At 38.6% G+C, this 68,581-nt stretch overlaps 1 protein-coding gene across 1 annotated transcript; it reads left to right on the top strand.

Annotated features, from left to right (window-relative positions):
* Positions 1–10,161: 10,161 nt before the first annotated feature.
* On the top strand, positions 10,162–33,730 carry LOC150012759 (uncharacterized). Its single transcript, XM_090274004.1, is given in 6 exon segments — positions 10,162–10,294; positions 12,466–12,524; positions 14,661–14,787; positions 15,074–15,169; positions 29,314–32,039; positions 32,041–33,730. Coding segments are annotated over 6 exon segments (3,180 nt in total). The 3' UTR covers positions 32,080–33,730.
* The last annotated feature ends 34,851 nt before the right edge of the window (positions 33,731–68,581 follow it).

The raw sequence follows: 68,581 nt of genomic DNA, 5'->3' as shown, positions 1-68,581 counted from the left end.
AGTCTTTCTTCTCTGTGATTCCCTTACACACACTGTTTGGCTCACAAGAATTTCTTGGAGAGTTTTTTACCCATCCTACCTTTTCATAGTACCAGGACTGGGGTCTCCCTCAAACTGGGCTGGGAAAAAAAAGAAGCAAGATTATATCTATGTCTATGTCTATGTCTATTTCTATATCTATATCTATGTATCTATTCATCTATCTATTTATCAGAGACAGAGAGATATTGAGAGAGAGAGAGAGAGAGAGAGAGAGAGAGAGAGAGAGAGAGAGAGAGAGAGAGAGAGAGAGAGAGAACACATGGGGATTTTCAACTGCAATGTCTCAAGATCACAAAAAAAACAATTACTGATCCCCTCTGGCCAGAAAGACAGGGGTTTTCTTGGAGTTTTTGTTGCATGTGCCAACTGGGGAATTCTGTGACTGGGGCCACTTTCATGTCAAAGCTAGAAGAGTTAAGGGGACAAAAATTTGGGAAACTCATTCTTGTATGCATCACTTCAGATTTCAACTTACCACTAATGTGCTTGCCACTATTTACTTTTCGAAGTCCACAAGGAATTGATATATACTTTTATCCAGAAATTTTAGTTGTAATGAATGGGGATAGGCTGTAGTGTGCTAACTTTATCTTGGCCAGCACAAGAAGTCTTAATACTTTAAAAATCTTATAAAATATAAACGAGTTTATTTTATATTTTAAGGTGATCAAGTGTTGTTCTCAAGTGGCTTTAGCATTCTTTTTTACTTCCTTCCCTAGCAACAGGGAGTTTTAGAACAGTTTGTTTGGCAAATGAAGGGCCCAATACATTATGGTCTTTTATTACCAATTGAGAAACTAACTCCTACACTGTACCTTTTCTTCACTTGCTCCCTGATTTGACAGGACTTTAGCATTTATTAAATTTAGCATTTCTGAGATTGTTGAGTTTTAAATCTGAAGCACAAAGAATTCAGCAAAATCAAATGAAAAGGTTAGAGTCTGTATAGATTTGAGAATTGATGGTTTTTATTTCTCAAAGTATTATATTACTGCATTTTTGAACCCCAGATTGGCTTCTGCTGTATATTTAAATTTGTCATAAGGTTATGAAGATCAACTTGTCACTACTCAATTCAAAACACTATTTATATGAAGCAAACCTTAGAAAAAATATTTTGGAGGAGTTTTGATAATCTTAAAATCATGTCAATTTTCTTTGGTTTAAATGTAGGGGGAAAGAATTAGCTTGTTTCAATTAAAAGGAATCTTCATAAGCTAAAAGATAGTTTTAAAGTCAAATCAAACAAGTATGCAAATTTTATAAGAAATGTTTGATTTAAAAACATGCATTTTTTATATTGCAGTTTAAAGACAGACAAAAGTATACAGTCAGTCAGTAATACAGCATAAGAAATGGTATCTGTAATTATTTGATGAGTAAGAGTGTGTGGAAGTTCTGATCAGCTCTTTTTTTAGTACACCATAGAAAGGAAGAGCTAGTTAACCTGTTGCTAAGCAACAATGCCTCATGGACCAGAACTTTGGAAACCAAAGAGAGGATTATGGGTATGAATTGTCCAAATTCACAAAGAGAAAGAGAGGGTGCAGTATATAAATGAATAGAGATCCAGGAAACTACCTTTTGAAAAATAAGCAAAGGCAATTCAAGTATTTGAGAAATAAACCAAAGGCCCAGTTCTCAAGTTCCTCCATGTACACAGCACACTCTGAACTCTAAGAAGTTCTGCATGTGTAAGGGCCAAAATATTAACCCCAAAATGGTTGGATAAAATCAAAGCAAAAAATAATAACAAAGTAAATTTTTATTAAGATACTTAAGGCACTTTTCTAGAAATGATGCCTCTCATAAGTAGTAAAAAGAAAATAAACACTAAAATTTTACTGAGATTGTTGAATTCTAAATCTAAAGCACAAAGAATTCAGCAAAATCAAATGAAAAGATTAGAATTTTTATAGATTTGAGAATTGAATTTTCTCTGAAATTAAATTGCTAATACTATAGAAAATGTTTAAATAAAAATATTAACACTTCTGTTTTACCTCAGTTGTGAAGAAATTAACATTTTTATTTCTCTTTAGGAAATATTGAATTAAAAACAAGGAGACTAGTTGGAATGGGAGACATCATTATCTCAAATCCTATGGTTATCAAATAATTTTCTTTCCTTTTCTTGTGGTTTTATTTAATTTTTTCTAGCTTTAAGTAAAATTGACAGAGAAGTTTGCAATATATTTAGTGCTCAACGTGATGATTTGATAATTTAATATACTACACATGTACTGTGAAAGTATTCCTGTAATCACATCCATCACCTCACATAGTTACCTTTTGTGGGGGTGGGATGTGGTTGGTGTGAGAATACTTAAGATTATTGTTTTAGCAAATTCCAATTATACAATACAGTATTATCAACTCCAATCATCATGCTATGTATTTAATCCAAAAAACTTTCTCATCTTATAAGTGAGTTTGCAGTCTTTTACCAATCTCTCCCCATTTATCCCACCCCTCCAGCCCCTGGAAACCACCATTCTATGAATTCAACTTTTTTTTTTTTTTTTTATGATTTTATATGTAAGTAATAACATGCACCGTTGGTCTTTCTCTGCCTGGCTTTTTTACTTAGCACAATGCCTTCCAGTTTCATCCATGTTGTCAAAAATGGATTTTTTTCTTTTTTTGTAAGGCTGAATAATCTAGAAAGTAAACTTTTCCTGAAGTTTCTGAGTTGCTCTAGAAAATTAATTGAATCCCAGGAGAAGTTTGTAAGAACCTCCAATTTAAAGTCCAATAGTCAGAAGTACAGATAACAACTTGGAATTGTGATTAGCATCTGAAGTGGGTGAGGGACAATCTAGTGTCAGAATTGAGTTAAATTGTGGACACCGAGCTTGTGTCACAGAAGTGCTTATGTGGAAAATCCACACATTTGGTTTCGAAGTAAGTGATGGGTAGTGAAATATTTTGAGAGTAGAGGAGACAAACACAAAAAGTGAGTTTTACATCTAGACCCTATGTATGTGTGGCCTTTAAATGTCTTAAGTTTGTAAGAGTCTTATCTCTCTTTTTTCTAGGGGCCTCAGCTATTCTATTACATTCCTCAGTAAGTAGTCTCTTTCCCCAGATCTGTAGACTCTGAAGGATGTCACAAACTGAGCCCTCTGCTTCCTACAGATTACCCTAACCTGAGACACATACAGTGTTGTTTTTGGCCGTCTGTGCTCTTGAGTTCACAAGCCATCCCAAACAATTTAGTCTGCTTTCAATTCAGTCTGCTATGTTTTCTCTGCGGGGAGTTTGTGTGACTGGTATGTATATTTCATTAGTTAATTTAATTTTAGTGTGTTTTCTACTCTTTACTATTAACCCTTTCTAAATGTGCAGATATTTTCGGGAAACTCTCTTAGAAAATTAATTATACATTAGAAAATTAAGTAAGTAGCTGAAAATGGCTGACATGTAGGCAGGTTCACATGCAGATTTGGATGAAGTTACAAATTTATTACAGTTAAATACAACAGATTTTCTTTGCCCTCATATAATTTGGTCATCTTCAATATGCATTTATTGTGTGCGTACTGTATGAGTATTGGAGATAAAGCATTGACAAAGTGGTAAAAACAATCCCTACTATCATGAAGCTTACAGTGAGGATGGACAAACAATACACAAACAAGGACAAAACTTGACATGTCAAATGATAATGAGATCTATGAAGAGAAGGGTGGGAAGGTAATAGGGGGAGGTGACATGTGGGGAAGTCATCACTGTTCCTACTGGGTGCTCATTGGAAGGGATCAGGAAAGACCTCACTGACAGGGAGACATTTGAGCTAAGACCTGAAGGGAAGAAAGGAAACCACCATGTGCATGTCATGAGCACCTGTTTATTTATGTTTTGTGGTCATTTCCATTCGGAAACACTTGCTTACAGAAAAATAACATAACTTTGAAAGTTAAAATCTCTTAGGAAAGGCATATATGACCTAAACTTTGGTCCTTGTCAAACATGATTCCCTCCATTTGGAAAAAGTTTCTTCTTCTCCAACTTACGGACATTGCTTTTATTTAGGCTTCTATAGATTTTAGGAGAAAATGAATGACCCTTACAGCGTGTAGGATTTGGGGTAACGGATGTATACTGATGTGAAATCCTTAATGATTTCTTCAAAAAAGGAAACGTACAAATGCTTCAAGCAGGTTTATTGCACTGCTCTGCTCTTTCATAAGCTACGCAGAATGCCTTAAGCTCTTTCCTAGATGACATTTTCTTTGCCACTGATCAAAGTGAATAGTCTTGCCAAAAATAAAAACTGTTCCTGGATACTGGATTTAAAATCTAAGAGCCAAGATTAAACTGTCAGTCTTTAAATATCACCTAGACCAGTTTCTTCACTGACCAAATATGGAAACTGTAGCTCAGAAAATTTAAGTAACTTTGCTGCATTCACTGAGGCCAGATGTACAATTGTTGTTTCTCTGAGAAAATTATTTTATCATGCTATGTAGTAAATTGAAATGCAAGGGGAAATACATTTTTTTAAAGATTTTATTTATTTACTTATTCTTAGAGAGAGGAGAAGGGAAGGAGAAAGAGAGGGAGAGAAACATCAATGTGTGGTTGCCTCTTGCATGCCCCACAACTGGGGACCTGGCCCACAACCCAGGCATGTGCACTGACTGGGAATTGAACCAGTGACCCTTTGATTCACAGGCTGGTGCTAAGTTCACTGAGCCACACCAGCCAGGGCAAGGGGAAATACATTTTTAATATATGTTTATATGTGTAATATTTAGTAACAGGGACAATGCTAAGACTTTGAATATATTACCTCAAGAGAATACAATTAATATACAATAAGATTATATCTCTGTTCAATTATAAATTACCAAATTTTAAAAGAAGCAGATATGCAAAAATATTGTAATATGACATGTTAAGTGAAGAGTGTGTGGCTATTTTGGATATTTTATTACAACAATTTCAATGGGAATAAAATATATGGCAAAAGATAATCATGAAATAGTTGCAAAATAGACATAGCATTTATATTCTGCTGAGAAATGGGAATATTTAATGATAGTTTAAGGCAGTTCCTTGAGTTAAAAATACTAAAGCAAATACATAAACATAGACACAGACCTTACATTTTTCACAAATATTAACTCAAAATGTATCATAATAAAGTTAGAAATAAAATGCAAAAGTATAAAACTTCTCAAAGATAGCATAGAAGAAAACTTAGGTAACCTTGAATTTGGCATTGAGTTTTTAGATAACATCAAAAGTATAATTCATGAATGAACAAATTGATCAATTTGATTTTAGTAAAATTAAAAACGTTTGCTCTGTGAATGAATGTAAAGAGAATGAAAAGACAAGTTCACCCACTGAGAGAAAATATTTGCAGAAGACATACCTAGTAAAGGAATTTTATCCAAAATAGGCAAACAACTCTTAAAACTCAACAATAAAAAATTGAAAAACGCAATAAAAATGGACAAAAGGATTGAACAGGAAAATACCTCAGAAAAGTAATTATACAAGTACTTATGGCAAATAGGCATATGAAAAGAAGCCCACCATCAGATGTTATTACAGAATTGCAGATTAGGAGATACCAGTACATACCTTCAAAATTACCAAAATCCAAAACACTGGCAACACTTAATGCTGGTGAGGATATGGAGCAAGAGAACCCTCTTCCATTGTGGTGAAAAGGTAAAATGATACACCTACTTTTGGAAGACAGAGTTTTTTATAAAGCTAAACCTAATCTTCACTATACAATCTAGCGATTGCACTTCTTGGTATTTACTCAATTGGTTGGAAAACTTATGTTCACACTAAAGCCTGAATAAAATATAGAAGTTTTATTCATAATTGCAAACACTTGGAAGCAACCAATATGTTCTATAATAGATGAGTGAATAAACAAACTGTGTATATCCATAATGGATTATTATTCATCAATAAAAAATGAGCTATCAAACCAGGAAAATACATGGAGAAAAGAAATTTCAGTATATTTTATTGATTATGTTGTTACAGTTGTTCCAATTTTATCCCATTTGTTTCCCTCTGCCCAGCACCTTCCTTCCCTCCAGCAATTCCACCCCCCTTAGTTCATGTCCATGGGTTGTGCGTATAAGTTCTTTGGCTTCATCCTTTCTGATATTATTCGTAACTTGCCCCTGTCTGTTGTGTACCAACCGATTATGCTTCTTAATCTCTGCACCATTTCCCCATTTCTCCCCCTTACCTTCCCAGCTGATAACCCTCCAAATGATCCCTATATCCATGATTCTGTTCCTATTCTGGTTTGTTTAGTTGGATTTTGTTTTTATTTTTTAGATTCAGTTTTTGATAGTTGTGATTTTGTTGTCATTTTACTGTTCATAGTTTTGATCTTGTCTTTCTTAAATAAGTCCCTTTAACATTTCATACAATAATGGCTTAGTGATAACGAACTCTTTTAGCTTTACTTTGCCTGGGAAGCACTTCATCTGCCCTTCCATTCAAAATGCTAGCTTTGCTGGATAGAGTAATCTAGGTTGTAGGTCATTGCTTTTCATCACATTGAATAATTCTTGCCAGTCCCTACTTGCCTGCAACATTTCTTTTGAGAAATAAGCAGACAATCTTATAGGCACCCCTTTGTAGGTAACTCTGCTTTTCTCTTGCTGCTTTTAAGATTTTCTCTTTATCTTTCACCTTTGGCATTTTAATTATGATGTGGCTTGGTGTGGTCCTCCTTGGGTCTAGCTTGTTTGGGACTCTCTGTGCTTCCTGGACTTATATGTCTATTTCCTTTGCCACCTTTGGGAAGTTTTCCTTCATTATTTTTTCACATAAGTTTTCAATTTCTTGCTCCTCCTCATCTCCTTCTGGCACCCCTATGATTTGGATGTTGGCACGTTTAAAGTTGTCCCAGAAATTCCTAAGCCTCTCCTCCTTTTTTTCAATTCTTGTTTCCTCATTCTGTACTGGTTGACTGTTTTTTCCTTCTTATGTCAAAATTATTGATTCGAATCCTGGTTTCCTTCCCTCACCATTGGTTTTGTGTGGATTTTCCTTTGTTTCACTTAGCATAGCCTTCACTTCTTCCCTTATGCATTTGCTGTACTCAAGCACATCTGTCAAGCCTGTGAACATCTTTATCACCAGTGTTTTGAACTCTACATCTATTAGGTTGGCTATCTCCTCATTGCTTAGTTCTCCCACTGGAACCTTGATCCATTCCCTCTTTTGGGCCATACTTCTCTGTCTCCTTATCTTGACAGGCTCCTATGTTTGTTTGCCTCTGTGCCTTAGGTAGAGCTGTCGCTCCTGTGACATTGAAGGGGAGGAGTCTTAGGTATTCGTCAGTACAGAGCAACCTGTTTCACCACGTTGTGGTGCTGTATGTGCGGGAGGTGTCTGAGAGGGAACAATGCCTCTTGCCCAGCACTTGCCCCTTTTCGAGGCACTTCTCACATTTCTGTATGGGACTGGCGTCCCTCTAGCTCTTGCCCTGGCCGTCGTTCCCAGAGTGGGTGGGTCTGCGGACATTCTAGGACCATCAGGGCCCTTTAAACAAGTGGATTATGCTGAGAGACCCTCAGTTTCTTCCTCCACCCCAACTCCCATTGGTTTGCCCAGTCAGAAGCAGTGAGGCTTGATTTTCCCTGGCGCTGGAACTGTAAGCTGCATGGTCTGGTCAGGAGCTGGGAACAGTCGCCAGGTGTCCCTCCCCACACTTTAAAATGTGTGACTGCACTTTCCACTGGCCTGCTGCTGCCACCACACCACGTCCTCTCTGACCTGGCTCTGCTCCTCATACCTGTCTGGATGACTATTTCTTCTTTATATCTTTGTTTGTTGGACTTCCATGCAGTTCAATTTTCTGGAACTTCTGGTTGTCCCTAGCTTTGAGGTAGTTGTATTCCTTCTTAGTTGTGGAGGAAGACGCAATGTGTCTGTCTAGGCCTCCATCTTGGCCGAAAGTCCATGGAAAAAATGTAAATGCATATTCAAGTGAAAGAAGCCAGTCTAAAATGGTCACTTACTATTTGATTCTAACTTTATGACATTCTGGAAAAGGTAAAATTATTGAGGCAGTAAAAAAATGAGTGACTACGCAGAATTCAAGATGGGAAAGTAAGAGAGGAGAATTTAAATAGACAGAGCACAGGAAAATTTTAGGGCAGTGAAACTGTTCTGTATGATAATGTAATGCTGGATATTACTCCAGATAACATTAAGAATTTGGTAAAACACAAAAAACTGTATAACACAAAGAGTGATTGCTAATGTAAATCATGGGATTTTAGCTAGTAATAATTCATTAATTGTACAAAAATAAACCACACTAATGTAAGATGTTAGTGTTAGGTGAAACTTTTGGAGGTGATAAGAGGGGATATATGGAAACTCTTTGCGCTTTCTGCTGAATTACTCTGTAAACCTAAAACTGCTCTAAAAAAATCTATGAGAGAGAAAAACTATGTTATTGTGTCCATATGTGAGCACACATTAAGATTCAAGTTAGGTTTACTTATGGTCATTTTTTTATTTGGGGTTATACAAGGTATCCAGCCATGTAATATGAAAAATAGAGACATTTACTGAAGAAGATACAAGATACAAGAAATATTGTATGTAAGACAATGAAGCCTCAGTCCCCTTCAAGGCAGGCATGTTGGGACCTCACACAGTTCTCCCAGTTGTGATCAGCTGCCCCATCATATTTTCCTGAATCTCATCGAAGGTCTTAAATCTCTTCCTTTCAAAGGTGATTTTAGTTTTGGGAAAAGCCAGAAGCCGCAGGACGACAGATCTTGGATGTAGGGGGGTTGAGTCACTTGGGTGGTATGATATTTCTGCAAAAGAGTCTACACAAAATGTGATGCATGAGCAGGTGTGTTGTCATGATGAAGCTATCAATCACCAGTTGCCCATAGCTGTAGCCTTCTGAATCATCCAAAGAGTTTCCATGGGAAATTGTTTAAGCTTAATGCAAAATTTGATGCAGATTTGTTGCTCTAGTCGCCACTTCATTTTGAATGTGACGGTCACACAGTACATGTGCTCACTCAATGGTATCTACCATCCCCACTGACTAGTATAGTAAAATCATCATTTTTCACACATGTGCATTCTAGTATACTCTCCTTGGCTGACAGGTTGCATGGATGTTGTTCAAACTGTTCTCATTATATTAACAATGGTTGGACTTTTTTGGAGAGACCTTGTATGATTTTCGTGTATTACTTGTGTAATGTGAACAGCTAGATTATTGCCTCCTCTCCCACTCCAACCCCATGGTCACAAATGTTCCTCTTTTATGTTAATGCTGGTTCTATTTTCTGGTTTTGTTCTATTACACAACTATGAAAGGGATTCTTGTGTGTATCTTTACTTCTCTTGGCAGCTTGATGAGTATCTCTTGAAAGTAAACACCCTAATCTGCTTCCATCCCACCCCATCCCACATCTTTTACTGTGTATTAAAAATAATTCAAACACTCCGAATAGTAGAAATAGTAAAATTAGTATCATATACACATACTACATAGATTTAATGATTCTTAACCTTTTTCTATATTTGCGTTCTCTAATGCTTTTGCTTAATTTTTAAAAAGCAAATTATAACTATACAATTTTATAATTGTAATTATATTAGTATGTATCAAAAAAAAAAACTTTTTAAATCGTCCAAATACAATGGTGGGCAAAAACAGGTTTACAGTTGTGAGTACAGAAAACACAGTTTATTCTTATATTGTTATTTATTTTTATTGTATTATTTGTTATTATTAACCTGCTTTTGCTCACCCCGTATTATCACACTAACCAAGATAATGGTAATTTTCCTCAATATTTCTAATATCTACTTCATATTCATGTTTCCCAATTTTGTCTCTTGCAGCTGTTGCCTTTGCAACCCGGATCCGATCAAAGCACCACGCTTTGCAAGGTGCTATTAGAACCTAAAGCCTAACCCCAAATCGCTATAGATTCAGGGTTTCCAGGGGTTAGGTCCAACTGGCTAATGAGGCTGGAACGCTTCAGAAGTTACTTTAGTCGGTCTCAAGGTTTCATGGGAAATGTAGTCTTGTATGTGTGGACCTACTGCGCAGTCTCTGGGAATAGTCCCCTTGTGCTCACTCTGCGCATGTGCACACCAGTCCTGCCGCCTCTCTTCCGCCCTCTGGGGCCCAAGAGGGAATCACTGTCTGCATTGCTGGGTCTGTGCGGGAGCAGAGGCTGTACACCGGGGTTCAGAGCACTGGATCCTTGCAGGTCAGGTAGGTCCCGGGGACCTCCAGGCGGGCCATCTTCTCCCCGGGCCTCTTGGGCGTACGAGGTCCGCCTCTCCGGCTCCCGTGGAGCAATGGGGCCGAACCTCCTTAGGAGACGGTGCTCTGTGGGGCCCCGTGTGGGGACTGAAGGTGACTGGAGGGAAATGCACCTTCGTGACGTTCACGGTGAACGGGGGGCTACTAATAGTAGTTCGTGCAATTATTTTTAGAATTAAATAAGGTGTCATCTGCAAACTATTTTGTCAAATGCTTGTATTAATCACTGTGTAAACTGCTCTCAAAAAACACTTTGTTTCCTTTATTTCATTTAACCAACAAGCCTTCTTGTCGGTATAAACAGGCTGTTTTAAAAAGTGAAAGGACTTCCGTGGGGGCACAAGCTGGTTGATGACAGGAGTAGGACGCAAGTATAGATTTTACTCCCTATCTCTTTCTCTTTTAATAATTCTCCCTGCCCCAACCAGGGTTGCAACCTTTGGAGCACTTAGCAAAGTAGCCTGTCCCCAAATTCCCAGAGATACGATTATGAAGTGAATGAGGACAGAATCTCACCATTTGGTAAGTGAATCTGGGATTTGTAGGTTTTCTCCAGAGCCCCTGGGTCAGACTGAGGCCTTTGTGCCTTCAACTGTTCAGGCTGTCTCCATCCTGAAAAGCCCAGTCTGATCATCTAATGCAGTGCTGGCCAATGGAAAGATAATGCAAATATAATATAAAAGTAAAATTAAAAATTTTCAGTAGTAACAGTAAAAGAAAAAGAGGGTAAATTAATTTTATCGATGCATTTAATTCAATACAGTAGCCGCACTTCAGGTGCAGTTGTTGCATGCAGCTAATGGCTATAGTACTGCATAATACATTTTTAGTGAATTCCAAAAGGGGCATGTTTAGAATTACATGAAGATTTCAAATAAAGTGAATTTGTTTCTCAGGCTCAGGTCCCAGACCCTTTGGAGCAAAGCAACTCTTTGAAGTCATAAAAGAGGGAGCCCCAGGAACAGCTGCCACTGGGAAGAACAGTCCTTCTGACAGACCCCTCACCAGAGCTTCAGCACAGAGGCAGAAGTTTCTAGAAAGGAGCAGACCTTGACTTGCTCCACTAGAAGCAGTTCTTGATCCCTGTATGGCATGAGTCAGACTTGGTGATGTTGCCACATCCAGAAGCCATCGTACACTGTGTGACAGTAGAAACCTACAGAAGGTGGGAACCTGGGGTTGTGAGGGATTAGTCTGTGTTAGGCTGCACAGAAAAAGGCACTTCAGTGGATGGCTGGTGAGTACAGATGTCCAGGGAAGGTGTAACCAGCCAGAGCTGACAAAATCCTAAACAATGCCATGTTTGTTTGTTTTTTAATTCTGATCTCACTCCAGATTCTGAACTACTCTCATACCATGTCCATCACCACATGTGGCACCTAGGGTTATCCAGATGCCCCCTCTTTCCTGAATATAGAGACAATAAAATGATAGTAGAAGGGTTTTTCTCTATTGGATATTTTTGGAAGCCCAAAAATATTGGGCCCAAAATGAATGATTTTTGTAGTTCCCCAGGGCAGAACCAAACAGCAGCAGTGCGGTACTGTTTACTCTCACAGGTAAGTACTATAAACATCTTATCAAAAGATCTTTTCTAGAAACTGCAACCAATTAAGAACTAAAAGTTAAATATATTTCTTACATAAAGTGTTTCATCTTTATTTCAGAGTTTTCTGTGAAAACTAAAGACAACACAAACTTGATTATAAGTCTAGCCTGAGTAGTTTTATTACATTAGTTTTAATGAAGGGAGAGGGTTTCACCTCTGGTGTACCTGAATTTATTTAACAAATCCTCTGTTTTATTTACTTATTTAAAATGTTTTTGTTTTAATTAATCATAAGAAGGCTTAAATTGTTAATTCATTGACAAAAAACAATTTACGTTACTCAGTCAAAATGCAAGGTTAAGCCCACATGATCATATCAGAGATGCATGTGTTCAGGTGGTGCTTCCTCTGTGTGGTTCTTCCTATTCCTCATCAAAAATGTCAATGGCACGTTCTTTCATAGGGAAGCTTTTTCTCCACTTGGTTTTATGAGATTTTTTGGCAGATGAATATAAGGCTTGTAAGGCAGACCCAGTTTCTCATGACTCAATTTCTGTTTTCTTCTCCCCAGCTGGACCTTCACAGTTTTTTTCCTTTTTGCAGGAGCAGCAGAAAATGAATATAGCTCAGGTGAGTTTAGTTTTTAATAAACTTTACTTTACATTGGATTTTATAAGGGCTTAAGTGTGTCTCTGTTAACATGGAAAAATAGAAATGGATCAGATACATTCAGAGAAAATATAGAAGTACAAATGAATAGCAGAGCAGAGTTGACATGTGACTATATGCAGATTCTCTGGTATTATAAATTTACCAAATTTATTTCTGAGGGTTCTGATATTTATGTCATAGTGTCAGACAATACTTCTTTAAAGGCTGACATTGGTAAGAAGATAAAACTAATTTGTCAGATAATGTAAAGACAATTGAAGATAAAAAATGATACTTGTTTCCAAGTAGATGATTTAGTTAACAACTTTCCATTAATAACCCTAAAGTAATATAGAGTGTCGCCTCTACTCATTCTTCGTTAAAAGTAGAAGACTTAATGCTATATGTAAACTCATTCAATACTGTCTATATATAAACTTATTCAATACTGTTTTTCAGAAACTCAAACACAGGGGTTGAATTAAAACATTCTGCTGTTGAATCAACTGAATATCCTTAAAATTTCTCTGTATAAATACATATTTCGAGTACCTATGCTTGTATGTGGCTTTCTAGATTCTCAGGAATATATTGAAGCTTTTCAGAATCTTCATTGACATTTCATTCCCCAGCATTTCCTTTTAAGCTTCTTTATTGGCCATTGTTTGCTCTAACTGTTACCTACCACCTCAGGTAGCCACCAAATTAAACACTTTTAAATTTAATGAGAGGTGTTTCTGTTCTTTTATTTGTTTTAGTTCCCATCTACTAGTACTGAGCTTCACTCAGAGTAGGTATTTACTCAGTAATACTGAAGACATGAATGAACATATAATTGGACATATAATGAAAAAAACTTGTTTCTGTCCTCTTATCTCTTAATATACTTCATTTTCTATTTTTTAATTTTGATGGGAACTCTTAATCTGAGATTTACTCTCAACCAATTTTTATGTATACAATTCAGTATTTTTAACTACAGGTACAATGTTGTACAGCAGATCTCTAGAACTTAATGTTTTTCACAGGTGAAACTTTATATTCCATGAACAGCAACTTTTCACTTCTCCCTCCCAGCCCCTTTGAAGTCTTTTGTTTGGAAACTTTCCGTGTTTTTATTTTCCAAGGTTCTGCTCTTTCATGGTTCTATTCTTACTTTTTAAAAAAGTTCTCTGGCTTTGTGGCCTGTACTTTTACTGCCAGCCTCTTTAATATTCATGGTTCCTCAAATGCTGTTTTTAGTACTTGGCTCAATTTCTACATGCTCAAGTTGGTGTCTGACTGCCCCTGAAACTTTAGTTACCACCTAAATTGCCAGTAACTCCTTAATACTTGTCTTCATCCTAGATCTCCTTTTTGTGTTCTAAAACCAAGTGTATATTAGTTTAAAGGACAGTTCTAGTTTTACATTCCATAGACCTTTCAGTAGCAATATGAACAGATCTGTCACCTTAGAAATTCTAATATGTTTTCATCCCTTTTTTGTCCCAAATATCATTGGCACCAGCATTCAAGAAGCAGCTCGATAATTGCTAGACTGGATAGCTACCTAAGAAAGTTGTTATAAAATTGGTTGCTGCTTCTGCTCTGTGATTATATCCCTTTCATTATAGCTGTTGTTACTTTAGTGTAGATAGTATTCTCTTACACTGATTTCTCTGATTCCAACTCCTTGGTAAGTTGTTCTTTGCTCTTCATGAGCTCTAGATTTATATTTCTTACACATTTATTTATATATAAGTTCACAGCTTACAAGTATTCCTCCTTGCTCCCATTATTTATGGTAACACTATCCAAGGAGGGATTCAACATCCTAGAATTCTAGAATAACCAGGCTAATTCCTTGGGATATAGAAGAAGAGTTGTAGGAAATTCCTTTACACTAAATTTCTTTTTGTCTTAAAAACTATTATTTATAAATATAAATGAATTATGGCATATTAAAAGCCTTTTTAGCCAGTTGAGTAACTCCAAAGTTAAAGACAAATTGGGTCCAAATTAGACATCCTTTATATCTGTTTTAAGGCCTTAAGAATATAGAGAAAAATTATTGTTCTCAAAGGTATTTTTTTTGTCACATAATTCTGAAATTTTGAACAAAATATGTTATTACAGGGATCAGTGTCATTCAAAGATGTGACTGTGGAGGTTACCCAGGAGGAATGGCGACAGATGGACTGTGCTCAGAGGACCCTGTACAGAGATGTGATGCTGGAGAACTACAGCCACCTCATCTCCGTGGGTGAGCAGACCTTATCCTGTGACTCCCTCTGGAATACATTTCCTATTTTAAAAAACTATCAAAACACCTAGACCCTTTATAGAATTTAATATTTAGGCTTTTGGTTAAGAGGCTTAAGTAACTGAAACCTTTAGAGAAATACAAACAATGTTTGTGCCATTACTTTCCTATTAAAAACTGCAGATGGATACTTTCATTTTGCTCTTGCCGCTTTATCTTTCTCCACCTTCAGAAACTGAAGGCCTATGGATCTGGTTATGTATACCCTCAATTGTTATGTTCACAGGGTATTGCATTACCAAACCCCAGGTGATCTTCAAGTTGGAGCAAGGTGAGGACCTCTGGTCCTTAGAAGAAAAATTCCTAAACCAGACGAACCCAGGTGAGTGAACTCAGACAGAAGGAAACTCCTCGGGTAGTTAGCCCTTAGAGGGAAATACTTTGGAAGTTGTGTTTCCTTTTAAACAGCTTTATTGAGCTATAATTTACATATCATATACTTCACCAATTTAAAGTATACACAGTTTAATGGCTTTTATTATAATCATAGACACATATAAACACCACAGTCAGTTTTCTTCAACTTAGAGAGAAACCCCATACCATTTAGCTGTTATTACCTCCCTATCCTCTGGCCCATCCATTCCCAGCAACCACTAATCTACTTTCTGTCTCTGTAGATTGGGCTGTTCTGGACATTTCATATAAATGGAAGTACACATGATGTGTTCTTTTGTGGTTGGTTTCTTTTATTTTGTGTCACAAGGTTCATATTGTAGCATATATTAGTATTTCATCCTTTTTATGGAAAAAATAATATTTATTCATCAGTCAGTAGACATTTGAGATTCCACCTTTTGGCCGTTATTGAGTAATGCTGATATAATCACTCATTTACAAGTTTTTGGAGGGACATATGCTTTTATTTCTCATGAGTTTATAGATAGTGGAGTTGCTGTGCCTTATGGTAACTCTGTGGAACTACCAGACTATTTTCGCAAGGGGCTGTATTGTTTTACATTCCTAATGATAGCACTTGAGGACTCTGATTCCTCCACATCTTCACCAGCACTTTGATCTGACTTTTGATTGTAGCCATCCTAGTGAATGTGAAGTGCTCTTTCATTGAGGTTTTGATTTGCATTTCTGTATTAGTCAGCTAGGCTGGCATAACAATATATCATAGCCTGGGTGGTTTAAAATAATAGGTATTTATTCCTCACAGTTTATTTTTTTTCCTCTTCACCCGAGAATGTGTCTATTGATTTTATAGTGAAAGGAAAACGGAAAGAGAGAGAGAGAGAGAGAGAGAGAGATGTGAGAGAGATGTGAGAGAGGAACGTCCATTGGTTGCCTTCCTATGTGTGCCCCGACTAGGGATCGAACCTGCAACCTACATATGTGACCTGACCAGGGACCAAACCTGCAACATTTTGGTGCATGGGACAACACTCCAACCAACTGAGCCACCTGGCCAGGCTACTTTTCACAGTTCTCGAGGCTGAAAGTTCAAGAAAAAGTACCAACAGGGTTTATTTCTAGTGAGGCCTCTCTTCCTGGCTTACATATGAACACCTTCTCACATGACCTTTCTTCTATGAACCTGTGGAGAGAGAAAGAGCTCTGATGTCTCTTCCTATTTTTATAAGGATACTAATTCTGTAGAGCTAAGTCCCTACCTTTATAACGTCATTTAATCTTAATTACCTCCCTAAAGGTCTTATCTCTAAATACAGTTACATTGGGGGTTAAGGCTTCAAAATATGAATTTGGGAGGAGGGATACAATTTAGTCCCTAAGAGTTTCTTTGCTCACTAATAATGTCAGCCATCTTTTCATGTGCTTATTGGCCTTTGTCTAAATTAATGAACAAGTCCAGGAATTTCAGAAGTTATAGTTGTAATATAATTCCTCAAGCAAAAAAGTAAAATCATCTTAAGTGTTTTCAACTGAAATTTTTTATTGTGAAACCATTTAACAAATAGTTTAACATAAAGATTGACATAATTTAGATCAATCATATTTCCCAGTCACTAAATGTAAATGATTTGATAATACTAATTGGTAAAAAAAGATATCCCTAAATAAGTATCTTAGAAAGATTGTAATAAAAGACTAGTGAATTTATTAATGTAATAAAAATAAAATAATTTAGGGTTTAATCTTCTATTATTCATGTTTGAATGTAGACAATATATTTCTTAAAAGGAGACCCTCTTGTGCAAGAGCACAGGTTGAAGAAAACCTTTAAGCATTTGAATTGACTGCACCAAACAAGATGATATCAATGATCATAAAACACAAAATACATTTCTAAGAACTTAAAATTCAGTTGGATTAGGATTTCGTAGTATACAGTAAGTCTTTACTTAACATTGTTGATAGGTTTTTGGAAACTGCCTCTTAAGTGTAATGACCTAAAATGAAACCACCTTTATTATAGGCTAATTGATATAAACAAGAGTTAAATTCCTACTGGAAAAACATCACCAGACTTTTAAATAAAGATCTAAAACACTTCCTATACTACATACTGATATATGAGCTATACATAATTGTTTTTCAACCTGCTTATTCCAGTTCAGTGTTGCAGGTGGCCAGAGCCTATCCAGGCAGCTTAAGGTGGGATGCCATCATAGGATGTTCTCACATGCCACACAAACTGAGGGGCAATGTAGACATTTCAGTTCACCTAATATGCACATCTTAGGATGTGAAAGGGACCCAGAATACCCCAAGAGAACCACGCAAACAGAGGAGAATGTATTAACTGTGGCCCTGCCTGGGAATGGATATTTTTTTTGTTTATTTTCTCATCAGTGTTATAACGAAATGACATTTAATGAAAGGTAGTTATTTGTGGACCTGTTGTACCTCATCTGATTAAATAGTAACTGTGGGCAATAAATAATTATGCCTATAGAAAATATAAATGGTATATGTATTAAAGTGAACCATATATTTGTGTATATGTATGCGGAAATCAAAGGATAAGCCTTTCAGATTCCCATGAAATAATCATAAGGTAGTGAAAATACAGTTTTAGTCTAAAAAGAAATCAATAGAAGGTGGAGGTGTAGACAGACATGCTACGTCTCCCTCCACAACTAAGAAGGAATACAACTACCTCAAAACTAGAAACAACCAGAAGTTCCAGAAAATTAAACTGCATGGAAGTCCAGATAACAAAGATATAAAGAAGAAATACCCAGACAGGTAGGAGGGGCGGAACTGGGGCGGAGAACACGTGGTGTGGTGGCGGCAGCAGCAGTGGCAGCAGCGGCAGCAGCGGCAGGCTGACAGAAAGCACAGTCACACATTTCAAAGTCAGGAGGGACACCTGGGAAGCGTTCCCAGCTCCTCACCAGACCTTGCAGCTCACAGTCCCAGCACCGGGGAAAATCAAGCCTCATTGCTTATGACTGTGGAGACCAGTGAGAGTTGGGGTGGAGGCAGAAACTGCCGGTCTCAGCAGAATCTCCTTGTTTAAAGGGCCCCCATGGTCCTAGAACGTCTGCAGACCCACCCACTCTGGGAATGACAGCCAGGGCAGCAGCTAGAGAGGTGCCAGTCCAGTGTGGAAATGAGAGGGGTGCCTGGAAAAGGGGCAAGTGCTGGGTGGGCGGCATTGTTCCCTCTCTGACCCCTCCCCCACATACAGCACCACAATGTGGTAAAACAGGTCCTCCTGTAATGACAAATCCCTAAGGCTCCGCGCCTTATAACCTAACAGGAGTGACAGCTCTACCTGGGACGTGGAGGCAAACACAGGAGTCTGTCAGAATGAGGAGACAGAGAAGTATGGCCCAAAAGGGGAAACTGATCAAGGTTCCAGTAGGAGAACTAAGTGACGAGGAGATAGCCAACCTCACAGATGAGGAGATAGACAACCTGAAAGATGCAGAATTCAAAACGCTGGTGATAAAGATGCTCACAGGCTTGACAGATATGCTTGAGTATGGCAAATGCATAAGAGAAGAAGTGAAGGCTATGCTAAGTGAAACGAAGGAAAATCCACACAAAACCAATGGTGAAAGGAAGGAAACCAGGGTTCAAATCAATGATTTGGAACATAAGGAAGAAAAAAACAGTCAACTAGTGCAGAATGAGGAAAACTTCCCAAATTCTGCAAAGGAGATGGACATACACGTCTGGGAAGCACAGAGGGTCCCTGGTGAGCTGGACCCACAGGGGACCACACCAGGACGCATCATGATTGAGATGCCAAAGGTGAAAGATAAAGACAAGAGTCCTGGGGGCAGCAAGAGAGAGGTGGAGAGTTGCCTACAGGGGGGTGCCTATAGGACTATCAGTTGATTTCTCGGAGGACACTTTGCAGGCAGGAAGGGACTGGCAAGAAGTATTCAATGTGATGAAAGGCAACCTAAAACCAAGATTACTCTATCCAGCAAAGCTATCATTTGGAATAGAAGGGCAGATGAAGTGCTTCCCAGACAAGGTGAAGCTAAAGGAGTTCATCCTCACCAAGCCATTATTATATGAAATGTCAAAGCGACTTTCTTAAGAAAAAATATCAAAACTATGAACACTAAAAGGACAACAAACTCACAGCTATCAACAACTGAATCTAAAAAATAAAAACAAAATCCAACTAAAACCAGAATAGGAACAGAATCATAGGTGTGGGGATCATTTGGAGGGTTATCAGCTGAGAGGGGATAGGGGGAGAAATGAGGAAATGGTGTAGGGACTAAGAAGCATAATCAGTTGGTACAAAATAGACAAGGGGATGTTAAAAATAATATAGGAAAGGGTGAAGCCAAAAACTTATATGCACAACCTATGGACATGAACTAAGTGGGGTGGGATTGCTCGAGGGAAGGGAGTACTGGGCAGAGGGGAGCAAAGGGGAAAATTATTGGAACTGTAACAACATAATAAAATACACTTAAAAAATAAAAAATAGAAAAGAAAGCAGTAATTCAACAAGTTAGAATCACCATATACAATATTCTCTCAATATAGTTTGATAAGTGTAGAAGTTAATAGTAAAATGAGTAAAAAACATTGATATGGAATTTAAAATTTATCTTTTTTAAGCAGTGTATAAAAAGAAATTCAAAACTGCATGACATTTATAAAGTACTAAAAATAAATTGCATATTAGGAACCTTAGGATACAACTAAGTTAGTGAACATAGGTAAATATTTATATTAATTAAGCAAGAACAATAACAAAAATGTACTAATGAAAGTAGTAATAAACTGGAAAATTGAGAAATAAAACAATAAAATGGATGAAACTTGAGCTCACCCTAACAAAGACAAAGGAAAAGATAGTGAAATTTTACATAAAAATTCAAATGGAAATTTTTTATGAAGGCTTACTGTAATATCAAACCAAAATTCCATTCATTAAAGAAGAGTGGTCTGGGAGGACTTACTCTACCAGATATCAAGGATATACATAAAACTCTGAGTAGTTAAGTAGTATGCATCCGGGGGGCACAGAGGGTAGGAGATGAGATAGTTTAATAAATTAGTGAAACAGAAAAGAGAGCTAAAGAAAAAACATTCTTTATTGACTATTGGTTTTTGACAGATGGCACTATCCCCACAGAACAGTGGGGAAAGAATCCTGAGGTAACCTAATGGATTGAAACATAAAATAGGATTTAGGTGGCTTAAATAGCTGATTTTCAAAGCAAAAGTAGGAATATTTTAAATAATGATAAGGAAAACATGTTCATGGTTGTGCTTAGAGAATGAATTAATAAGATATAAAAAAGATTAACCAGAAGAAAGATGGAGTAAATATATTCCTTCCTACTTCACTCACTAAGTACAGATGGAAAGAAGAATGAAGATGATTTAGGTACATTGACACCCGATAAAATATAGGGTGAATAGTATTAAAGAAGGCTAGTGGGAGCCTGATCTCTTACACCTGCCCAGTATTAATTTGGCAACTTTCTCCTTCAACTCCCAGGGGTGCCAATAGAGGTTTAGTGGGGTCCCTGGACTTCTTTTCCCACTTGATAGTAGTAAAGCTGCATTCCACTTCTTCTGTTGGCATGGTTTCACAAAAGACTTTCTAAAACTGAACATTAACTTTGATAATTTTCTGTAAGGACCATACTTTTGTTGTCCTGTCTAGAAATATTGGAATTCAAATGTAGGGGCACCAAATATTCCCTGTAAAAAAAAAAGTTTCAAAGGTATGTAAGGGCGTTAAATGTTCTTTGTAAAGTAGCAAGGACATGCTAAAAGGCCTTGGAAAAAGAAATGTAAAAAGGAGTGTTATAGCAATTAGTGATTTACAAGCTAAAAGTACCTCAGCCTCTATCACCTCCCATTTGCTTGCTTGTGTCTGGTTTATAACATTTGTGAAGGTTGTGCTTTGCAGAATGTCTAGGCCTTTGAAGATAGATTGCTTCACAGGGAGTTTGTCCCTGGTTGAAGAGCTATGCTGCCGCAGGAGATAACCTTATAGGCTTGCGAATTTCTGTTCCTGTTACTGCCAAGACATTCCTGCAGTCCTGCCCAGCCCCCTCTTCCTAAGGCTGTTTCCCGCCAAAGAAGAAACAAAGAGACTGCACCAGTATAAAAACCCAGCGTTTAGATTCCATTGTAGGTTGGAGCATGTTAGAGACCAGCTCAGGGTCTGCCCAACTCCTGGCCATTATTAAAAATCCTTTGCTTACTTTATACACCGTTTCAGTGTTCAATCTCACCTATGTAGCCGTAACACAAAGTTACAGGTTTATTCTTGTGATTTTCAATTTTCTAGAATTTAAAAAATTTCCCATTTTGCACTTTCTGATCCATTTTGGTGTTAAAAATTTTAAGTATATTTTGTTGATTATGCTATTACAGTTGCCCCATTTTTCTCCCTTTGCCCCCTCTGCCCAGTACCCCCTTCCCTTCAGCAGAATCTCCCCATAGTTCATGTCCATGGGTCGTGCCTGTAAGTTCATTGGCTTCTCCATTTCCTACAATATTCTTAAATTTCCCCTGTCTATTTTGTTTCCACCAGTTATGCTTCTTAATCCCTGCACCATATCCCCATTCCCCTCCTTCCCCTCCCACCTGATAACCCTCCAGATGATCTCCATATCTATGATTTTGTTCCTGTTCTGGTTGTTTGTTTAGTTTGGATTTGTTTTTGTTTTTATTTTTTAGATTCAGTAGTTGATACTTGTAAGTTTGTTGCCTTTTAAATGTTCATGGCTTTGATAGTCTTCTTTTCTTAAATAAGTCCCTTTAACATTTCCTGTAATAATGGCTTGTTAGTGATGAACTCCTTTAGCTTTACCTTGTCTGGGAAGCACTTTATCTGCCCTTCCATTCTAAATGATAGCTTTGCTGGTTAGACGAATCTAGGTTGTGGGTCCTTGCTTTTCCTTACTTTGAATACTTGCCAGTCCCTTCTTGCCTGAAAAGTTTCTTTTGAGAAGTCTGCTGATAGTCTTATGGGAACTTCTTTGTAGGTAACTCTCTTCTTTTCTCTTGCTGCTTTTAAGATTCTCTTTTTATCTTTAATATTTGGCATTTTATTATGATGTTTCTTAGTGTATTCCTCTTTGGGGTCAATTTGTTTGGGACTCTCTGTGCTTCCTGGACTTGTGTGTGTATTTCCTTTGCCAAATTAGGGAAGTTTTCTTTCATTGTTTTTTCAAATAAGTTTTCAATGTCTTGCTCTTCTCTTTCTCCTTCTGGCATCCCTATGATTCAGATGTTGGCCATGTTTGGAGATGTCCCAGAGATCCCTAAGCCTATCCTCATTTTATTTTTTTGAATTTTTATTTCTTTTTGTTGTGGTTGAATGTTTTTATCTTCTTATGTTCCAAATAGTTGGTTTGAATCCTTCCTTCCCTTCTTTGTTGGTCACAAGTAGATTATCCTTTATATCACTTGGTGTAACCTTTATTTCTTTAATTTTTTGCCATACTCAAGGAGTTCTCTGAGCATTCTGATAACCAGTGTTTTGAATTCTGCATCTGATTTGTTGGCTATCTCTGTTTCACTTAGTTCTTTTTCTGGGGTTTTGTTGTGTTCTTTGTTTTGGGCCATATTTCTTTGTCTCCTCAATTTAGCAGCCTCCCTGTGTTTGTTTCTGTGTATTAGGTAGAACTACTTTTACTCTTAGTAGCATTGCCTATGTAGAAAAGCTACCTGTAAATTGTGTGGGGCTAAGCCTTAAGTAATTCCAGGGTGGGGCAACCTGCCTCACCTCTTTGTGGCTGTGTGGCAAGGGCTTGGAGAGGGGACAGTGCTGCCACCTGGCTTCTGGCAGTTTGCCCAGTGCTCGCCCCATTTCCAGTCACTTCATCTCCTTCCCCTGTGTGACTGGTGCCGTTCCAGCTGCTGCCCCTGTGGTGGATCCCAGGGTGGGTGGGTTTGTGCATGTTCTAAGACTGTGCTGGCCCTTTAAAAGGCAAAAACCTGGCAGTTTCTTCTGTCGCCCCAACCCCTACTGGTTTTTACAGCCAGAGGTGTTGGGGATCTGTCTTCCCAGTGCGGGAACCCTGGACTGTGTGATCTGGCCTGCACCTGGGCTCGCTTATCCCTCCCATCCATTCCGTCGCTGTAGCCTTTCCACTCCATACCACCTCTCTGCCCATCTCCGTGACTTTGGTCCTCTTACGCATTTGGATGAACGTGTCTTCTTTAAATCCTTCGTCATCGGACTTTCATACACCTTGATTTTTCTGATGGTTCTGGGTGTTACTAGTTTTGAGATCTGGTTGTAATTCTATGGTTGCATGAGGAGGTATAGCATGCCTACCTACACCTCCATCTTGACTGGAAGTCCATCTAGTGTAAATTTTTACAGGAAGCGTGAGGTATATGTCAGGTTCAAGTTTTTTGAAAAGGTGTCCAGTTATTCTAGTGCCTTATTTTGAAAAGATTAAAATCTCTGTTGAATAGTATTTGCATAATCTTAGAAAACAGATGAGTGTATATGTATATAGTTCTATATTCTGTATGTCTAAGATGATCTCTTTCTATGGCATCTTTATTCCTTTTATATATCTACTATTATAGTAGCTTATTCTTGAAATTAGGTATTGTGAGTTCATCAGTTTTCTACTGTATGAATTTTAAAACTAGCTTCTTGGTATTTAAAAAAAAGCATGCTGGCATCAACTTGGATTGAATTAAATCTTTAGATCAAATTAAAGAGAATTGACACGTAAAAAATATGGATTATTCCAATCTATAAATAACATTTACCTCTCCATTTATTTAGGACTTATTTCATCAGTTGTTTCAGCATACAGATACCAGTTTGGTGTGTGTGTGTTTGTGCTATGGTAAATTACATTGTATATCTGATTTCAAATTCCAGTTGATCATTTATTTGTATATCATTGGCTTTTGTACTTTGCCTTTGATGGAAACACTTATTAGTTCAAGGAGTTTTTTTAAAAGATCTTTCTGTGATTTTTCTCTGTAGACTTACTCTGTATCTTTTTTATTCTTGCCTTATTGTATTGGTTGGAGCTTTCATTACAATCTTGAGTAGAAGCAAATACCTTTTTCTACTCAAAAAGCTATTTACTTTTGAGAGTACCCTTTTTCCCTAATCTTAGGGTTAAAGCATTCAGTCTCTATTAAGTACGATGTTAGCTATAGGCTCTTGTATAGATTCCTTTTATATTAGGTTAATGAATGGATTTTGAATTTAGTGAAATATTTTGCCTTTAAAAACATTTTTAAAAAATTCTTTAGATTTTAGTTATTTATTTTAGAGAGAGATGAAGAAACATCAATGTGTGGTTGCCTCTTGCATGCCCCCAAAATGGGGACCTGGCCTGCAGCCCCATCATGTGCCCTGACTGGGAATGAACCAGTGACCCTTTGGTTAACAGGCTGGCACTCAATCCACTGAGCCACACCAGCCAGGGCAAATATTTTACCTTAATTGATGTGGTTGTGTGATATTAATTATTTAGACAATTAATATGATTGATTTTTGAATACTATAACAGTTTGTGTTCTTGGGATGAATCTCGCTTGATCTTGGTTTATTATTTATTTTTATATATTTCTGTGTGCCTTTAGCTACTGTTTTTCAGTATTTTTACCTTTATGTCATGAGTGATATTGGTCTGTAGGTTTCTCTTCTTGAATTGTCTTTGCTTGGTTTTGCTATGAGGATGACGCAGGTTTCATAAAATGGTTTAGGAAATATTTCCACATTTTGCATTTTCACAAAGAGATTATTTAAAATTGGTATTATTTCTTTAAATATCTGATAAACTTCGCTAGTTAACACCATCTGTTTCAGCAGCTGTTTTTCTGAACTACATATTTTTGCGACCACATATTAGATTTTTTTAAAATATGCTTTATTGATTATGCAGTTACAGTTGTCCCAATTTCTTTTCCCTTTGTTCCCCTCCACCCAGTGACATCCCTCCCTCCACTTGTCCCCCCCCCTCAGTCCATGTCCATTGATTGTGCATATAGTTCTTTTCAGCATCTTCCTATATACTCCACTCCCTTCTACTATGCTTCTTAATTCCTGTACCATCTCCCTCCTTTTCCCCCCTTCCACCTCCCTACTGACCTCCCCCCGTAATGTTCCCCATACCTATAATTCTTTCCCCACTCTCATTACCTACTTAGTTTGCCTTTGTTTTGGTTCCCTAGCTTCTGTTGTTGGTTGTTGTGATGAAGTTTTCATTTTAATGTTCATAGTTTTGATCCTCCTTCTCCTAAACAAGTCCCTTTAACATTTCATATAAGATTGGTTTGAATCTGATGAACTCCTTTAGTTTTACTTTGTCCTGGAAGCACTTTCTCTGCCCTTCTATTCTGAATGACAGCTTCGCTGGATAGAGTAATCATGGTTGTAGGTTTTTGCTTTTCATTACTTTGAATATTTCTTGCCAGTCCCTTCTTGCCTGCAGAGTTTCTTTTGAGAAATCAGCTGAGAGTCTTATTGGGACCCCTTTGTATGTAATTCTCTTCTTCTCTCTTGCTGCTTTTAAGATTCTCTCTTTATCCTTAGTTTTGACATTTTGATTATAATGTGTCTTGGTGTGGTTCTCCCTTGGTCCAGTTTTGTTGGAACTCTCTGTGCTTCCTGGACCTGTAAGTCTATTTCCTTCTCCAAGTTAGGGAAGTTCTGCTTCATTATTTTTTCACATAATTTTTCCATTTCTAGTTCTTCTTCACCTTCTGGCAACCCTATGATTCGGATGTTGCCCGCTTATAGCTGTCCGATAAGTTTCTGAGCCTCTCCTCATTTTCCTCACTTCTTGTTTCCTCTTCCTCGCTTCTTGTTTCCTCTTTCTGCACTGGTTCACTGTTTGTTCCTTCCCTATGTTCTGATTTGTTGATTTTGATTTGATCCCTGGTTTTTTTGCCCTCACCACTCGTTTTGTATGCATTTTTGTTCATTTCAGCAGGACTAGCCTTCATTCCTTCCCTGTCTTGTTTAAGATCTGCTGTTAGGTCTGTAAGCATTCATATAACCAAAGCTCTGAACTGTGCCTCAGAAAGATTTCCTATCTGCTGCTTCGTTAGATTAGAAATTTGCTGTCTGGTCAACTGTGTCACTGGGATCTCTATCATGATCTGTGCCATCCTGAACAGTTTTGTGTTTACCTTTGCTTCCTAGGCAGGGCTGTCACACCTTCTACGCTATAGTGGGCAGAGCCCTGTGCATTCGTCACAATCGGGCATTTTCTGCGGGGGTGGGGGTCCAAGATGGATTCCTGCTATTCACTCTCCGCTGAGAAACTGGGAGCCTCCTCCTCCGTCCCCACCCCCACTGGGCCTCACAGTCCAAGGCAATGGGGATCTGCCTTCCCCGGCTTTGGAATCGCAAGCTGATGGGTCTGGTCTGCAGCCAGGGGTGGTCCCCAGGCGCTTCTCGCCTCCCCTTAAATATGAGCATCTGTGCTTACCACTGTTCTGCTGCCATCACTGCTGCTGCCACCGCCAGCACAACTTGACCTCTCCTCCCCGGCTTTGCCCCTCCTACCAGTCTGGATGAGCAACACTTCTTTATAACTCCATACGTTGGACTTCCATTTATTTTCTGGAACTTCTCGCTATTGCTGGTTTTGCGGTAGTTGTATTCCTTTTAAGTTATGGAGGGAGAGGGAGCGTGTCAGTCTAGGCCTCCATCTTGGACGGAAGTCTCCTGTGTTTGCTTTCATGTCCCAGGGAGAGCTGTTGCTCCTACTACGTTGTAAGCGGTGGAGCCTTAGGTATTTGTCAGTAACAGGCGACCTGTTTTACCACATTGTGGCGCTGTATGCGGGGGAGGGGTCTGAGAAGGAACAATGCTGCTTGCCCAGCACTCGCCCCTTTTCCAGGCACTTCTCCCACTTCCACACCAGACTGGCGCCCCTCTAGCTGCTGTCCTGGCCGTCGTTCCCAGGGTGGGTGGGTCTGTGGATGTTTTAGGTCTATGGGGCCCTTTAAACAAGCGGACTCTGCTGAGAGACCTGCAGTTTCTGCCTCCGTCTCAACCCCCTCTTGTTTGCACAGTCAGAAGCAATGAGGCTTGATTTTCCCCGGAGCTGGGACAGTGAGCTGCTCTGGTGAGGAGCTGGGAACGCTCCCCAGGTGTCCCTCCTGACTTTTTAAAACGTGTACATGCACTTTCCAACAGCCTGCTGCTGTTGCCACTGCTGCCACCACTACACCGTGTCCTCTCCGCCTGGGCTCCGCCCCTCCTACCTGTCTGGATGAGTATTTCTTCTTTATATCCTTGTTTGCTGGACTTCCATGTACTTTGATTTTCTGGAACTTCTGGTTGTTTCTAGTTTTGAGGTAGTTGTATTCCTTCTTAGTTGTGGAGGGAGACACAGTATGTCTGTCTACACCTCCATCTTGGCCGGAAGTCTCTAGATTTCTTTAGGGTTGGTTTTTTTTTTTTCTTCATGAATGAGTTTTATAGATTTTTGTTTTTAGGAAATTGGTCCATTTTCATGTAAACTGTCAAACTTATGGGCATAGAGTTTATCTTAGTTTTTAAAATCATCTTTAATATCTGTTCTATCTGTAGTTATATTTTCTCTTGCATTTATTTTTGATATTGATAATATACCTTTTTGTTTTTCCTTGGTTGGTTTTTATCAATAAAAGTCTTTTCAAAGAAGTAAGCTTTGGTTTGATTGTTTTTTCTCTGTTATTTTCAATTTCTTTATGTTCTCTAATCTTTATTATTTTATTCTATTTTCATTAGATTTAACTTCTCTGTTTTAGTTTCTTAAAATGGAAGCTTAGGTAACTGGCATTTTATTTTTGGTAATATAAAAAATATTAAGCTGTGACTTTATGTCATAGTATTTAGCTGTATCCCACAAATTTCTATGTTTCGAATAGTTTTTGTCTTCATTCACTTCAAAATACATTACTTTTCTCTGAGACATCCTCTTTGACCCATGATTCAATTATAAGCATATTAACTTACAAATACATATATTTGTAGTTCTGAAAATAACTGTGTTACTAATTTCTGGTATAATTTCTCTATGGCTTGAGATAATACTTTATATGATTTATATTTGTAAAGATTTGTTGTATAGCCCATAATGTAGTGTGTCTTAATGAATGCTTATGCACATTTGAGAATAATGTGAAATCAGCTGCTTTTTAGTGTTTTTGTATCTGGTTTTGAGGGTATGCCTTTTACAAGTGCTGCTTCATCTCTTCTAGTAGTAATATTGGGCCTACTGTGTGTTCCTGTCCCCTGCCCCTTTTTTCTGTACTTTTTGTTTTCCTTCTTCTTTTTCTCCTGCCTGCTATGAGTTGGCCACCAGTGCCTGGAACCAACACATTTGTTGCTCTTGCCCAACTAGATTTTATAGAGTAGATAGGAATGTGGTTCCAGGTGGAATTTTGGCAGTGGTTGCTGCTACCATTTCCCAAAATGTCTTATGAATGGAAATTTCTCAGAATTCTTTATGATCTTTCCTATAAACTCTTGGTTTGGCTCATGGAGGAAAATGTGCAGATGCTTTATATCTGTGGTAGAACTACAGGGAAGCTTTTTTGCGGGGGGAGGTGTTAGGGGGAGGCTTGAGTTGGTGGATATTGTTAAAAAGTTCTTCTGTTAGATCACCTTTTTCTCAGCTCTTTGGCTAGAGAGGATAGGTTTCTTATGGCACTTTTTTGTCTCTGCCTATTGTTCACTTTCAGTTGCAGGCTTCTCCAGCCCAGCACCCCATATAAAATATATGGGAAGCAGAAAGAAAATCTGGAAATTATTTTCCATAACTTTTTTAAAAATCTTGAAGTCCACCTTCTTTTTATTTTGTATCATGTTTGTTTGTTTGTTTGTTTTTCAGGGATTTTTAATTGCAAGGGGGGAGGACCTGGCAGAATGAGGCTGCTCCATTCTGGTTAGCCCTGGAATACCTACTGGTTTTTTTTTTAAACAACTTGGATGAGCAGAGAGAGAATGTGTATCTTTCTGTCTGTATGCATGAATTATTAATCTTTGGGAACATGACCGGAAATATTATAATGCATAACATTGTGCTCCTCTCAATAAGAAATGTAAGGTTCATAAGATGTTTTCAATTTTTCTTATTTTAGGATATTGTCAAGTTGATTTTCACATAGAGGAGAACCAGGAAAAGCAAGAGAAACCTCTGTGGCAAGTAGTATTCATTGATAACAAAACATCGAGTAAAGAAGGAGAGAAAATTTTAGGAAAACCAATTAATCTGGATAGAATTCCAGATTTTTCAGGAAAAATGCCCTGTAAATGTGACTCATGTAACATGAATTTGCCACTTGTTTCTGACTTAATTATTAGTGATAGTAACTATTCAAGAAAGAAGACTGATAATATAAAGGAATGTGAAAAGTTGCAGCTTGATACTAAACATGAGAAAACCCATACTGAAGAGAAGTCTTACAAATATAACAAAAATATGAAAGTTGTCAGTCATAAGAAAGTTCATCAGAAAGTTCAAACTCTGGAGCAACCTTTTGAAAGTAATGAATTTGGAAAAGTTTTACATGATAACATTGTTGTCTGTGTTACTGCCGATAGTTCTCTAACAGGACAGGAATCCTGTAAGGATGATGAATTTAGGAAAAACTGTGATAAGGCAACTCTACTTAACCACATAATAACTGGCACAAGGGAGAAATGCTTTGATCTTAACGAATATGGCAAAACCACCATTGTGGAATACAATAAAGTTCACATGACTATGACACACTACGAATTTAATGAAAGTGGAAATAACTTCAACAGGATTTCACCTCTCATTCAGCCTCAGAGAACTGTTACAGAACAGCGCTCTTTTGAAAGCAATAAATGTGAAGAAAACTTGATCCAAAGCTCAGCCCATCTGGTACATCAGAAGACACAAACTGGTGATCAATCCTGTGTTTCTAATGGCTGTACAAGTTCCTTCTACCAGGACTTAGACCTTATAATACATCAGAAAACTCAGACAGAAGAGAAATCCTACCAATGTCATAAACATGGGAAATCTTGGCATCAAAACTCACTCCTCAGTGTACATCAGGAAAGTGACACAGGAGAAAAGTCATTTGAAAGTAACAAATGCAGTAAATTGTTTTACCAGAAAGCACACTTCATTCACCATCAGAAGACCCACGCAGGGGAGAAAACCTGTGGATGTGAGAAATGTGGGAAATTCTTTTGTTCAAATTCACACACTATACCTTATCCTGGAACTCATGTGGGGGTCAGTCTCTATGAATGTAGTGAATGTGAGAAAACTTCCTGTCAGATGCCAAACCTCAGTGAACATCTGACAGTTCACAAAAAGGAAAAACCTTATGAGAATGATGGATTTGGAAAATCTTACAAGAAGTCTGCTTTCTTAGTACACCAGAGAACACACACACAGATTAAACTCTACCAAAGGAATAAATATGGTAACTCATTCTCCAGGATGGCACAACTCAAAGAACATCAGGGAAGTCACACAGAGGAGAAACCATACGAATGTATAGAATGTGGGAAAACTTTCTCTACTAAGACATACTTCAGTGAACATCAGAGAATTCATACATGGGAGAAACCCTATGAGTGTAATGAGTGTGGGAAAACTTTTGCTGATAATTCAACCCTCAGGACACATCAGAGAATCCACACAGGGGAGAACTCTTATGAGTGTAATGAATGTGGAAGGTGTTTTGTCCATATATCTGGTCTCAGATCACATCAGAGAATTCATACAGGTGAGAAACCTTATGAATGTGATGACTGTGGGAAAACCTTCTCCAAGAAATCATACTTCAGTGGACATGAGAGAATTCACAAAGGGGAAAAGCCTTATGAATGTAATGGATGTGGGAAAACCTTTGTCTGTAATGCAGCCCTCATAGTCCATCAAAGAATTCACACGGGAGAGAAACCCTATGAATGTAACGAATGTGGGAAAACTTTTTCCCAGAAGACACACCTCAGTACACACCAGAGAACTCACACAGGGGAGAAACCTTATGAATGTAGTGTATGTGGGAAAACTTTCTCCCGGAAATCATACCTCAGTGGACATGAGAGAATTCATAAAGGGGAAAAGCCTTATCAGTGTAATGAATGTAGGAAAACCTTTGTCTATAAAGCAGCCCTCATAGTCCATCAAAGAATTCACACAGGTGAGAAACCTTATGAATGTCATGAATGTGGGAAAACTTTTGCCCAGAAGACACATCTCTGTGCACATCAAAGAATTCACACAGGGGAGAAACCATATAAGTGTAGTGAATGTGGGAAAACTTTTGCTGATAATTCAGCCTTCAGGGCACATCAGAGAATTCACACAGGAGAGAAACCTTATGAATGTAATGAGTGTGGGAAAACTTTCTCTAAGACCTCACACCTCAGAGCACATTTGAGGACTCGTGCAGGGGAGAAACCCTATAAATGTAACGAATGTGGAAAAACTTTCTCCCAGAAGTCATATGTCAGTGCACATCAGAGAATTCATACAGGGGAGAAACCCTATGAATGCAATATATGTGGGAAACCTTTTGCTCATAGTTCGACCCTCAGAGTTCATAAGAGAATTCACACTGGTGTAAAATCCTATGAGTGTAATGAATGTGAGAAAACTTTCTTCCAAAAGTCACACCTCAGTGCACACCAGAGAATTCACACAGGGGAGAAACCCTATGAATGTAATGAATGTGGGAAAGCTTTTGCCCAAAATTCAACTCTCAGAATACACCAGAGAATTCACACAGGGGAGAAACCATATGAATGTAATGAATGTGGGAAAACTTTTGTCCGTAAGGCAGCTCTTCAAGTACATCACAACAGAATGCACACCAGAGGTGAAAACCCTTTCATGTAATGAATTTGGGAAGTCCTAAAGAAACCCATACCTTATTAGGTAACAGTAGTGAAAAGCTAACGTCACATAGACTGGCAAGTTGTCTTTAAAAACAAAACAAAACTTTTTCTAGTAGGCACAAGCTTGTCTAAATTTTTCTTCTGTCTTTCATCTGGGTGGGACTGGTCATGGAATATGACACTATTACACTTCAGCTAAGTTTGGCCTTAAAGAGTCACCTTACATTTTTCCTATTTTGTGTTATACTGGAATGGAGAAATTTCTATGGCAGACTTGGGTGCTGTGTATTGAACATAGAGCACAAGGTGAAAGAAGTTAGAATCTGAATAATGGTGCAACAATTCCCCACTAACAAATTTTTCTCAGCTGTCTTTTTAAAAGCAGTAATTAAGTTTGTACTGTCTTTAGCTCTTACAGATTTTGGTCTACTGGCTAAATGCATACAGTTTAGCAAACTATTAGAGTGGGGTAAAACCTGTCAACCCAGGGTTGTTGGTGCCAATTAAATGCCAACAGGAATCCTCAATTTGGGGTGCAGTGAAGAAGAACTTGATTCATTATAAGCAGTGATACAACATGGCTGTGAGGCTGCCATCGGGCCAGTCTTGTCTGCCCCACAATGGTCTTCTCTGCCCTGCTCTGCTGTGCTCTGCTCCAGGGAGACATCTTTGGTGTTTCATTTTTAGCCCAGGAAATGCAGTCTTCTTTCTTCTGTAGAAAGTGCACTCTCCAAGCCCAAGGGGAGATGGCTTATATGGACAGAAGTCCCCACTCCTAGTTAGCTTGTCCATGTAAATGAGAAACCTAAATCCCTGCAGTTTGGTCCAAAGACACTGTCCCAATTGGTCAGAATAGAGCTTATCCTATTGGTTGAAATAGGATCCAGGAAACTTGTATAAGGGCTGGCTCAGATAGCAGAAACACAGTGCAAGCAGGGAGTTCAGTGTAGAGGGTTCTCTGTGCAGTGCAGTTTGTGGGAGAGAGCACTACAGAAGTGGCTGATAGGCTCTGCCTTTTTTTTTTTTTTTTAATTTTTTTAGCCTAGTCGTCAGAAAAGCAATCAGATTCAACAAATTCATGATGAGGGCAACTTGTGTTAATGTCCTGAATGACTGGATGACCTCATTAAAAATGAGAGAAATCTCGGGAAACACAAAAGCCATTACTTAGAAGTGAACTTCAACCATCAAATAAGATTAACATCTTGTATTTTGGTAAATGACATCCAACACATTGAATTTGTGTCAGATAATTTTTTTCTAAGGAATTGAAGGTAAAATCTTCACTTAGCACTGATGTACTAAAACTTGTTTGTAAGTTTTATAGAAAATATATACATAAGCACAAACTCACTGTAGAAATGTTAAAAATGGAAGAATAACTTGAATTCTGTGGACAACAATAAATGTTTGTAACTAGTTTCTGAGCTGTGTGGTACATCTTTGAGTCTTTAACTGTAGAAGACAGTAGCCAAACCTGCTCTGACCTGTTCACTTTTCTTTTCTGAGTGACAGTCTGTGTGCTGCTTCTATTAGTTTCTTTCAGCTTGATGTTAGATTTTGGCCTGTCTGGTATGTCTGAACCTGATATTGGTCTGGACCTGTTTTTCTAGAACCATAAGATTTCTCAAGGATTTTTTGTGTGGTGGGTGTTGATTTTTACATGCTCTTTTGGACTTCATTTTATGCCATTTTAGTGGCTCATTTTGCACTGAGTAATTGTAAAGCCTGTCTGGTATGTCTGAACCTGATATTGGTCTGGACTTGTTTTTCTAGAACCATAAGATTTCTCAAGGATTTTTTGTGTGGTGGGTGTTGATTTTTACATGCTCTTTTGGACTTCATTTTATGCCATTTTAGTGGCTCATTTTGCACTGAGTAATTGTAAAGCAAGTCTTACCTCTCATATGCATGTATCCCGAGCAAACTGTATAGGATCTTCCACCAATTCCATGATACTGCAGCATTGCAAACTAGTTAATCTCTGTCCTGCTTGAATAGCAGGTTTTAGAGTTGAAGTGAAATCAGGGCTATTTTCATATAAGAAGCACCACATGGTATTGGGGAAAAAAATTCTCTTGGGGAGGCAATATAATATAGTCTTAGCCAAGAAAATATTTGGACAACTTGCTATAATTTTAGGCTACCTGATTTGGTCAGCACAGGGAAGGAAGTAAGTGAAATTCTTATTTTTTAAAGTGGGAGCACCAAAAATTTCTTTCTACTCTGGGCATGTTGCTTTCTGCAAGTGCAGCCTGGTAGATTGAGTATGTGAACAATAAATCAGTTGATTCCCTGAGTAAATTCTCTATTCCCTATCTTATATTGATACTGTGTGAGGGAAAAAAATGGTGTTTTTAGCATTGATTGGAGAACAGGTATTTTTTTGATACTGACTTATCATTTAACTTAGTGGCATTACTGCCACAGATAAGGGCCAGGAGTAAAAGGTCACTGTTGAATAAGACTATATCATAGTACCACTAGAGCTATTATGCCAGAGACTTGATCAGCACTCCTGGTGGCAGGAATATTGCAGCAGCTAAAAGAATATGTTTGCCTCTCCCCGGTCTCTGACACTTTGATGCAATGTGAGCTTATTGAATGGTGCCAAAAGGGAAATGAGTCAAAAGGCATCTCTTTCTACATGCTTCATTTTTTTTAGAAAACTATTGATTTATAGAAAACTGAAGAAAATTAGTTAACCTGGAATACTTTATATTTAAAAAAAGTAACTTCAGTCTAGAATAGTTGTAGATTTAAAGAAAAGTTAAAATGATAATTCCTATATATTCCTCACACAGTTTCCCTTGTTAATATCTTTTCTTACTGTGGTACATTTGTCACAAATAAGTAACATTGATGCATTCTTAATAAAGCATATTATTTTTTAGATTTCACTAGTTTTTCTTTAGTGTTGTTTATTCCAAGATTTCATCCAGGATACCACATTACATTTAATTTTAATGTCTTCTTAGCTTCCACTGGTCTGTGACAATTTCACATACCTCACATGTTTTTGATTAACTTGGGAGTTTTGGGGAGTACTTGTCAAGTATTTTGCAGACTGTCTCAATTTCGGTATCTGATATCTCTTCACACTGGTGTTACAGGTTTGTCTCTTTATTTTTCAGGAAGATTACAGAAGTAAAAAAAAAAACCCGCCATTCTCATCATATTAATAGCATATAATGTCAACATGAATGATCACCAACAATGCTAAGCTTGATTATCTGGTTGAGGTAATGTCCTCCAACTTAAAAGCATACTTGCTACTTGGTAAAAATTTCTTTAATAAATTATTAGTTTATCAAATTGTACATAAAATAAGATCAGAACCCTTTTTATAAGCTTTTGATTTTCATGTTAGAAACAATATAAATAGGTTAAAACCTAGAACATCTAGATTTAAATACAGCCTCAAGCTGATCCAGTTCATGGTCCAACGTTTTGGTTGTTAGTGTTTACTGGAATATGAATAAATCATTGCCCTTTCTTTGTTTCCCAGGATTTAACTTCAGGATTTTATTTATCTTTATATCTCATCATGTGAGTGGTGCTGAACTCTTCTATACCTCTTAATTTTTGGAATTTTGACTTTGAGTGACAAAAGGACTGAAAGAAAGTTTGTCTGCATTTTATGAGCCAATCAACCCAGAGGTTATTATATTAACCCAGATAATAACAGTAGATACAAAAAATGACCAACCATGGTGACTAAGAAATCTATGATGATAGGACAAATAAGTCAGGCTTAAGAGTGACATGGGGTATCAAAAGCCAAATGCCAGCATAGGGTTTTTACTTTTTAAAGCATTCATAAATTGTATGGTACTAGAATGAAGATTTTAAAAGGAATGGGTATGTTATTATTAGAAAGTTAAGTTTGGGCCTATTGGCCATAGGCAGATGACATAATGAGATGGATATATAAAAGATTAGGAGCAGATGGTTATTCCCAGATAATAGCTTAATAGGTAAACCAGGAAAAGATTATAGAGAAGCAAGAATTACTAATGAAGCAAGAACACATGGGCATATGTTATTGCACATACACAGTGCATACCCTCAGACATGAATCTGGATGAAAATCTCATAGGCACTCATAAAAGCAACACCTCTGGGAGGGAACTATATTGATTGGAATACATGTGGAAAACAGTTCTATTGATAACATGCTCTCAAAACAGGCATGCACCTTTGATAGAAGATAATAACCCAGCAGCATGGGTAGAATATAGTCATGTCCTTATTGTGATAACAGGGAAAAGATTTCATTGTTAGACTGCTCAGGGAACCAGAGGAGATTATTGGCCAGAGTGCACTGTGAATCCAAGAGAAATACAAACCAACAAGCATACTGAGTAATTCAGCACAGGAAATAAGGGGAGGAACAAAAGAGACCACTGAATAAACGACAACAAAAAGAACTGGGTTATGCATGCCTTATGGATAGATAACTCATAAGAGAGAAAAAGGTTATACATTGAGAAGTGGCCACAAGGCCTAAAACTATAGAACTGCCACATTCCAAGAAATGTGGTGCACTAACAGTTACAGTTAAATAGAGTTAAATTGCTAAAGAAGACTCAGATCCCAAAATGGCAATACTTACACATTTACAATTTATTAAGGAAAAAAGGCTGCATTGCATCCTAGCCAAAGGCTCCCACACAGCAAGGGGTTTGGTTAAGGGCCACGCATAAGCTCCCATTTTTCTCCATTGTACAGACATGATTTTGCTGTCAGGTAAGTACCAACATGTGCACAGAACTCCCTGGAAGCCACAAATTGATTTACTGCCAAGGTTTCTTCTATTGTGGTAGATACATAGGCATATTCTTACTAGGTAACCAGTCACAACAGCAGAGGACTCTGAAGGTCTTCATGAGAATAGGTGTAAATTATCAATTACTCTGTTACCAATAAACACTGCTCATAAGCTGTTAAAACCTGTCCCAGAACTTTTTGGATTCATGGTTACCAAGCAATGGTAGTATTGCGTTCCTTGCCTAATGAATGGTGATGTACAGATACTTTACCTCAGGCCTATTCCAGGAATGCTGGACTTACAATCCCCCTGAATTTCAGTCAAAGCCTTTTACAAAAACCAACAAAACAAAAACCATCACTACTGTTTGACAGCAATCATTTGCCTTTCAACAACATGTAGCCTAATAGACAATCAAAATATACATAAGTTGTAGAGAGTTGTAGTAACCAGCGAGGGGTTGTATAATTTAAACCATCTTATAATGCTGGCACAAATTGTAAAATATGTTTTTACATATTCCTTTTCTTGGGGGGGAGGGGCTCCCTGATCCTTAGCTATCTACACTTTATGGCATACATCTATTGAATAGTTAAGAATTCTAATCAATCTGTCATTTAAGTCTAAATCTTCTTTAAGCCTATTCTGTTCCAAAGACAATGTTTGTGAAATGAGAATCAAAAGAAAGCCACATTGGTACTGTTCCACATAGTCATCATCTGAGCTCTAATATTTATTGATTAGACAGGAGGAATAGATCAGTCCTGAAAGTATGTTTATTAGAGTGGCCATTGTACAGCTTGTTCTTCATTTAATTAAAAGTGGAGGAAATTTTGGCAGCCTCTTGTCTCAAGAGGCATCTGAATCTAAGCTAAGAGCATATTTTTCATTTGTTCTAAGTCTCTCTTAAGGCACCAATGTTATCTTAGATACTTTGCTTTTGTTGGCTCCCCTCCTCTCAGCAACAGTCTGATGTTGCTCACATTTACTATTAATTTTCAAGTCAACCTTTCCTCTTGAAGTCACTGATTGTGATGGTTGTAAGATGAAATTCCCAGTCATATAGGGTTGAGTTGGAGAACTACAGAGAAATATGTCTATTTCACCCACTGGGCAACAAGACATTTGTAGTCAGGCCCAACTTGGTGAAATACAGGGAGATTGTCCATCCCATCAGTCCTTTTGGAATTATTGCCATTAGTCAAAGTAATAGGCATAGTCTCTGGTTTTGGAGTGTTTCGACTCTTGGACCTTAATTTTAGCCCCATTATAGGGATGTCCAGATCTGCTATTGAAAAAGAAAATGGTTGGAAGTAGGAATGAGTTGTATGTGAATTTTTTCCATCCCCTATCCTATAGACTGAATGTTTGTGTTTCTCCAATATCCATATTTTGAAGCTCTAGTTCCTAATGTGATGGTTAAAGTGTGGGACATTTGAATATTTACAATAATGAGCACTTATTAAACACATACATAACAGACATTATACCAGGTATATTGGGAATATGCTTTGCCCATGTGGAGCTTATAATCTACCTGGAAAAACAGTATCAATGTATGTGCCGGTTGTCACAGTGGAAAGGATACTTCTCTCACATTTAATAGGATTTGTTATTTTTCAGTGCAACAACAGTGGTGTTAAATTAGAAGCTAATAACAGGAAGATCTCTAGAATTTCTTCACAAACTTGAAAAATAAGTAAAACACTTACAAATAACTCATGGGTTGAAATAGATCCAAACAAAAAGTATTTGAACTGAATCCCAAATTACTGGGATTGCCTTCATTGAGTACTTAGAGGGAAATGTAGAGTACATTAGAAGATTTTGAATCAACAACCTTAGCTTGTACCTTAAAAATAAAACAAATATAACCAAAAGGATGTAGAATAAAGAAAATAAAAAATAACTGTGTCTCACATATGAGTGAAATCATATGGTTGTTTACTTTTGACTTCTTTCACTTAGCATGATATTCTCAAGGTCCATCTACGTTGTCACAAATAGCTAAAAGCAAATGAACAAATAATAAAAATAAAAACTCATAAACACAGACAACAGTATGGTGGTTACCAGAGGGAAGGGGCATAGGCGGGTAGTAAAGGGTAAAGGGGGTCAAATAGATGATAGAAGAATTTGACTTTGGGTAGTGGACACATAGTACAGTATACTGATGATGTATAAGAGAATTTTACACTTGAAACATATAATTTTATTAACTAATATCTCAATACATTTAATGAAAAAAATTAAGGTAGGATTATATTGACAAAATATCGATGTGGAAATCAACAAAATAGAAGAGAAAAAATGCAATTCTTTTTATGAGATGTTTATTAACATCTGTTTAGGCTGGTCAGAAAAGAGAATGTAAAAACTAGCATATCTGTAATAACAGATTTTACAGTTATTAAAAAATAATAAGATACTTATAAACACATTGTTCCAATAGATTTGATAACTAAGATGGAGACAAATTCCTCAAAAGACAATGCTACTTAATTTCAATCAATAAGAAATAGCCAGGCTAGCCCTGTATCTATTGTAAGAATGAATGTGTAGTTTAAAAACTTCCCACAAAGAAAGTTCTAGGTCTAGATGGCTTCACTGGAGAATTTACCAAATATTTAGGAAAAAGTAATGCAATTATACATAACTAAAGAGAAAGTTGGAAGAAATGGAGTACTTCTCAATTTATGAGGCCAGCATTACCCAGACTCTAAAACCAAAGTAAAGAAAGTTGCAGACCAATATCACTCATGAATACAGGGGTAGGAAAAATAGGCTTACAGTTTATTCTTGTATTATTTATTATTATTGTCATATTTGTATTATTTGTCTTATCACACAAACAACTGTAAACCTACTTTTGCTAATCCTTTTATAGATGGAAAAATTCTTAACACAATTTTAGCAAGTCAAATCCAACAATATCTAACTAAAAAGGCTAGTACATATATTAGTGATTTTTGTCCTAGGAGTGCCAGGTTGGTTTGATCTTCAAAAATCAATGTAATTAGACTATAAATAGATTAAGAAGAAAAAAAACCCAATCTGAATAAATACACAAAAGTCATTTGACAAAACTTCATATCTATTTCTAATAAAAACCTTTAGCAAATTATAAAATAGTGGAAAATGTTTATATTATTAGGGCTGATATTTAGTAGGCATACAAAAGTGAGTCTGTACTCGCTGTACAGGTTGGTAAAGAGCTTCTTCCGTGAGCCTTAAGTGCTTCCTGCTACACTATTTACTCTGTCCTCTCACCTGGAACTATCTATAACCTTCCACTCTCTAGGTAGCTAAATTTTTCATAAACTCCACATCGCTGTCTTTTTCATTGGTTATTGCTTATTCCATATTGGGGGTTAAATATTTTGAATAACATCTCTATGTCTATATCTTAGATGACATTACATTTTGAAACAGTTTAGAACTAATCGCTAGTTTGTCAGAAGCTTTAATGAAACCATGTCTAATGCTGTTGTGACCAGAGTTACATTATGACCCTATACTACTCCAAGGTCTTCTAACCCAACAAGCCAGTGGAGGAGGACAGCATCCATTCCCTCGCTGCTTAGGCCTGGCCTCTTATAAAAGGAAAAGGGTGGCCCTGCCTGGTGTGGCTCAGTTGGTTGAGTGTTCTTCCACAAAGCAAAAGGTCCCCAGTTCAATTTCCAGTCAGGGCACAAGCCTGGGCTGTGGGTTTGGTCCCCAGATGGGGCAGTACGAGAAGCAACCGATTGATGTTTCTCACATAGATGTTTTCCTCTCTTCCTCCCTTCTGCTCTCTCTAAAGATAAATAAATAACATCTTCATAAAAAGGATAAGGATAGGAGGTTTTGAATGTGTATCTAGGGAAAGTCATGGATCTAAATGACTCCTACAGTTTTTGAAGCAGGACTGGTTTATGGAGAAGAACTGGGCAGCCTGAAGCCTGGAAAGGCTGTGGGTTGGGACAACTCTGTGGGTAAACCAGTGTCTTTGATGGTAAATGATTGGATGTTTAATGCATGTAATTGATTTTGTATACAAAATTGGAAGCTTACATATATGTGGAATATTAATCATTCATGATATTGGAATCTATAATCAACTAAGAGAAAATTGTAACAATTCCAAAGTAACTGAAAATGCAACATTAATTTTATTAATCTTCATGAACCAGTTTTATGTTTATAGCACTATGTAAGTTGTTCAGTAATAGTAATATTCTTAAAAGACTGGAGATAAAATGTTTAAATAAATATTCACTATACCTCTCTAAATTAGCCACCACCAGTACCTAACAACGACAACAATGATCATCTAGAAAATAGTTTATGTCTTGACTTGTCAACACATCAATACTTTAATAAAATAAGTATGATTCTGTTTTGTTTTATAATTTGGTGAAATGTGAAAAACATAAATATTAATGCTACTAACATTTCTCTAAAAACATTGCAAAAGAATTTTATAAAAAGAAAAATGCAAATAATTTTACTTTAAGAAGAGAGTAAAGAAGATTAAAAAATACCTTGTGATGTTGTATATCTTTAGATTTGAGAATGGCCATTTGATCAATCTTACACCATCTTAGGTGAATAAGAAGAAATATATGGTGAGAATTTGCTGTGTCACACTACCTGTGAACTGCCCTGAGCAATGAAAGGATGGAAAACTCTTCCTTTAGGTTGGGGGAAAATGTAAGACTTTTAAAACAAGATGTTGTATTCTTGTATCTTACTTGTAAGGGCAACATTTTTATTATATTTCCCAAGTCAATTATGTTTGTGATAATATTTTCAATCTAGACAAGTTTATTGATTTATTAAAAAATAAAAATGCTTCAAGGGATTCTGTTCTTTGAAACATTGATGCACTTTTCTGTACTAGAAAATGTAATCAATATATTTTGAAAACCATCCAAGAGCTGTATCAATTGAATACCTGGTGACCTTTATTGGAGATAAAACATAAATAAACGTTAACATCCAGGACTACTGAAGATAGCAACCCAGTAGGTAGATACTGAGTCCACTTGCTTCTGCCCCCAACCCGGACTTCCAGCTGGTCTTCTGACAATCAACCTGAACAATCAATGGAATTTTAGCTGATATGAAGTTTTGAAGTCAAGGAGTATGGAAGATGCTTCATACTGCCTGGTAGGTGGATTTTTAAGTTGAAGGGGAAATACCCTGTGCATGGCTCTGATAGCAGCTGAGCGACCAGACAGAAATTGCAGCTTTGGAGCTCTTTCCCTTCCCAGAGCAGGAGACCTTACTACCAGCAGAGATCCCCAACCCTAATCAAGGGGTGAATTGGAGGATTTTACTGAGTCTGTGAGACCCAGGGTACACACACATATAGCATGCAGCACTTTCATAGCTGATGCACTAACCTAGAGAGTTCCACATAAGGATGCAGACTGCTGAAGTGATCAAGTGTCATCACACCTGCAGGCAGCAGCCAACCATGACTTTGTGAGACATTTTGCTTTTTGAGGGAGGATGCGTATGCAGAGATCCAGGCAGTGATTCAGTACTGCTGTGTGGTTACCACATAGACATTTTTAAAAAGGAACTGAAAAGTCCCCCACCTAGGTGCTCTGCCAGCGGAGACCAAATTGAATTCACAACTATAGAGCGGCCTCTCCATTGAACTTTGGGACAGCAAAAATACAACAATAAAGAGGGAAGGAAGACTGGGAGGTGTTAATCCAGCATCAAGTGCTTTTATGATTTGGGCACCAGTCTGAGAACCCTCACTGATGCAACAGGGCTTCTGAGAGAGTCAGACAGCAGCTGCCTAAAGGGAATTGCTGACAGAGGGGAGATGCAGGGGCAAGAGAAAAAAACAGAGAACTTACTGAGCAGACTGGGAAAAAATTTTTTTCCGCTCACAAGCATGTGGACAGTGTCCCACCCCTCAGCGTGAATAATGCCTGCTGCTGTTTTTGGTTGCAGCGAAGAAATCTAGGAGAATGGGAGAATTGTTTGTAGACCCATTCTGAATTTCTGTCACCCATGCCAAGCCACCCCTGGATTTATGGGTCCTTTTCCACTGAGACAGTGGAACTCTCTGGGCAGAAAGTTTAGAAATCTGTGCAATGCAGGGGCAAGACCAAAACAGAAAACTTGCTCAGTGGACAGGGAAAGAAAAACTGGTTTTTCCACAAATCTCTGAACAGTGCCCAACCACCCAGCATGAGCGTCTCCTGCTTCTGGAGTTGGGGCTGCAGAGTGGAACCTAGTAGAACAAAAAAATTATGTTTTCACCCATTCTGAACTTTTCTCAGCCATGCCAATACATGCTGGATCTTAGGGTTCTTTCCCACTGAGAGCAGCAGCGCAGAGATCAGAAATTTCTGCAAGGAGGGGTTTTCTAGGCCCCACTCAGCTCAGCTTGCAGGCAAACTAGGAGCTGCATGGAACAGAGTTCTGGTCTGTGTTGCCTGCAAAGGTTGTGGGCTGGGAGCTAGCCATGAGAATTGAGCAGCTGGGAAACTTTGCAGGGAGGCAAACCCCCTTGTACTCTACAAACCCCTGGAAAGGGAAAGGAGTACCCGCTCCCACTTCCTGCAGGGTTATAGGCACCACTTCCAATGGGGAAACTCAGCAGAGTAGTCCTGCCAGGTCCAAGATTCCTCTGCTGGGTACATTTCTACAGTGGGGTGAAAGAGACACTCCAGAGACTTTCGAAGTGTGAGCATTTTGGAGAATAGCCCCTGGGAATTGCACAGAGAACTTAGCCTCCTACTGAGGCCTGGGAAAGAAAGTTTAGCCCCGACCTGTGGTCTGAACTTGCTCTAACACCAATGGGAGGCTTCCTTAATCTATCCCCTGAAGTTCAGAGCTGCTGAGCTCACTCCTGCAAAGGGGTAAGTTGAATATCCCCATTCTGAACCAGCAGTGAGCCCCCCAGAGGAATCAAGTGCCCAAATCTCTGGCAAAGATTGAAGGGGTTGGGTCCACGTAGGGGCTACTCTCTTCTCACTGAGTGCAGTACAGACTGAAGGATCGACACAGAAGAAAACTGCTAGCCCTGTCTCAACAGTTCGGGTCTCAGCTTACAGACCCTCATTAAAAACCTCTATAGGGAAAGAAGGCAACCCCTGGGAAGGGCAGAGAGGCTGAAAAGAGGAGGCTGACCCCGGGGAGCCTCAGCTCTTATACAGAGCTGCCATCAGCTCCAAGCAGGAAAGAGCTGATTCCTTTACACAGATTGGCCCCTCACATGAAATGGACAGCTAACTCTTTAGAAACTATTCATTATTGGAAATCTGTGTCAGATCAAGATGTGTGGTGCAGGGAGAGGGGAACATAGTCACTATGTTCCCTGAAGTCTGAACAGCTCCTCCCAAGGAGATCCAGGGGTCCCATCCCCCCAAGTGTACCAGAAGCCTTCTCATAAACAGACAAGTCAGTGGGTAGGCTAAGACTAATGGCAAGACCACAGACAGAGGGAGGTAGAGGTAGTACTTCTGGTGCTTTTGGTCATTAACTGACCCAACCCTGGGCCTTGTGCTGATAAAAAGCTAGCTGTGCAGAACAGTGAAGACCATCTTGGAGGCAGCCAAGCCTGAAGGAGGCAGCCACAGACTGGGGATCACTTGTAGCTTCAAACAGGCTGCCTAGACCTGAATGGGGACAGCATCTGACATTGGTTTACACCAGATTCAGAGAACACCAGAGTCATATCCAAAAGGAGAACCCAGAAGGCAAGGACTAAACTCTACTGAGACAAATTCCACTTCTTCTTTTGTATTATTTGCATTATTTTTTCTTTTGTATACCTTTCAAACATTGTTTCTTTTGCTTCAATTTTGTTCCTATTCTTTTACTATTTTTATTCCAAATGTCATATTTTACTTTTCCCTTACTCCACTTTGCCTTCTTCCTTCCTTTTCTTATTTTCATTTTAAATTTTATTTTTTCCCTTTCTTCCACCTTTTGTGGCAATTCCTTGTCTCTAATCCTTACCTTTATTACTCTTCCTTCAATCCTTTGACAATCATCTTTCTTTCCTTTAGTCATCTCATATTTTTTTCCTTTGTTATGATATTTGTATTTTATTTCCACCTTTATTAATATTTACTTATTTGTCATTGATATTGCTGTTGTTGTTGGGGGGTATTTTTCCTTGTGTGGGTTTTGCTTTCTGTGTTGTTTTGTTCTGTCAGCACCTGTACAAGACAGCATACAAGATGTGGTAAGGGTTGAGACTCTTAATCAACCAGCCAGGGGGAAAACACACCAACATATGGGCCAACAACAATCAAAACCCAAATACATCAGGAGATCCCACGTAAACTGCATAAGGGCATCCCTAGAGCCTCCCGCCCAGGTAGAGATCAAGGAAACTTCATCACTGGGTCCCACAGGACTCCTACCATAGGAGGGCACCCCCACAAAGATGGGGAATCAAAGAAGATCAATCAAATATAGAGAGACAAAAAAATGGGGAGACAAAGGACTACCAATAAAAAAAAGGAGGAATCACTAGAAAAAAAGCTAAATGAAATTGAGGCAAGCAGTTTATCAGACACAGAGTTTAAAGAAATAGTTATAGGATGCTCAAGGAACTTAGTGGGAACCATAAGATACTTAGTGAGAAATGCATCAGCATGAAAAAGGACATAGAAACCTTGAAAAAAAACCAGGTGGAAATGAAGAATACATCTGAAATCAATACACCAGAAGGAATTAAAAGAAGAATAGATAAAGCAGAAGATCGAATCAGTGAGTTGGAGGACAAGGAGGAAAAAACAAAATGAAAAAAGACTTAAAAAGAATGACAATAGTTTAAGGGGCCTTTGGGACAACATGAAATGCAACAATATTCACATCATAGGATTAGCAGAAGGAGAAGAAGGGAAACAAGATATATAAAACCTGCTTGAAAAAATGATATAAAACTTTCCTAACTTGGTGAAGGAAAAAGTCGTGCAAGGCCAGGAAGCACAGAAGGTGCCAATCAAGATGAACCCAAAGATTCCCACTCCAAGACACACCACAATTAAAATGGCAAAATTTGAAGACAAAGCGAGGATCTTAAAGTCAGGAAGGGAAAAACAGCTGGTAACATACAAGGAAGCTCTGACAAGGCTATGAGATGATTTCTCAACAGAAACGCTACAGGCCAGAAGGAACTGGCAGAAAATATTCCAAGTAATGAAAAGCAAAGACCTACAACAAAGGCCATTCTATCCAGCAAGGTTCTCAATTAAAATGGAAAGTGAAATTAAGAACTTCCCAGATAAAAAAGGTTAAAGGAGTACATTTCCACTAAACCAGCATTGCAAGAGATGCTAAGGGGACTGCTTTAAGCAGCAGAAGAAGTAGAGATAGAGAAACACAGATACAGAGGGAAAAAATGGCAATTAATAAGTACCTATTAAAAATAACCTTAAATTTAAATAGATTAGCTGCTCCAATCAAAAGACATAGGGTAGCAGAATGGATAAGAAAACACAACCAACATATATGCTGTCTACAAGAGACCCACCTCAGAACAAAAGATTTATATAGGCTGAAAGTGAAGGGATGGAAAAATATTCCATGCAAATGGACATAAATAAAACTGGGATGGCGATACTTATATCACACAAAATATGCTTCAAAACAAAGGCCAAAACAAGAGACAAAGAAGATCACTACATAATACTTAAGGGAGTAGTCCAACAAGAGGAAATAACCCCCTTGTAAACACATATGCACCCAATATCAGAGCACCTAGATATATGAGGAAAATCTTGGAGGACTTTAAGAAAAAAGACCAACAGCAATACAGCCTTTGTAGGGAATTTTATACCCCAACCATCAACTATGGACAGATCTTCCAGACAAAGAATAAGGTTATGGAGGCATTAAAGGACACTCTAGATCAAATGGACTTAATTGATATTTACAGAATATTTCAACCCCAAAACGCAAAACACACGTTCTTCTCAAGTGCACATGGATCATTTTCAAAGATAGACCACATGGTAAGACACAAAACAAGCCATAGCATATTCAAGAAAATTGAAATCATTTCAAGCAGATTCTCAGATCACAATGGCTTGAAACTAGAAACCAACCTCAAGGAAAAAACTCAAAAACATGAAAATATATGGATTCTGAATATGGAACATGTTATTAAATAATGAATGGGTTAACAATGAGATCAAGGAAGAAATAAAGAAGTATCTGGAAACAAATGAAAATGAACACACAACAACCAAAACCTGTGGTGCACAGCAAAAGCAGTCTGGAGAGGGAAGTTCACAGCACTACAGGTGTACCTTAAGAAGATAGAAAAATCTAAAATAAACAGTCTAACCCTACATCTACATGAACTAGAGGAACAGCAACAAACAAATTGCAGAGAGAGTAGAAGGAAGGAAATAATCAAGATCAGAGCAGAATTAAATGACAGAGACTAAAAGAACAATTCAAAGGATCAACGAATCCAGGAGCTGATTGTTTGAAAAGATAAACAAAATTGACAAGCCTTTAACCAGACTCATCAATAAAAACACAAAGAGGGCCAAAATAAATAAAGTCAGAAATGAACACCAACAGGTGCACAACAAACCCGCCTGCCGGAACAGGCACGCAACCAGTCCACCCACTGCTGGCCCAGTGCTGGTGCACAGAAGAGCCTTGGACCTGCCTGCCCCAGTACACAACCTGTGAAACTGCCCCTGGCCTGCACAAGGGAGTGCACTTATCCCTGGCTGAGGCCAAAGGAGGGTGAAGTGAACAAGAGGCATGCTGTAAAAAGTTCTGGGCCCTGGCTCTCAAGAAAGAGCTAGGAGAGCTGCTGACTAGATCCCAGTACAGCATCATCCCAAGTGCTACAGGAGAAATCACTTAGGCAGACTGCTCCCCTCCAAGTGGTGTCAGCTGGAGGCAGCAGCTCAACAACTGTATACAAGAAGGTCACATCACAAAGGCAGAAAATAAAAGCAAATCAATCTGAGAAGCAGATACAAACAAGATCAAACACCCAAAATGAGGAGGCAGAATAACGCCCCACCAAACAGACACAACACACCACCAAAAGGAAAGGAGAAATTTCCAGAAGGAGGGGTAGATGAAATAGAGGCAAGCAACCTATCAGATATGGAATTCAAAACAATAGTAATGAGGAAGCTCAATGAACTCAACAAACTCAAGAAAACTACAACAAATTCCAAGATTACTCCAAAGAACGCCAGGGAAGCTCAAGGAACTAACTGAGAATTACAGCAGCATAAAAAGGGACATGGAAACTATCAATAAGAACCAGGAGGGAATGAAGAATACAATTTCTTTTTTTTAAAATATGCTTTATTGATTATGCTGTCACGGTTGTCCCAATTTCTTTTCCCTTTGTTCCTCTCCACCCAGTGCCATCCCTCCCTCCAGTTCTCCCCCCGCACTTAGTCCATGCCCATTGGTTGTACATATAGTTCTTCTCAACATCTTCCCATCTACTCCACTCCCTCCTACTATGCCTCTTAATTCCTGTACAATCTCTCTCCCTTGCCCCCTTCCCCCTCCCCGCTAACCTCCCCCTAAAATATTCCCCATACATATAATTCTTTCTGCACTCTCGTTGCCTACTTAGTTAGCCTTTGTTTTGGTTCCCTAGCTTCTATTATTTGTTGTTGTGATACAGTTTTCATTTTAATGTTCATAGTTTTTATCCTCCTTCTCCTAAACAGGTCCCTTTAACATTTCATATAAGAGAGGTTTGGATCTGATGAGCTCCTTCAGTTTTACTTTGTCCTGGAAGCATTTTCTCTGTCCTTCTATTCTGAATGACAGCTCCACTGGATAGAGTAATGATGGTTTTAGGTTTTTGCTTTTTATTACTTTGAATATTTCTTGCCACTTCCTTCTTTTCTGCAGTCTCTTTTGAGAAATCAGCTGAGAGTCTTATTGGGACCCCTTTGTATGTAATTCTCTTCTTCTATCTTGCTGCTTTTAATATTCTCTCTTTATCTTTAATTTTTGACATTTTGATTATAATGTGTCTTGGAGTGATTCTCCCTGGGTCCAGTTGTTTTGGAACTCTCTGTGCTTCCTGGACCTATAAGTCTATTTCCTTCCCCAAGTTAGGGAAGTTCTGCTTCATTATTTTTTCACATAATTTTTCCATTTCTGGTTCTTCTTCTTCACCTTCTGGCAACCCTATGATTCGGATGTTGGCCTGCTTATAGCTGTTCCATAGATTTCTGAGCCTCTCCTCATTTTCCTCTTTTCATTGCCTCTTTCTTCACTGGTTGACTGTTTTTTCCTTCCCTATGATCCGATGTGTTGATTTGATCCCTGTTTTCTTTTCCTCACCACTAGTTTCATATGTGTTTTTGTTCATTTCAGCAGGACTAGCCTTCATTCCTTCCCTGTCTTGTTTAAGATCTGCTGTTAGGTCTGTAAGCATTCATATAACCAAAGCTCTGAACTGTGCCTCAGAAAGATTTCCTATCTGCTGAGCCATTAGATTAGATATTTGCTGGCTGGTCAACTGTGTCACCAGGATCTTTATCATGATCTGTGCCATCCTGACAGTTTTCTGTTTATCTTTGCTTTCTGGGTGTGGCTGCCACACCTCCTTTGCTATAGGGGGTGGAGCCCCGTGCACTCATCATTACCGGGCAACCCTTCTCATCATACTGTGGCACTTTCTGTGGGAGCAGGGGTCCAAGATGGATTCTTGCCATTCAATCTCCGCTGAGAGACCAGGAGCTTCCTCCTCCATCCTCACCCCCTCCGGCCCCCACAATCCAAAGCAATGGGGGTCTTTCTTCCCCAGCATTAGAATCACAAACTGATGGGTTTGGTCTGCAGCCAGGGGTGCTCCCCAGGCACTTCTCGCCTCTCTTAAATACAGGTGTCTATGCTTACCGCCATTGCTGCAGCTGCCAACACCAGCACAGCTTGACCTCTCTGCCCTGGCTTCGCCCCTCCTACTCGTCCGGACAAGCACCACTTTTTTATAACTTCATACGTTGGACTTCCATGTAGCTTTATTTTCTGGAACTTCTGGTTATTTCTAGTTTTGTGGTAGTTGTATTCCTTCTTATTTTGGAGGGAGATGGAGTATGTTAGTCTAGGCCTCCATCTTGGCCAGAAGTCTATCCCATTGAAGAATACAATTTCTGAACTGAAGAACACAGTAGAAGCAATCAAAATCAGGCTAAATGGAGCAGAGGATCAGATCAGTGAGTTAGAGGACAATGTAGAAAGAAATTCCAAGACAATGCAACAGAATGAAGGAATACTGAAAAAGAATGAAGAAAATTTATGAGAACTGCAGGAGAACATGAAAAAACAATATCCGTGTCATAGGGATACAAGAAGGAGAAAAAGAGGAGCATGGGAAAGGAAACCTGATTGAAAAAGTAATGACAGAAAACTTTTCTACCTTGATGAGAGAAAAATCATGCAAGCCCAAGAAGCACAGAGGGTCCCAATGAAGAAGAACCCAAAAAGGCCCACTCCAAGGCACATCATAATTAAAATGGCAACATTTAAAGACAAAGAGAATTCTAAAGGTAGCAGGAGAAAAAGAACAAATAACATACAGGGAGCTCTGATAAGACTAACAACTGATTCCTCAACAGAAACACTACAAGCCAGAAGAGAATGGCAAAAAATATTTCAAGCAATGAAAAACAAAGGTGTACAACCAAGACTACTCTACCCAACAAGGCTCTCTTTCAAAATGGAAGGTGAAATAAGGAGTTTCCCAGACAAAGGAAAACTAAAAGAATACATTTCAACCAAACCAGCATTGCAAGAGATGACAAAGGGAATGCTTTAAGAAAAAGAAGAAAAGAGAGAGAGAGAGAGAGGAACACAGGTACAAAGGGAAATGAATAAATATCTTTCAATAATAACCATAAATGTAAATGGGTTAAATGCTCCAATCAAAAGATACAGGGTAGTGGAATGGATATGAACACATGACCCTCATATATGCTGTCTACAAGAGACACACCTCAAAACAAAAGATCTACAAAGACTGAAAGTAAAGGGATGGAAAAAAGTATTCCAAGTAAATGGACTTGGAAATAAAAAGCTGGGATAGAAATACATACATCAGACAAAACAGATTTCACAGCACAGGCTATAAAAAGAGACAAAGAAGGACATTTCATGGTGCTTAAGGGAAAAATCCATCAAAAAGATATAACCCTGGTAAACATATATACACCCAACATAGGAGCACCCAAATTTATAAGGAAAACCTTGGATGACTACAGGAAGAATATCAACAGCAACACACAAATAGTAGGGGACTTTAACACCCCATTATCAACAATAGAAGGATCTTCAAAGCAAAGAAAGACCAAGGATATTGAGGCATGGAACAACACTAGATCAAATGGACTTAGTTGATATATATAGAACTTTTCACCCCAAGAAGCAAAATATACATTTGTTTCAAGTGCACCTGGAAATTTTTCAAAGATAGACCACATGGTAGGACAGAAAACAAGCCTCAACAAATTCAAGAAAACTGAAATAATATCAAGCATCTTCTCAGATCACAATGCCTTGAAACTAAAAATCAACCTCAAGGGAAAAACTCAAAGACATTCAAACTCATGGAAAATGAATAACATGCTATTAAATAAGGAATGGGTTAACAATGACATCAAGGAAGAAATCAAGGACTTTCTGGATACAAATGATAATGAACACACAACAGCCCAAAACCTATGGGACACAGCAAAAGCAGTTCTGAGAAGAAAGTTCAGAGCAATAGAGGCATAATGAAAAGGATAGAAGACTCTCAGATAAAAAGTCTAACTCTACAGCCACAAGAACTAGAACAACAGCAACAACAAACAAATTGCAGAGGGAGTAGAAGGAAGGAAATATCAAGATCAGAGCAGAATTAAATGACATAGAGACTAAATAAACAATTCAAAAGATCAACAAATTAGGAGCTGTTTCTTTGAAAAGATAAACAAAATCGATAAGCCTTTAGCCAGGCTCATCAAGAAAAAAAAAAAGAGGACCTAAAGAAACAAAATCAGAAATGAAAGAGGAGAAATCATGACCGGTATCACAGAAATACAAATGATTTTTAAAAATTACTACAAACAACTGTATGGCAAGAAACCTGACAACCTAGATGAAAGGGACAAATTTCTAGAAACATATAATCTTCCAAAACTGAATCAAGAAGAAGCAGAAAGACTGAACAGACCAATAACAAAGAGTGAGATTGAAACGGTAGTCAAAAATCTCCCGGCACAAAAAAGCCCTAGATTGGATGGCTTCACAGACAAATTTTACAAGACATCTAGGGAAGAAATAATGCCTACCATTCTCAAACTATTCCAGAAAAATCCAAGAAGAGCGAAGACTCCCAAATCCTTTCTATGAGGTCATTATTACCCTAATTCCAAAACCAGGTCAAGACACAACGAAGAAAGAAAACTATAGGCCATTATCGCTGATGGATAAAGATGCCAAAATCCAAAAAAAAAATTTGGTAAGCCAGATCCAGCAACACATTAAAAAATCATACAGAGATTTCTGGCCAAGATGGAGGCCTAGACAGACATGCTGCATCTCCTACCACAACTGAGAAGGAATACAATTACTTCAAAACTAGAGACAACCAGAAGTTCCAGAGAACCAAGCTGCATGGAAGTCCAATAAGCAAAGATATAAAGAAGAAAAACTCATTCAGATAGGGAGGAGGGGTGGAGACAGGATGCAGAGGACGTGGTGTGGTGGCAGCAGTGGCAGGCTGGCAGAGAGTGCAGTCACACGTTTTAAAAGTTGGGAGAGACACCTGGGGAGCGCTCCTAGCACTAGACCAGACCACATAGCTCATGGTTCCAATGCCTGAGAAAATCAAGCCTCATTGCTTTTGACTGTGCAAACCAGTGGTGGTTGGGGAGGAGGAAGAAACTGAGGGTCTCTCAGCATACTTGGCTTATTTAAAGGGCCCCCATGGTCCTAGAATGTCTGTAGAACCATCGACTCTGGGAACAATGGCCAGGGCAACAGCTAGAGAGGCAACAGTCCCATATGGTAAATGGGATAAGTGCCCGGAAAAGGGACGAGTGCTGAGCAAGTGGCACTTTTCCCTCTCAGATCCCCCCTCCCCACATACAGCACCACAACATAATGAAATAGGTTGCCCTCTACTGATACATATCTAAGCTCTGCCCCTTCAATGTAACAGGAATGAAAACTCTACCTAACACACAGAGGCAAACAAACACAGGAACCTATCAAGATGAGGAGATAAATAAGTATGCCCAAAAGGGGGAACGGGTCAAGGTTCCAGTGGGAGAACTAAGCAACAAGAAGATAGCCAACCTAACAGATGCAGAGTTTAAAACACTGGTGATAAAGATGCTCACAGGCTTGACAGATATACTTAAGTATGGAAAACGCATAGGGGAAGAAGTGAAGGCTATGCTAAATGAAACAAAGGAAAATCCACACAAAACCAATGGTGAAGGGAAGGAAACAGGTGTTCAAATCAATAATTTGGAACATAAGGAAGAAAAAAACAGTCAACCAGAACAGAATGAGGAAACAAGAATTGAAAAAAATGAAGAGAGGCTTAGGGGCCTCTGGGACAACTTTAAGCATGCCAAAAGCCAACCCATGGGGGTGTCAGAAGGAGAAGAGAAAGAGCAAGAAATTGAGGACTTATATGAGAAAATAATGAAGGAAAATTCCCCAAATTTGGCGAAGGAAATAGATGAACAAGTGCAGGAAGTACAGAGAGTCCTAAACAAGCTAAATCCAAGGTGGACCACACCAAGACACATCATAATTAAAATGCCAAAGGTTAAAGATAAAGAGAGAATTTTAAAAGCAGCAAGAGAAAAGCAGAGAGTTACCTACAAGGGAGTACCTATAAGACTATCAGCTGATTTCTCAAAAGAAAGTTTGTAGACAAGAAGTATTCAAGGTGATGAAAAGCAAGGACTTATAACCTAGAGTACTCTATCCAGCAAAGCTATCATTTTGAATGGAAGGGCAGATGAAGTACTTCCCAGACAAGGTAAAGCTAAAGGAGTTCATCATCACCAGCCTATTATTATATGAAATGTCACAGGGACTTACTTAAGAAAAAGAAGATCAAAATTATGAACATTAAAATGGCAACAAACTCACAACTATCAACAACTAAATCTAAAAAATTAAAACAATATCCAAGTAAGCAAACCAGAATAGCAACAGAATCATAGGTATAGGAATCATTTGGAGGGTTATCAGTTGGGAGAGGGAAGGAGGAAGAATGGGGAAATGGTGCATGGATTAAGAAGCCTAATTGATTGGTACATAATAGCAGGAAGTTAAGAATAACATAGGAAAAGATGAAGCCAAAGAACGTATATGCACAACGCATGGACATGAACTAAGGAGTGTTGGATTGCTGAAGGGAGACGGGGTACTGGGAAGAGGGGAGCAAAGGTGAAGAAAATTGGGAGTACTGTAACAACATAATCAATAAAATACACTTAAAAAAAATATCATACTCCACAATCCAGGGGGATTCGTCCCAGGGATGCTAGGATGGTTTAATAAATCAATAAATGTAATACACCACATATACAAAATGAAAGGCAAAGAAACACATGATCATATCAATAGATGCTGAAAAAGTACTTGATAAAGTACAACATCCATTTACGATGAAAACACTCAGGAAAATGGGAATAGAGGGAGCGGGAGCACACCTCAACATATTAAAGGCCATATATGAGAAACCTGAAGCCAACATCATACTCAATGGACAAAAACTGAAAGCTCTCCCCCTAAGATCAGGAACAAGACAAGGATGTCCACTCTCTCCACTCCTATTCAACATTGTGTTAGAAGGTCTATCCACAGCAATCAGACAAGAAAAAGAAATAAAAGGCATCCAAATTGGAAAAAAACAAGTAAAATTGTCATTAGTTGCAGATGACATGATAGTGTACATAGAAAAGCCTATACACCCCACTAAAAACTACTCAATATAATAAGTGAATTTGGCAAAATAGCAGGGTACAAAGTCAATATTCAGAAATCGAAGGTATTTCTGTACATCAACAATACAATTTCAGAGATAGAAACTAGGAAAAAAATTTATTTACTATGGTAACAAGAAAAATAAAGTACCTAAGAATTAACTTATCAAAGGAGGTAAAAGACCTGTACTTGGAAAGCTACATAACACTGAAGAAAGAAATTAAGGAAGATACAAACAGATGGAAGCATATACCATGTTCATGGATGGGAAGAATCAACAGCATTAAAATATCCATACTACCCAAAGCAACTTATACATTCAAGGCAATCACTATTAAAATACCAGTGACATGTTTCAAAGACCTAGAACAAATACTTCAAAAACTTATATGGAACCAAAAAAGACCCCTAATGGCCACGGCAATCTTGAGACAGAAGAACACTGTAGGAGGAATCAAATACATGACATCAAACTATACTACAAATCCACTGTAATCAAACAGCCTGGTACTGGCATAAGAACAGATGTATAGGTCAATGGAACAGAACAGAGAGCTCAGAAATAAACCCTGGTCTATATGGCCAACTAATATTTGACAAAGGGGGAAGGAACATAAAATGGAGTGCAAAGAGCGTGTTCAACAGATGGTGCTGGGAGAACTCGACAGGGCCATGCAAAAAAATGAAACTAGACTACCAACTTATATCACACATCAGAATAAACTCAAGATGAATCAAAGATGTAAATGTAAGACAAAACAACATAAAAGTCCTAGAGGAACTCATAGGTAGGAAAATTTCAGATATCCCATGTAGGAATATTTTCACTGATACATCTCCTAAGGCAAGGGAAATAGAGGAAAGAATAAACAAATGGGATTACATCAGACTAGAGTTTCTGCTCAGCAAAAGGAAACATTAGCAATTGAAAAGGGAACCAACCATATGGGAAAACATATTTGCCAATGATACCTCAGACAAGGGATTCACTCCAAAATATATAAAGAACTTACATGTCTCAACATCAAGAAGACACACGACCCAATTAAAAAATGGGCAATGGACCTGAATAAACACTTCTCCAAAGAGGACATACAGAGGGTCCATAGGCATATGAAAGAATGCTCAACATCACTAGCCATCAGAGAGCTGCAAATAAATACCACAATGAGATACCGCTTTACACCAGTCAGAATGGCCATCATCAACAAATGAACAGCCAACAAGTGCTGGTGAGGATGTGGAGAAAAGGAAACCCTAGTGCACTGTTGGTGGGAATGCAGACTAATGCAGCCACTATGGAAAACCATATGGAATTTCCTCAAAAACTAAAAATGGAACTTCCTTTTGATCCAGTGATTCCACTGCTGGGACTATATCTGAACAATCCTGAAACTAATTCAAAAGAACCTATGCACCACTATGTTCGTGGCAGTGCTACTTACAATAGCCAAATGCTGGAAACAGCTTAAGTGCCCATCAGTGGATGAGTGGATCAAAAAAACAGTGGCACATTTACAGAATGGAATATTATACAGTAGAAAGATAGAAAGAACTCCTACGTTTTGCAACAGCATGGATCAAACTGGAGAGTATTACACTTAGTGAAATAAGCCAGGCTGCAAAAGACAAATACCATATGATCTCACCTAATACAGGAACCTAATGAACAAAACAAACAAATGAGCAAAATGAACAACCAGTGGAATGGAAACAAGGAATTGACTGACTGTGACCAGAGGGCATGAGGGTGGGGGATAAGGGAGGAAAAAAGCGAAGGGTCTAGTCAAGGAACTAGTATAAATGACACATGGACATGGACCACAGGGTGGGCTTTCGCTGTGGGAGTAGAGGGTGGAAAGCAAGTGGAGAACAAGGGGGAAAAATTGGGACAACTGTAATAAAACAACAATAAAAATATATTAAAAGAAAGAATCCAGAAAAATATCATATGGTGATGGAGAACTAAACTGAACCAGAGGGATCAAGATTGCAGGCAAGGGACTTCTTCAGAGGCTCCTGTGGGAATCCAGGCCATACAGTAAGGAATTTGGACAGTGAAACTGGGATGAAGAGGTCTGGACAGATAAGAGTTATCTATGACTTAAAAACAACAGAACTTGGTGACCAACTTGAAATAGGGCAGAAAGAGGCAGGGAATCAAGGATGACTCTCAGGCCCAAGCAAAGGTTCTATATAAAGATCTGATCTATGTAGACTCTTATTCTTTTTTGGAAGTAAATGTAATTGATTTTTTAAAATTACACCTCAAAATTGATGATTCCCTCATGCTCTGACCATTAATTGTTGAAATGATTGAAGATGAAAAGTCTTCTTTACAAAACTATTCACCTACTGGTTCTACTGTGTTTGGTAACAAATGTGTTGGTACTGATGTTTATTAGGCCAAACCACTTTCTGATTGAGCACAAATAGTAGACTAATCCACAAATTCTAATTAATATTTAGCATTTGGATGTATTATATTGGTACCCAGAAGAATGAAGATTATAGTGAAAGCTACATACCATTCTGTGTTTGTAATTGTGGTTTGGATGTTTGCTTTCACAGTTCCATTGAATATATTAAATAAACTATTTGATGCTTCTAAAACTCATAAATAAAAAGAAAACCTGTTTGAGTATTTAAAAAAATGAATGGGTTGAGAATGAGACCCAGGAATAAATCAAAAGATATCTTCAAACAAATTATAATGAAACCACAATGACTCATAAACTATGAGAAACAGCCAGAACAATTCTTGGAGGGATATTTATAGTAATACAGGCCTACCTCATAAAACAACCCCAAAAATTATATATAAAATCTAACCTTACACCTAAATAAACTAAAAAAAACAATAAACAAAGACCAATGTGAGTAGAAGAAAGTAAATAAAGATCAGAGCAGAAATAAACAAAATAGAATCTTAAGAAACAATAAAAAAGATTAATAAAATCAAGAGCTCTTTTTAATTAATTAAATCCTCATTTGAGGACATTTATTTTTTTAATATGTTTTATTGATTATGCTGTTACAGTTATCCCAATTTCTTTTCCCTCTGCTCCCCTCCACCCAGTGGCCCCCCTCCCTCCAGTTGCCCCCCCTCTTTTAGTCCATGTCCATTGGTTGTGCATATAGTTCTTCTCAACCTCTTCCTGTCTACTCCACTCCCTCCTACTATGCTTCTTAATTCCTGTACAATCTCCCTCCCTTGCCCTCTTCCTCCTCCCCTCTGACCTCCCCCCAATATGTTCCCCATTCCTATAGTTCTTTTTCCACTCTCAGTGCCTATTTAGTTTGCCTTTGTTTTGGTTCCCTAGCTTCTGTTGTTGGTTGTTGTGATGCAGTTTTCATTTTAATGTTCATAGTTTTGATCCTCCTTCTTCTAAACCAGTCTGTTTAACATCTCATATAATAGTGGTTTGGATCTAATGAATTCCTTCAGTTTTGCTTTGTCCTGGAAGCACTTTCTCTGCCCTTCTATTCTGAATGACAGTTTCACTGGATAGAGTATTCATGGCTGTAAGTTTTGCTTTTCATTACTTTGAATATTTCTTGCCAGTCCCTTCTTGCCTGCAGGGTCTCCTTTGAGAAGTCAGCTGATAGTCTAATTGGGACCCCTTTGTACATAATTCTTCTCTTCTCTCTTGCTGCTTTTAAGATTCTCTCTTTATTTTTAATTTTTGACAATTTGATTATAATGTGTCTTGGAGTGGTTCTCCCTTGGTCCAGTTTTTCTGGAACTCTCTGTGCTTCCTGGACCTGTAAGTCTATTTCCTTCCCCAAGTTAGGGAAGTTCTGCTTCATTATTTTTTCACATAATTTTTTCATCTCTAGTTCTTCTTCTTCGCCCTCTGGCAATTCTATTATTCAAATGTTCATTCGTTTATAGCTGTCCCAGAGGTTTCTGAGCCTCTCCTCACTTTGTTGCTTTTTTTCCCCTCTTTCTGCACTGATTGACTGTTTGTTCCTTCCCCATGTTCCGATTTGTTAATTTGATCTCTGGATTTTATTTCCTCACCACTTGTCTCGTATACATTTTCATTTGTTTCAGTATGATTAGCTTTCATTCCTTCCCTGTCTTGTTCCAAATCTTTTGTTAATTCTGTAAGCCACCATATGTATGACTATAGCTCTGAACTGAGCCTCAGAAAGGTTTCCTATTTGTTCATCTGTCAGGTCCTGCATCTGCTGCCTGGTGAGCTGCGTCACTGGGATTTCAATCGTTGTCTGCTTCATCCTGACAGTCTTGTATTTAGCTTTGCTTAATGGGCAGGCTATGGGGGGTGTAGCCCCATGAACTTGTCTCTACACGGCGACTGGCAGCAATCGGCGACCTTTTTCGCTGCACTGTGGCGCTTTGTGTGGGGGCGGGAGTCCAAGATGGATTCCTGCCATTACTCTCTGCTGAGAGACCGGGATCCGTCCCCCCATCCTTTGGGCCTCACCGTCCGAGGCAATGGGGGGCTGCCTTTCCCAGCATTGGAATCGCGAGCTGTGGGGTCTCAACTGCAGCCAGTATTGCTCCCCTGGTGTTTCTTGCAGTCTCACCGCTATCCCCGCTGCTATCACAAATAGCACCGTGGTTTCTTGCCCCTCCTACCTGTCTGGACGAGCACCGCTGGTTTATAATTTTATACATTGGGCTTCCATGTAGTTTTATTTTCTGCAATTTCAGGTTATCTTTTGTTTTGAGGTAGTTGTATTGCTACTTAGTTGTAGAGGGAGACTGAGCATGTCAGTCTAAGCCTCCATCTTGGCCGAAAGTCCTTGAGGAAATTTAAGTTGGTTTTTTAGAGAGAGAAGAAGGGACAGAGGAAAGTAGAGAGAAACATCAATGCAAGAGAGAAACATCGATTGGTTGCCTCCCATATGTGCCCAGACTGAGTAGCAAACCCACAACCTAGGTACAAGTATGTGCCCTAACTGGGAATTGAACCTGTGGCCTTTGGTTATGGGAATATGCTTCAACCAACTGAGCCACATCAGTCTGGGCCAAAAGCTCTTTTAAGATAAGATAAAGAAAATTGATAAACCTTTAACCAGACTCAGGAAGAAAAAATGGGACCCAAATAAATAAAGTCAGAAATGCAATTAAAGAAGTGACAGCTGAAACCACAGAAATACAAATGATAAGAAAACACTACATCAATTATATGTCAACAAATTGGAAAACCTGGAAGAAATGGAAAAATCAAGAAACATACGATCTTTCAAGACTCAGTCAAAGAGAAAGAGAGAATCTTAATAGACTGATAACTAATAACAAAATTGTATCAAATACTCTCAACAAACAAAAGTGTGGGACTAAATGGCTTCACAAACAAATTTTACCAAAGATTTAAAGAATTAACACCTCTGTTCTCAAAATACTCAAAAAAATTTAAGAGGATAAAAGGCTCCCAAGTTTGTTTTTGAGGCTAGTATTAACTTGATTCCAAAATGAGAAAATTATAGCTGAATATTATGAATGAGTGTTGATGCAAAGATTTTCAACAAAATATTATCAAACAGAATTCAGCAATACATTTAAAAGATTACACTTTATGAGCAAGTGGGATATATCCCTAGTTTCAAGGTTGGTTCAATATTTTCAAGTCAATTAATGTTATACACCACATAAACAAAATAAAAAATAAAAATTATATGATATCAGTAGATGAAGAAAAAGCATTTCACAAAGCCAGCATCCATTTATGATAAACACTCTCAGCAAAGTGGGAATAGAGGGAACATACCTCAACATAATTAAGATCATATGTGACAAAGCTACAGCTAACATTAGACATAATGGTGGAAAATTAAAAACTTTTCCTTAAGATCAAGAACATGACAAAAACTTCTGGCCAAGATGGAGGTGTGAATACACATGCGGTGTCTCCTCACAACTGAGAAGAAATTTACAACCACTTCAAAATGAAAAAAACCCAGAAAATCCAGAAAACTGAAACTACAGGGAAGTTCAGCAAAGAAATAATGAAGAAAGAATCAGCCAGAAAGTTAGGAGTGGCAGAGCCAGGGCAGAGAGAAAGAGGAGCAGAGAAGTGGCTGTGGGGGCAGTGCTTGGCAGGCAAGAGCAGCAGGCATATGTGGCTAGCTGTACCCGGGTGAAAAACGGTTGTACAGTTTAAACCCAAGAAGCAATTCCAGCCCCAAATCAGACCACATAGCTTGTGGTTCCAGAGCCAGGGAAAATAGAGCCTCATTGCTTCTGACTGTGAAAGCAAGTTGGGGCTGGAGTAGAGGAAGAAGCTACTAGTCTCGAAAAGGAGGCAGCTTGCTTAATATGGGAAGGGGGAGAAGTGCCTGGAAAAGCGGCGACCTCTGGCATTTTCCCTCTCAAACCCATCCCCCACATAGAGTGCCAAAATGGTTTGAAATGGTCGCCAGCAGTAAAAAATACCTAAGGCTCTGCCCCCTAAAACGTAAGAGGTGGGACAGCCCCACTCAATTCACAGAGGCAAACACAGGAAGCTGTCATGATGAGGAGACAGAGAAGTACATTCCAGAAGGGGGTGCAGATCAAGGTCCCAGTTTCACAACTAAACAATGAGCAGATAACACACCTAATGGATGAGGAGATAGTGAGCTTATCAGATGCACAGTTTAAGGCATTGGTGATAAAGATACTCACAGACTTGACAGCAAAGATTAAAGAGGATGGGGAAAGAATGAAGGGTATCCTGGCTGAAATGAAGGAAAATCCATACGAAACAATTGGTGAAGGAAAGGATAACCAGGCTTCAAATCAACAAATTGGAACATAAGGAAGAAATAAACAGTCACCCAGTACAGGAGGAGGAAACGAGAATTTTTAAAAAATGAGGAGAGGCTTAGAAATCTCTGGGACAGCTATACATGTGCCAACATCCAAATCATAGGGTTGCCAGAAGGTGAAGAGGGAGAGCAAAAAATTAAAAAATTATATGAAAAAATAATGAAGGAAAATTTCCCTAATTTGGGGAAGGAAATGGACATACGGGTCCAGGAAGTACAGAGAGTCACAAACAAACTAGACCCAGGAAGGACCACACGAAGACACATCATAATCAAAATGCCAAAGTTTAAGGATAAAGAGAGAATCTTAAAAGCGGCAAGAGAGAAGAGGAGAGTTACCTACAAAGGGGTACCTATAAGACACTCAGATGATTTCTCAAAAAAAACTTTGCAGTCAAGAAGGGACTGGCAGGAAAATATTCAAAGTGATGAAAAGCAAGGACTTACAACCAAGGTTACTCTATCCAGCAAAGCTTTCATTCAGAATGGAAGAGCAGAGAAAGTGCTTCCCAGACAGGGTAAAGCTGAAGGAGTTCATCATCACTAAGCCATTATTATATGAAATGTTAAAGGGACTTATTTAAGAAAAAGAAGATCAAAACTATGAACATTAAAATGAAAACAGTATCACAACTATCAACAACAGAAGCTAGGGAATGGAAACAAAGGCAAACTAAGCAGACACCTAGAGTGGGAACAAAATCATAGATATGGGAACATATTTGGGGAGGTCTTCTGGGAGGGGGATGAAGGGAAAGGGAACGAAATTGTGTAGGAATTAAGAAGCATAGTAGGAGGGTGCAGAATGGCCAGGGGGATTTAGAAAAGAGCTTATACGTACAACCCAAGGACATGGACTAAGATGGGGGGACTCTTAGAGGGAGGTGGGTTTCTGGGTGGAGGGAAGCAAAGGGAAAAGAAATTGGAACAACTGTAACAGCATAATCAATAAAACATTAAAAAAAAGAACATGACAAAAATGTCCACTTTCACTACTTCTATTCAATATAGTATTAGAAGTCCTAGTCGCAGCAACAGAAAAGAAAAAGAAATAAAAGACATCCAAATTGGAAAGATAGAAGTAAAACTTTCATTATTTGCAAGTGATATTATACTACATATAGAGAACACAAAAGAGTCCATATAAAACTATTAGAACTGATAAATAAATTCAGCAAAGTAGCAGGATACAAAATTATTATTTGGAAATCATTTGCATTTTTTACACACCAATAATGAACTATCAGAAAGAGAAATTAATAAAACTATGTCATTTACAATTGCATCAAAAAACAATAAAATACCCAGGAGTAAATTTAGCCAAGGACGTAAAAGACCTATATTCAGAAAATTAGAAAATATTGAAGAAAAAATGTAAAAAGATACAAATAAATGTAAGGATATACCGTTCTCATGGATAGGAAGAAATAACATCGTTAAAATGTCTATACTACCTAAAGCAATCTATATTCAATGCAATATTTGTCAATATACTAATTGCATTTTTCATAGAACTAAAACAAATAATTCTAAAGTTTATATGAAACTACAATAGACCTTAAGTAGTCAACGCGATCTTGAGAGAGAACAAAGTTGGAGGTACCATGTTACCTGATATCAATCAAGCAGTATGGTACTGGCATAAAAACAGATACAGAGATCAATGGAACAGAAGAGAGATCTCAGAAATATACCCATGCCTAATATGATCAATTAATAAATAACAAAGGAGTCAAGGATATATCTAGTCAATAAACGGTGTTTGTAATACTTGACAGATTCATGCAAAAAATGAAACTGGACTGCTTTCTTACACCATATACAAGAATAAACTTAAAATGAACTAAAGGCTTAGATGTATCAAACTTCTAGAAGAAAACATAGGCTGTAACCCTCTGATATTGCTCTCAGTAATGTTTTTTTGGATATGTGTACTTGGGCATAGGAAGCAAAAGAAAAAATAAACAAATAGGACTACATTAAAATAAAAGATTTTTGAACAGCAAAGAAAACCATCAACAAAATTAAAAGATAACCTACTGAATGGGAGAAGACATTTGCCAATGACATATCTGATAAGGGATTAATATCCAAATATATAAAGAAGCCATACAACTTAACACAAAGAAGACAGTCCAATTTAAAAAATGGGCAAAAGACCTGAATAGACATTTCTCCAAAGACGACATAAAGATACCAATAGACATATAAAAAGATGCTCGATGTCGCTCACTATCAGAGAAATACAAATGAAAACCTCAACATAATATACCTATTAGAATGGCTATCATCAATAATAACAAATACCAACTGCTGGGGAGAATGTGCATAAATGGAAACCATCTTGCATTGTTGGTGGGATTGCAAATTGGTGTATCTACTATGGAAAACACTATGGAAGTTCATAAAAAAATTAAAAATAGAAACTCCATATTACCCAGCAATTTCACTTCTGGGCTTTTATCCAAAATACTAATTCTAAAAGACATATGTATTACTATGTTTATTGCAGCATTGCTTACAATAGTCAGGATATGGAAACAAGCTAAGTGTCCATCAATATACTATTGGATAAAGATGTGGTATGTATATACAATTAAATATTACTTGGCTGTGAAAAGAATGAAATCATACCATTTGCAAAAATGAAGGATGGACCTAGAGCAGCAATTTTCAACCTTTTTCATCTCATGGTACACAAACTTATTACTAAAATTCTACAGCACAGCAAAGATGTAGTTTTTCCTGATCTGGCAAAAAAAAATAGGTATAATTTTGATTCATGCATAGTGGACAGCTATTGTTGTGTTGGCTGTTGTCATTTTTTTATTTGACAGTTTAAGAGAAAAGAGATCAGTGCCCCTGACTCAATAGTCAGGTATTGCATGCCTTAAAAAGTCTTGAGGGACACCAGTTAGAAATTTCTGGCTTAGACTGTACTAGGCCAAGTGAAAATAAGTCAGACAGAGAAAGACAAATGCCATATGATTTTATTTATATGTGGAATCTGAAAACCAAAATAAATTAATAAACAAAACTGAAAGAAACTCATAGATTCAGAGGACAAACTGATGGTTGCCAGGTGGAAAGGGGTTTGGTTGAGAAAGATGAAGAGATTTTAAAGTAGCAATTAGTAGTTACAAAATAGGCATGGTGATGTAAAGTCAATATAGTCAATAATATTGTAATGACTATGTATCGTGTCAAATGGGTACTAGACTTATCAAGGGATCACTTTGTAAATTATATAAATGCCTAACCATATGCTGTATACCTGAAAGTAATATAATATCGAAGGCCAACTTTAATTCAAAAATTAAAAAAAATTTAAAAATAGCACTTCCTGCACCATGACAGTGGTTACTTTTTTAATCTTTGAGGCATAGAACACATTTTCTGCATCTCTTGTTGAATTTCTTTTGACCAAAAAATAGGAACTTGTAGTTTTCTAGTTTAGTCTCTAGAATTGCCTCAGCACCAAGTCAAGAAAAACACATAAAATGAACCAACTGTGCATGTGGAAAAGACAAGGTGTTACTCTAGGTAGCAGTTAGAAAAGAGTGGCTAGAGGGAAAATAAAGCAGGGCTCCTGCCATTACAATCTAACACAGAACTGCTTTGTTTCTAGGAGGCTGGAAACAAAAGGAAGTCGTATTTCATTAATTAGCTCAGCAGTCCTGAGCCTGGTCCAGTAAGATGCCAGGTGTTCCGAACACCACATGAAGGGAAAGTGCAGGAGGATAGTCCTTGAGACTCTGTGCTGGGAAAGCAATTCACTAAGACAAAGAGCCTTCACTAACTGAAAAAGAAAGCCTTTAGAGCTATACACTGTTCCTAAAACTTAGACGGGGGAGAAGGAAGAGGAACCCGGAAGCTGGTATAAACCCCTGAACCCCAAAGTTGTGTACTTAGTACCCACTTGTAACCTCAGCTCAAGTGTGTAAAACAAAATTACTATTTCCTCCATCCACCGGGCATTTAGACTAGCTGGGTACCTGCCCATAGTTTCGTACTCATGTGTTTTATAAATAAGCTTGCTGTCTCACTTCTGCTATACTTGTTTGTCTCTTGCTTGAATCCTTCTATTGTGAGTGAGACAAGAACTGAGGAACAAGCTTGGGATGGGGGTGGGGCTCCTGACTCAGGCCTCTCCCCTTAACAAAGGCGTGAAGGTGAAGGGAAGATAATTAGCAAATGGACTGAGGGGAGGCAGGACTTAACATCCTCAGCCACCTGCTAGGAGCTCCTTTTTCACCCTTTATCTAGATTTGAATCCTCCTGGGATATTTGTCCATGAGCACCCAATTCCTTTCCTGAATGTTTCTTATAAACCAGGGAACTGATTTGTGATGTAGCTTTTAGGGCTACAGCTGGGTTTTAGTTCATAAATATTGATATAACCTATGAACAACGATAGTTAGCCTCCCTTCTCTTTCCTGTACAATTTTTTTCAATCAGAAATTTGAGGGCCCTAGTTATATCATGGCCACTCCTCCCTGTCTGGGACCTGATAGCTCAGGGATTGTTCCTCATTTGCCAGGATAAGTGTCTGTATCCTTGGCCAGGGAGAACACCCTTGCTGGTCAAGGTAAATTCTGGGGCTATGGGTTTCTGTAGTCCTCAATCTCAGAGAATCACCAGTTTACACATTCATTCATGTTGTTACTAACATGTCCTAGCTTGTAGCCCCCTGGTATGACTGTGTTGTTTTCCATAGTCATGTGCTATGATTATGTCATGGGGGTTGTGGCTTTCCTGTTAGGAGCTTTGATAGATGAGACACGAGAGGGGACAGTGTAGGGTGGTGCCTCAGTGGAATGCCACCAAACTGATAGTCCACAGACATGCATGGATACAGACTCACCTGAAATGCTTCCAGCCTGAGTGGAAATAGACACTGCTCTGAGCTCACTTGGAGGACCCACCCCATGATTATGATAGAGGGTTACCCCTGGCCTTTTGAATATTATCCGCTAGAAACACCCTGTAAAAGCAAGATCAAGATGAATTGCTTGGCAGTTTTGAGTTATCCCCTTCTATCTGAAGGCTGCAAGTGTCACTCAGACACACAGCAGGGTGGCCTCTGCCAGGGAGGTCATTTTCATTCAGCCAGGACTGAGTATAAATTCTGATTCCTGACACCCCATGCTTTTCCTAACATTGTACAGCCTTCCAGGATTATGATTTGCTAAAGGCAGGACAGGTAAGACAATACCTCCAATGAGAAACAGGTCAGTTTCCAGGGCTAATTGGGGTTGGGGAAAACAAGGGTGTCAGACAGATTTCCACTGCAAGACTGTGAAGCACCTGGGAATCAACCTGCATGTAGCAATATTTAATAACTATCATGCCTAATGATATAGCAGAGGAGGAACAACTGATTGCACCTTTGGGCATCTATCTGGCAGCTGCACTGGCAGTCATCCAGAAGAGAGCTACATTTGCAGCAATACTCAGATATCACTCAAGCTTTTCTTTTTGTGGGTTAGGGTTAGGGTTAGAGTCAGGGTCAGAGTCAGGGTTAGAGTTTGGGGTCAGGGTTAATTTAGGGTTAGGGTAAGGGCCATGGTTAGAGGCTTGGTGTCAGGGTCAGAATTAGAGTGTTGGGGTCAGGATGAGGGTCAATTTAGAGTTTAGGAGTCTGTGTTAGTGTTTAGAGTCCGAGGTTAGAAATTAAAGGGTTGGGGTAGAAGTTATGGGTTTAGGATTAGAGGGTCAGGGTTAGGTTTCAGTGCCACTGACTCAGTTCCCCTCTCCCTTCCCCACCTCTCTGAGGCCTTCAGCATGGACAGGACTTCTCTAGGGTCACACATTAGTCAGGGGTTGAGGTGGGCCATTGATTGTATGTCCCTTCATCCTGGATTCTATTAATAAAAAATGAAATGTTCACTCTGGTCATTGTTTCAAATCCAACTTAACAGTCAGTCCATAGTTGTGGAGGGCCTCAGAAGTCATGCAGGGCTTTCTTCTGACCTCCCACCTGGGAAGGGTGGTGCTGGTCCCACTGTGTCTGGGAAGACCCAGGTTCTAACACAGCTCTGACACACCAGGGCACTCAGTAGACAAATGTGGATTTATAGTGGACAGAATGCAATGCCAACCATCTCCCAAGTGCACCTTCCTGAGGGTCGGTAGGGCCCTCCTGGGACTGGTTGGATTCTTCGTCCCATCTGAGTGGGCAGCATTATACAGTCAGGGCTCAGATACAACAGCCCTAGGCTTCTCACCATCCAGGCAGGCATCTGTGGTCCTTCAGCTCTGACCAGCCTGGGACCCAGTCAAGGCCTCATAGCTAATATAACTGAGTTGACCATGCTTCTGGGTAATTGGACATATGCTGGGACAGTGTAAACAGCCCACTGGGACTTTCAGTTTTCAACATCCATGTGGTTTGGACAACCACCACCTCCCTCACAGCCTCTTAGCCTATGAGGAGAGGTAATAGTGCTGGACACAACAACCGTGCAGCAGAATGGACCTGAAATCCTCTAGCCTTCCCATTGTAACAAACCATTGCCATTTTCACTTATTGAGAATAAAAGATATGGGAGCGACTGCATCTCCCAACAGGCAGTTTCACACTGAGGCCATGTGGTTCAGAGAGTCACATGTGTCCATGGTCCAGCCCCTTCAGTCTCTAGACAGTGGGCCAATTATGGATTCCCTGGTTGGAATCGTCGTCGGCAGCCGTCCGTCTCGAGAGACGATGGTGTAGCTTCTTAAGAGTCTATCTGCACCGCCGAGAATGGCTGTGCAGTCCGACTCGGGAGTGACCCGGTATCTGTCTCCTCCCGTGTTGAATCGACATCTTGCGATGACGCTGGAGTGTCCTCTCCAGTGAAGCTGAAGCTACAGAGCCTGGGCAGGGTGATATGGAGGGTCTGCTGTTGCCCATGCAGCAGACCCCCCCTCTCTTCGCAGCTGAAGGGTCCAAGGGAAAGACGGAGTCAATACAGCTTGGCTTCAGGTGCGCCGCAGGAGTTGCCAGTGTTGACTACAACGTCAAACCGCCTTAGGGA

Source organism: Furipterus horrens, unplaced genomic scaffold (assembly GCF_987537825.1).
Source record: "Furipterus horrens unplaced genomic scaffold, mFurHor1.1.pri manual_scaffold_4, whole genome shotgun sequence".
NCBI classification, from domain to species: Eukaryota; Metazoa; Chordata; class Mammalia; order Chiroptera; family Furipteridae; genus Furipterus; species Furipterus horrens.
The sequence above is the reverse complement of the archived record's forward strand: the minus strand, read 5'-3'. Positions and strand labels throughout refer to the sequence as shown.